This window comes from Eucalyptus grandis, chromosome 8 (genome assembly GCF_016545825.1).
Source record: "Eucalyptus grandis isolate ANBG69807.140 chromosome 8, ASM1654582v1, whole genome shotgun sequence".
Lineage (NCBI taxonomy): Eukaryota > Viridiplantae > Streptophyta > Magnoliopsida > Myrtales > Myrtaceae > Eucalyptus > Eucalyptus grandis.
In genome coordinates this window covers 56,794,969-56,864,939 of record NC_052619.1, presented here as the reverse complement: position 1 = coordinate 56,864,939, position 69,971 = coordinate 56,794,969, and the positions used below count along the sequence as shown (strand labels likewise).

General features: G+C 38.7%; 10 protein-coding genes and 1 long non-coding RNA gene across 11 annotated transcripts; 8 read left to right on the top strand and 3 right to left on the bottom strand.

The window, feature by feature from the left end:
- Positions 1 to 3,680: 3,680 nt before the first annotated feature.
- On the top strand, positions 3,681 to 4,284 carry LOC108954822 (major strawberry allergen Fra a 1.04). Its single transcript, XM_039300165.1, has 2 exons — positions 3,681 to 3,876; positions 4,067 to 4,284. Exons 1-2 carry the CDS (start codon positions 3,681 to 3,683, stop codon positions 4,282 to 4,284), a joined length of 414 nt encoding a protein of 137 aa, XP_039156099.1.
- Positions 4,285 to 12,168: 7,884 nt separating this feature from the next.
- LOC108954824 (major allergen Pru ar 1-like) lies at positions 12,169 to 12,756 on the bottom strand. Its single transcript, XM_039300164.1, has 3 exons — positions 12,594 to 12,756; positions 12,447 to 12,495; positions 12,169 to 12,349 (listed from the first exon to the last, which is right to left on the bottom strand). Exons 1-3 carry the CDS (start codon positions 12,754 to 12,756, stop codon positions 12,169 to 12,171), a joined length of 393 nt encoding a protein of 130 aa, XP_039156098.1.
- A 3,291-nt stretch (positions 12,757 to 16,047) lies between these two features.
- LOC104415201 (major strawberry allergen Fra a 1-3) lies at positions 16,048 to 16,863 on the bottom strand. The gene is made up of 2 exons (XM_010026453.3): positions 16,603 to 16,863; positions 16,048 to 16,504 (listed from the first exon to the last, which is right to left on the bottom strand). Exons 1-2 carry the CDS (start codon positions 16,784 to 16,786, stop codon positions 16,209 to 16,211), a joined length of 480 nt encoding a protein of 159 aa, XP_010024755.2. The 5' UTR covers positions 16,787 to 16,863; the 3' UTR covers positions 16,048 to 16,208.
- A 3,320-nt stretch (positions 16,864 to 20,183) lies between these two features.
- LOC104415198 (major strawberry allergen Fra a 1-3) lies at positions 20,184 to 21,090 on the top strand. The gene is made up of 2 exons (XM_010026451.3): positions 20,184 to 20,474; positions 20,573 to 21,090. Exons 1-2 carry the CDS (start codon positions 20,291 to 20,293, stop codon positions 20,866 to 20,868), a joined length of 480 nt encoding a protein of 159 aa, XP_010024753.1. The 5' UTR covers positions 20,184 to 20,290; the 3' UTR covers positions 20,869 to 21,090.
- A 2,563-nt stretch (positions 21,091 to 23,653) lies between these two features.
- Positions 23,654 to 24,486, top strand: LOC104415200 (major strawberry allergen Fra a 1-3). The gene is made up of 2 exons (XM_010026452.3): positions 23,654 to 23,936; positions 24,035 to 24,486. Exons 1-2 carry the CDS (start codon positions 23,753 to 23,755, stop codon positions 24,328 to 24,330), a joined length of 480 nt encoding a protein of 159 aa, XP_010024754.2. The 5' UTR covers positions 23,654 to 23,752; the 3' UTR covers positions 24,331 to 24,486.
- An 8,635-nt stretch (positions 24,487 to 33,121) lies between these two features.
- On the top strand, positions 33,122 to 33,710 carry LOC104415203 (major strawberry allergen Fra a 1-3). Its single transcript, XM_010026456.3, has 2 exons — positions 33,122 to 33,378; positions 33,478 to 33,710. The coding sequence occupies exons 1-2, from the start codon at positions 33,195 to 33,197 to the stop codon at positions 33,708 to 33,710; spliced, it is 417 nt and encodes a 138-aa protein (XP_010024758.2). The 5' UTR covers positions 33,122 to 33,194.
- A 3,613-nt stretch (positions 33,711 to 37,323) lies between these two features.
- On the top strand, positions 37,324 to 41,437 carry LOC120287376 (major strawberry allergen Fra a 1-3-like). Its single transcript, XM_039300163.1, has 3 exons — positions 37,324 to 37,455; positions 40,971 to 41,036; positions 41,135 to 41,437. The coding sequence occupies exons 1-3, from the start codon at positions 37,324 to 37,326 to the stop codon at positions 41,435 to 41,437; spliced, it is 501 nt and encodes a 166-aa protein (XP_039156097.1).
- Positions 41,438 to 57,012: 15,575 nt separating this feature from the next.
- LOC104415196 (pathogenesis-related protein STH-21) lies at positions 57,013 to 57,795 on the bottom strand. Its single transcript, XM_010026448.2, is given in 3 exon segments — positions 57,013 to 57,436; positions 57,538 to 57,672; positions 57,675 to 57,795. Coding segments are annotated over 3 exon segments (480 nt in total). The 5' UTR covers positions 57,721 to 57,795; the 3' UTR covers positions 57,013 to 57,137.
- A 2,774-nt stretch (positions 57,796 to 60,569) lies between these two features.
- LOC104415195 (pathogenesis-related protein STH-21) lies at positions 60,570 to 61,411 on the top strand. The gene is given in 3 exon segments (XM_010026447.3): positions 60,570 to 60,777; positions 60,780 to 60,846; positions 60,946 to 61,411. Coding segments are annotated over 3 exon segments (480 nt in total). The 5' UTR covers positions 60,570 to 60,663; the 3' UTR covers positions 61,245 to 61,411.
- A 5,200-nt stretch (positions 61,412 to 66,611) lies between these two features.
- LOC104415194 (pathogenesis-related protein STH-21) lies at positions 66,612 to 67,373 on the top strand. Its single transcript, XM_010026446.3, is given in 2 exon segments — positions 66,612 to 66,858; positions 66,966 to 67,373. Coding segments are annotated over 2 exon segments (483 nt in total). The 5' UTR covers positions 66,612 to 66,674; the 3' UTR covers positions 67,265 to 67,373.
- Positions 67,374 to 67,865: 492 nt separating this feature from the next.
- On the top strand, positions 67,866 to 68,522 carry LOC104437858. Its single transcript, XR_005545223.1, has 3 exons — positions 67,866 to 68,082; positions 68,159 to 68,259; positions 68,462 to 68,522. It is a non-coding gene; the product is annotated as an uncharacterized LOC104437858 (long non-coding RNA).
- The last annotated feature ends 1,449 nt before the right edge of the window (positions 68,523 to 69,971 follow it).

Genomic DNA, 69,971 nt, shown 5'->3' with positions numbered 1-69,971 from the left:
AAATAATAGAAATTGGAGAAAATTTGACTGGCCAAAGTAAGGTAGTAGCCTGCCAGGCAGTTATCTAATGATAATCTTTGTTTTGTCAAGAAGTCTCCATCAAAGACAAAATAAAAAGTAGAAAAGAACTTAGCAGAATGTTACAAAAGAAAAAGGGAAAAATCCCAAATAGGGACCCAGAGTGCCTACATTTTTCAAAAGGCGCAAAAAGTGAAGTACATGCTTCAAATAAAGACCAGCAATGATCATTTAGTCTCAAATAAGGACCTCACTCACCGACCAGTGAACATATGCATCTCTGATACATATTCCGGTGGCCCGATCATGGGTATTTTTGTCCAAAAAAATTCTTTTTTCATTTTCGGTTGTCCTGTTTATTTTTTTTTTTTTTTGGTTAATGATTGTGCTATTCATCATCTTCTTTGTCCCCTGTTCGGCTTCTTCTTGCCTAGATCAAGAACATTAGACTTGGGAAGGGCCAACGAGGGCTCGACCCCCATTGCCAATAGTGGGGGCTCGCTTAGCCCTAGCAATGGGCGTCGAGTCCTCATAGGCCCTTACCAATAGCTAGTGCTCGCCGGCCTTTCTCCAAGTCCAGTGTTCTTGATCTGGGCAAGAAGAAGATGAATAGGGATGAAGAAGATGATGAATAGGACAATCAAAAAAGAAAAAGAAAAGAAAGAAGAAGACCAAAATACCCTAATTAGGCTATTGGAATATGCATCGGAGATGCATCTATTCACCGACTGGCGAGTGAGGCCCTTCTTTGAGACTAAATGACCACTTTGGGTCCTTATTTGAGATAGACTTCACTTTAGGTTATCTTTTGGGAAAATGAGGGTACTTTGGGTCTCTATTTGAGATTTTCCCAAAGAAAAAGAACGTAGCCCAAGAGAGACTTTGTCTTTGTGGACTAGAAAGAGGGAGAACCGTGTCTTGGAAAATTCCATGTGCTTGTAATTAAGAAAGGAAATTTTTATGGACATCCTTTGACTGTCACCACACATTGCGGATGAGAGAGAGGGAGAATTGTATCTTGCTTGGAAACTTCCATGTGCTTGTGTTTGAGAAAGGAAGTTTGTGTGGACATTCTTTGACTCTCACACCGTGAGACCGTGATGCCAACACTATTACAATCCGACAGTCATTTGGATTCGATGATGTGGCTATAATGACCTTTGAAAAGTCAAACTAGCAAAATTGCCTTTCGAGAATGGAAGGACAATATATCTGATATCAAGCGTAAAATTCATGTCTACATCAGTTTTAAATTAAAAAAAATTAACTTTTTCTTTTCGAAAAGGACCTTGTCTAATCAAATCGAACCAAAAAGGGATTAACTTATCTAAACTCGTCCATTTCATGCTTTGATTCTAGTGGAGTCAGAACTTCGTAATTGGGCTCACTAGATCGGTAGTCAGCTCTCATACAGAGATTAGTTATAAAAGAAGAGCAAATTTATTAGATATATTGATCTCAAAGATTGAGAATCCGTGAAAAAAAAAAAAGATTAAGAATCCGCAATCAATTTTCTCATTTTCTTACTAATCCACAATATCCACTTTTTATTAAAGAAGAAAAAAAGTTTCATTTTTGATAAAATGACTTTTTAAAGTTAAGTTATTCCACAAGAAGAAAATAAAGGATCATTAAATTTCCTTACCATTCCGTGAAATGTCCCCCTCTTGCTTTTGGCTGAGAATGCGTGCCACGAAGGCTGGTTCTGCTAGAGAACAAAAGGAAGGAAGGCAGGAGGGAGAGGATCAGATGCAAATTGTTTCAAGCAGCAGCAGCAGCAAAGAAGAGAGAGAGAGAGAGAGAGAGAGAGAGAGAGAGAGAGAGAGCCACGAAGGCTGGTTCTGCTAGAGAACAAAAGGAAGGAAGGCAGGAGGGAGAGGATCAGATGCAAATTGTTTCAAGCAGCAGCAGCAGCAGAGAGAGAGAGAGAGAGAGAGAGAGAGAGAGAGAGAGAGAGAGAGAGTGCGTGCCACGAAGGCTGGTTCTGCTAGAGAACAAAAGGAAGGAAGGCAGGAGGGAGAGGATCAGATGCAAATTGTTTCAAGCAGCAGCAGCAGCAGCAGAGAGAGAGAGAGAGAGAGAGAGAGAGAGAGAGAGAGAGAGATGAGATGAGAGTGGCCAATCAAGGAAGATGTACAAAGAACTTGTGGCTGAAAGATGGGGCTGGTCCAGGATTGAGCAAGCCAAGGCTCTTTTCGCGCTGGCGCTGTAACATTGTAATGCTATGAAAAGAGTCACGAGACTTTTGTTGCTTAGAGCAGCCGATTTGCCCTCTTTTGTTTTCATCTGCGCGAAGAAAACATGTGAATTTTTCTCTCTTTTTTTAAAGGCCTATGTTTGAGTTGCGTTCAATTTTTCATCTCTGCCGGCCGAACGAAAGGGAGGGATGAATGAGATTTCGAGGTGGATGGTGGCATCATATTTGGATTCAAAAGTAAAGAATATAAACTTTGCCTTGCCAGATCCGGCGAGCTCGAGGCTCGCCGGCGTCGGGGGAGCTCGAGCTCGCCTCTTGCGGAACCGGCGAGGCTCGAGCCTCGCCGGGCGTCGGTGAGGCATCCCCTAGCCAAATATGGCGAGCTCAAGCTCGCCCAACGCCGGCGAGCTCGAGGCTCGCCTCTGGCCGTCTGGCCATCGCCGTGCCGACGCAAGCCTGAAGGAAGGAGGAAGGAGAAAGAAAAAAAAAAAAAAAAAAAAAAAAAAAAAGGAAAGAAAAGAAAAGAGAAAATTAAAATAAAAAAATTATAATTTCGATTTTTACAAAAAAAATATTTTTATAAAGTTAAAGAGGGTAGAGAGAAATTATAAGGTTTTTGTTGAAAATGGGTTCTCCATCCAACCCATTTAAAATCTACTTAAGACCCACCTATCTTGAACCTTTAACTATGAAACCCATTTAGCTACTTTTTGTAAAAAACAAGTGACCCATTTATGATTTAAATGGGTTATATATGGATTTATGACCCATTTTAACACCTCTAATCATGGTTGAGCCTTCAAAAATGATGGAACAAGTCTTGACGAGGCCATCCCTCGCCCAGATCTGGCGAGGGCCGGCCTAGTCTGTGACGCCATAACTGCGACAGATCTGGCTCCAAGGTCTGTTGTGTGGCCATGGCTTCAAGTTCTGTCAAGAACGCGGCCATGGCTCCGCGGTTCCAGATCTAGATCCTCTGGCTTGTGCGGTGGAGACAGCCGCACCGGTTTCTCAAGTGGCTGGGCAGGCAGTGGCCGGAAGGAGGAGGAGGGCGTGTCATCCATGGCCGAGAAACGATTTGCAGAGGAGAGGAGAAGAGTGGGTGGTGCAGGAAGTTGAAAAAAAAAAAGAAAGATTTTTATTTTTTATTCCACCTCATCCAACACGTGTCGATCTATTATTGGATATAAATAAAAAACGTGCGCCACGTCAACAATTGGAGAAAGAGTTGGATTGAGTTGAGTCCTTTGACCGGTAGGTCCACCGCGGAGTTATCAGGTCTCTCGTAAAGACGTGGTCTATCTATGCTTCCATTTGAAGAAAAAGCTAAGAGTATAAATAGCTCCTCGGTTCTTCCTTCTTCTGCATCAAATTCAAGTTCCTCCGCTAGTAAAAAGCACTTACGTATATTCCTTATTCTCCACAAATTTCTGGTTCGATTCCTTTCCTCTCCCAAGACAAAAACATGGGTGTCACCACATTTACCCAAGAATTCACCACTCCCATTACTCCATCTAGAATGTTGTTCAGGGCTTTGATTGTTGATTCTCACTACCTGATTCCCAAGATTGCCCCTTTGGGTATTAAGAGCATTGAGTTTGTTGAAGGAGATGGAAGAGATGGAAGAGCTGGAAGTATTAAAGTCACCAACTTTGCTGAAGGTTAGTTTATAATGATGCTCAAAGAATCCCATTTGTTTCACAATTATATGGATGTCTCTTTATATATATACCTTCTATAGAATGCTAGTTAATATACCTTATATATTATAGGTGGTCACTTAAAGTTCTCGAAGCGCAAAATCGATACTCTACACCAAGAACTTGGTCTGTAAGTACACTTTGATTGAAGGTGACGTGATATTTGACAAGATCGAATCGATTGTGTATGAGGTTCAATTCTTGGCTTCGAGCGTTGGTAGATGCCTTTGCAAGATGATTGGTGGGTACCACACAAGAGGGGATGTGGAGCTTAACGAAGATGATATCAAGCAAGGCAAAGAAAAGGCTATGGGACTCTACAAAGTCGTTGAAGAGTACGTATTGGGTAACCCTAATGTCTATGTTTAAAATGCAACTTCTTGTGCCATTTCTGTCATGGGTCATTTTGCTGTCTTTTCCCTCATCTGTCACGAAAAGGGGTATGCAAGCGTGCTCTATTGTAATTTTGAGTGTGAATGGTAATTCTGGGTGTGATTAATAAATTTCCATTGGAATCGTTGATGTTTTAATATCAGATTGAAGAGTTCTCATAATTGACTCATCACGCTTTCATTTTCATGTTTCCTATATTGATTTTTTGATCATTCAAATCAACAAATCATCCCGTGTTAACTCCTATATTTCGCCAGCAAGTTCATCATGCATTTCTTTTTTTTTTTCTTTTTTTTTTTTTTTAATGAAAATCAGTTCCAAAATCAAATCTGCTGGTTACGGTGGAATTTGACCCTGGTAACAAAACGTCAGTTTATACGTTCGTGCATTCCTTCCTCCACATCGCCCTTGAGTTATTATGCAAAAAAAGAACCCTAGTCATTTTGCATCAATACACTAATCTTATAGATGAGATTCGATCATTTGAGAGACTCTTGTAAGATTCTTACAGTTGAATGAAATAATATTGGGAGTTTCTCACAGTTGAATTTTGGGAGATTCTTACATGATTTTTGATTAATTTAGCAACCCACCAAATTACACATCATATCCAAGTGTATTAATGGTTAAGCTGTAATGACATAGCACTATAATTTCTAAAGAAATACACTTGACAGCCATGATCATGAAATTGGAAGACTTCTTATTCGGTGTCCAACACGCATTTGTTGTTACTGCACTACAATTTGTAATTAACTAGATATCCACTTAATTGTATATTTAATCATCACCTGTAATTTACTAATTTACTAATCAAACGTAATTAATAGTTTCATTTTCCATTATAGATTTCTGGAGTTTAATTTTTGGAGAGATATGATGATCCCCATAGTGGTAGATTGCACGTCTCAATCTTCCCTATAATGATTCTGAGCTGCGAATCCAACCACAATTTCCCGTGTCTCGCAAAATCATCGGGAAAAAAAAATATCCTCCCTGTCGTCTTATCATCTATAAGTGGAGCAAAATGAAGGCTGGCGGAATTTAATTTTCTTAATAAACCGCACAATTTAAGTTGCATAATTTAGAATACCACTGACATAATTCAGTTTAGAATTTGTTAAGATCACCGCTTGCCGCAAAATACCTCATCACTTTTTTATGGACCCAAAAGATGAAAAATAATTCAGTTCAGTAATACAAGTTCCTTTCTCTCCAAAGCCTCTCTCTCTAGAAGTTTTCTTTCTTTACGGTCCAAAAGTGCCCTGTCGCCGCGCGGTCACGATCCCAATCGATTGGTCCGTGACGGATAACTGTCGGTAGCCAAGACACTGATTAAAAGACTCGTCTTGCCACACTATACAAGACATCATTCTATAGTTGTACCGCACTAATCCAAAGACCAAGCGACCGAGTTACGCCGAATTCCATAACGGGAACATGCCTAAAACAATCGATACCCAGCCAAGACCCCGGGAGTCGAAGCCCCATTTACCTGCCTTCTCATCAGATACTTGATCCCGAACGCCAAGTCCCTGATCGGCCACTTCCCCAGGGTCTCCGAGTACGTGAACCGGAGCGTCTCCGCCAGTGTCGCGATCGCCTCGAACAGCGTTGCCGGCGCCTGGGCCAGCTGTCGCCGGGCGATCCGCCTCTTCGATGGCCGGCCCGATCGCGACGGATCCTCGGCAGCCCGGTCCCCGGCGTCGTCCTCGCCCTTCGAGGCCAGCGTCCTCTTGATGACATAGCACAGGAGCACTGCCGCCCCCGCCGTGGTCGCCATCGTCCCCGTCGCCATCGGTCACCAGCACTGGCGCCCACTGCCGGAGACGGACTCGAGCGACGAGCCTGAGGTCCGGAATACGGCTTGCCAGCGAGCGAAGAGATGGAGGTTCGATTCTCGGAGGCGAAGGAAGGAATGTAGCTCCGAACTGGTGGAGGCTCGAAGCTCGAAGAAGGAAGGAATGGAGAGAGAGATGACTAGAGAGAGGGGAATTTACTGAAAAGTCCCGCCCTATCGTGAGAGCAGTGCGGACTTGATGCAGGGGTAATATAGTCATTTCGGGTGAGCCAATCGCAATTATGAGGAGCTGTTTTGGAGATGGGAGTGGACACGGGACAGTGGCGGGATCCAACTTGGGCTTTGTGGGCCCAGGCTCGGTGGGACCAACCACTCCTTAAACCGAAAAAAAGGATGAGGAAAAACAGAGCCTTGAGTTGGAGAAAATATTCGGTGGTTCCAAAACGCCAAGTTAATTGCTGATGTGGTGCGCGTTTTTTATTTATATCCAATAATAGATCGACAACCAGGATTCACCAGTCACCATCCTTTCAACATGGAAAGGGGAGGTGAGGGGTTCAAATCCCCACCTTAGGGGGATGAGGTGGGGAAGTAAATTTCGGGAGTGGATTTCGACTTCCATGCTTTGTAAGAGCGGGGCAAAAGTTTGAGAATGAGTGTAGAGGGGATGGGGTGGGAACAAGTAGGTTTGGAGCGAGTTTCGATTTCTCACGCTCTACAAAAGGTAAGGCAAAAGCTTGAGAGTGAGTGTAGAGTAGGCGTAGAGTAGGGTGACAAAATAATAAGAATAATAATAATAATAATAATAATATATCGACAAGTGTTGGATGAGGTGGAATTAAAAAAATAAAAATCTTTTTTTCTCTCTTCATCTTCCTCCCTGACAGAGAACACTAGTCCGGCCACCATCTCCGCCCCTTCCGAGGTCACTTGGCCGCATCTAGATTTGGAACCGCGAAGCCATGGCCGCAATGGACACGGCCAACCTTTAGATCTCGTCGACTCCCTCCTCCAGTCATCCGAGCCGGAAAAGCTAAGCGCTAAACCTTCTATAAATCTCGGCCGAGCCATGGCGAGCAACTCCTCCTCCAAATCTCCGTCGAGCCATCATGGTTAGAGTCGTTAAACGAGTGAGTTGGGTCGGGTTTGGGTCGGATCATTAATGGTCCAACCCAAATTGACCCATTAACCCATTTATGACCCATTTATGCATAATGTAAATTTTCTGACCCATATTCGACCCAACCCATACCCAACCCATACCCGACCTAACTCATATTAATAAAAATTTTCATATTTAACCAAATTTAGAAAAACTTATTTCTATGTTTTTTTTTTTAAAGATTATATTACTAAAATACTTCCAAACTTATTTCTTAATGGACAATTTTTAAAATTATATTACGAAAATATTTTTAGACAACAGAAAATTTAAAGGACAATTTTTATAATTTTTAAAATAATTATTTTAAAAATTGAATTTTAATTATTTTTATTTTTTAAAAATTAATTTCTAATTAATTTTATTTTATTTTTTAAATATACTTTTCTTTTTCTTTTTTCTTCTCCTTCTTCTTCTTCTTTGGCCGGCCGTCGACCACAACGATGGCCGGCGATCGCCATAGGCGAGCCTCGAGGCTCGCCGGATCCAGTGAGCTCGAGCTCGCCGGCGTCGGCGAGTCTTGAGCCTCACCGGTGTCGAGTGAGCTCGAGCTTGCCCCTCACCGGTACTAGCGAGGCTTGAGCCTCGTCCAACACCGGTGAGCTCAAATCTCGCCAGATCGGCGAGGTCGGGAGCCTCGGCAAGGCCTTCGCCTCGCCGATTGGCGAGCTCGAGCTCGCCCGACGCCGGCGAGCTCGAGGCTCACTTGGCGGTCGCCAGCCATCGCCGTGCCGGCGGACCGAAAGGAAGAAGGAGAAAGAAAAAAAAAAAAAAAAAAAGGAAAGAAAAGAAAAGAGAAAATTAAAATAAAAAATTATAATTTCGATTTTTACAAAAAAATATTTTTATAAAGTTAAAGAGGGAAGATAGAGATTATAAGGTTTTGTTGAAAATGGGTTCTCCACCCAACCTATTTAAAACCCACTTAAGACCCACCTATCTTGAACCTTTAATTGTGAAACCCATTTAACTACTTTTTGTCAAAAACAAGTGACCCATTTATGACCCATTTTAGACCCATTTTAACACCTCTATTGCGGAGTACCTTGTGGCCAACTTTGATGTTTGCACCTAAATGCTTTTCTCAAGATCCTTTTGGAGTTAAGACGAAGTAAAGTGAGTGGAAAGTTTGTAGTGAATCTTTTGTTTCCCCTTTGTGGCTCTGCCTCGGAGCCTTTGGGTGAGGAAAGGTTTTTATGGTGTGATTTCTATGTTATATAGGGGTTTGATGGTTGTGTGTAAGGCCATGCGTAGAAATAGAACTTGAAGGAGGAATGAGCAATCCAATAAATTATGGATTTTGCCCAAGAAAATAGCTCCATTTGTAATCATGAAGGTGAATTTTCACTTGACTTCTAGATGAGTTGCATAAAGCAGAGATAGAGGGCAAAAGGATGCGCATTTCATTATACATTCGCAAACTAAGATAGATTGTCGTCAGATGAAAAGAAATGCAATTTAATGGGACAATTGGTATAATCTGGCAATCCAGAAAATAAAAGAAGTGGTAGTGAATCATTTTGCTTTTGATGAGAATACACTGGGACTCTTTTTTTTTATCCAATTTGATTTATAAGAAATAAATTTTTTCCATTAACTGTATTAATCATAATTGAACAACTTAACATGGATTAATTAAGCTATAGTGTTCTTCTTTGAAAATCATGGAAGGCAAGCATTGTTTCCCAAATAAAAGGGAGAAAATTTAACTACCACAAAAGAAAAATAACAGGTAGAAAAAATTTAAAAGATGTAGAACAACGGTCATGATAGGGACATTTGCCTATGTGAGGTAACCTAAGTTTTCGGTACGGTCATTTCGATTCCATGACTTAGCTAGAGTGGCAATTGAAAAGTCAAACTAGCAAACTGGCCTTTTGTAAACAGAAGCACAATATCCAGAATAATAATAATAAACAACTCAGAAGCACAATAAATAGGATCCACTTTGATAAAAAATAAAATAAAATAGAAAAGCGCTCCGCCAATGTCCCTTTTCTCCCCCAAGAAATAACTTTTCATTACATTCAGGATGCGATACCTGCATTAGAATAATAAATTAAAGAAGACTACTAATATAATATTTTTAACTTAGATAGGAGTTTGTAAAAAATAAAAGGTAGCTCCTATTTGATTGAATGCCCGATTTGGAAGCGCATGAGTAGCTCCATTATTAGGTTCATGTGCCCAAGCCTTACTCCAACTCGTATTGTGTTGAAGTAGGAAGTAAGAATTTGGAGTTTGGGACACTTGGAGTGCCATAACTTAGCACGGGAGGACACTTAAGTGCCATAACTTAAAACGGTACACTTGAGTGCCAGTTTGAAGTTAAATGGAACACTTAAAGTGCCACTTCAGCGAAAATCCGGCCAAATGACTGACGTGGCAATTTTTAGCAAGTTTAGTTCAAAACGGCGTCGTTTTGCGCGCCGATGTGGCGAAAATGCAAAACGACGTTGTTTCGTGTTTGATGTGTAAATAATAATATAAAAACTAATTAAATTAGATTTAAACTTAATTTTATTTAAAATATTCTAAAATTAAAAAATTTAAGAAAAAGAAAAGAAAAGGGGGAGGTTGAAGGGGGCGGTTGAGGGCCGAGCCCTCGCCATTATCGCCTCCCCGTCGTCGCCAAGAAGGGTCGGCAACAAGAGGGGGAGGGTTTGCGGGGTCACCGACCCTCGGTTGACCGGGCGGCGAGGGTCGCAAGCTCTTGCCGAATCGTGGCGAGGGCTGTGACCCTCGCCCCCAGATCAGGGCGAGGGCTCGCAGCCCTCGCATCGGGGTCGGCCGACCTCGCCGGCCCTTCTTGGTGGTGGCAAGGAGGCGGCGAGGGCTGCGACCCTCGCCCACGCGAGCCCTCCCCCGATATGGGGCGAGGTCGCGGCCCTCGCCACCTCCTCGCCGCCGCTAGGAAGGGTCGGCGATGGAGTGGGGAGGGTTGGGGGGGGTGCCGTCGTCGGCCCTTCCCGGCGACGGCGGGGAGACGGCGGCGGCGAGGGCTCATCCCCGGCCCGCCCCTTTGACCCCCTCCCCATTTTTTTAATTTTTAGAATATTTTAAATAAAATTAAGTTTAAATCTAATTTAATTAGTTTTTATATTATTATTTACATGTCGACATGAAGCAGTGTTGTTTTTGCATTTTCTCGCCACACCAGCGTGTAAAACGACGCCATTTTGGACCAAACTCGCCGGAAAATTGCTACGTTAGCCATTTGGCCAAATTTTCGTCAGAGTGGTACTTAAGTGTTTCATTTAACTTCGAAACTGGCACTAAAGTATATCATTTTGAAGTTATGTCACTTAAATGTCCTCCTTTGTCAAGTTATGACATTTTGGCTGTTCTTCTGCCTAAGAATTTGCGATGAAATAGAGACATTAATTAAGACATCGCAATCAGTCTTTTCTGATGCCGGGGGACTGAGCATAAATGCATGCGAGAATAAGAGCTGCTGCTTACACTTCCATCAACGAGTTCCAACGTTTTTTTTTTGTCCAATGTTGGACTACTTAGCCACTAGTCAATCATGCAAAATACCCATAGTTATCCTTTCATGCACCATCTAAGTTAAAAATTGGACATTTATTTGACGGTCGCAGCCAGAAGTCTGTCCTTTCCCCAAGGGAATCAGCTCGTCAACTTATTTCTGCGTCCGTCCTTGATAGCTCAACCAACGAACATAGAGTTATGCCTTAGCAAAGGTGGTTATGGCTGTTTGGTATTATGTTTAAAATTTGTGTATGAATGAGTTCACGGTATAAAAATTCAATTTTTTATTTTTTGACAAAGATTATATCCAGACAATTTGGAGCTGAGAAAGAGATTAACTTAGACTCGTCTATTTTACGCTTTTGCTCTGATGAAAACGGATGATTAACATTATGACCAAAATATTCTATTTGAATTACTTTTTCTAGAGAGGTGGAATAGAGTATCGTGATGGGCCCATAATGTCTGCGAAAAATTATAATAATGGCCAGACAAAAGAGCTTTGACCGTAATTTGTCCTTTAGCCTAACCTTCCCCGTGATCGGTGACTCCAGCCAATAAGAAAAATAGAAAGGCTGGAAAGCAATTCGGCTGGGTCCAATTCGGCGTGCTTTGACCTTGAATGATGGAATACTAAACAATGGACTTCGCCTATAAGTACCGAGGAGTTCTCTTCATCATCTTTATCAGCTCAAGCCTTCTCCTTTAGCAATCACACCAAACCCTTCCACCACCCCCTCTTGAGTTCAGTTCTCTTTATCTCTTACAAGGCCAACATGGGTGTCATCACCTATTCGCAAAAGATCACAAGTGTCGTTGCACCGTCAAGGATGTTCAAGGTTTTGTTCCTTGACTCACAGAATATGCTACCCAAGATTGTTCCCGAGGGCATCAAGAGCATTGAGTTCATCGAGGGAGATGGTGGAGTTGGTAGCATCAAGCAAACCAACTTCAGTAAGTCAGATCATACTCATACTTCTACCATGTCAAGTCTATATATAGACCTTAGAATTAATAACTAACTTCTTCGCTTTAATGAATTTGCATAACAAGCTCCCACATCAAGTACATCAAGCACAAGATCGATGCTCTTGACGCTGGTAGCTTTTACTGCAAATATACTATGATTGAAAGTGATATCAAATTTGACAAGATTGACTTGGTTGTGGAAGATGTGAAATTCGTTGCGGCTGGAAGTGGATTGCTTGGGCAAAATCCATAATTTATTGGATTGCTCATTCCTCCTTCAAGTTCTAATTTTTTGCATGGCCTTACACACAAACATCAGACCCTTTATACCATAGAAATCACACCATAAAAACCTTTTCTCACCCAGGCTCTGAGGCAGAGCCACAAAGGGGAAACAAAAAATTCACTACAAACTTTCCACTCACTTTACTTTGTCTTAACTCCAAAAGGATCTTGAGAAAAGCATTTGGGCGCAAACATTAGGGTTGGCCATGAGGTATTCCTCAACAGCCTTGTACAATCCCATAACTTTATCTTTACCTTTCTTGATATCCTCCTCCTTTAGCTCACAACCTTCCTGAATGTGGTACTCGCTGGTCCTCTTACAAACGTATCCGCTATTTGTTGTGACAAATTTCACTTATTCCACAATGAAGTCAATCTTGTCGAACTTGATATCGCTTTCGATCATAGTATATTTGCAGTAAAAGCTACCTGCCTTGAGAGCCTCTTATCTTGTGTTTCATGTACTTGATGTGGGAGCCTATTATGTTAATTCATCAAAATGAATAAGTTAATTCATAATTCTGAGGTCTATATATAGACTTGCTACGGTAGAAGTATGAACATGATCTAACTTACTTTCACCAAAGTTGGTTTGCTCGATGCTACCAACTCTGCCTTCTCTCTCGATGAACTCCACGCTTTTGATGCCCTCGGGAGCAATCTTGGGTAGGATGTTGTGGGAGTTAAGGATTAAAGCCTTGAACATCCTCGACGGTGTGACGGCACTTGTGATCTCCATCGAGTAGGTGACAAAGAGAACGGAACTTAAGAACGGTGGTGGAAGGGTTTGGTATGATTGCTAATGGAGAAGCCTTGAGCTGATGAAGACAAGGAAGAGAACTACTTGGCACTTAGCAAAGTCCAAGGCTTAGTACTTCATCATCAATCAAAGTTCCGAGCACTCCAAATTGGACCGAGCCGAATTACTTTCCAGCCTTTCTTGTTTTCTTATCGGGAGGAACCACCAATTATCTGGAAGGTGAAGAAAAAGGCAAGTCACGGCCAAAGCTCTTTTGTCTGGCCATTATTATAAATTTGTTACAATTAATAAAAAATTACACATTCATTTGCAGACACTGTGAGCCCAATACAATATTCCATATTCCATACCAGGTATGCCACCTCTCTAGAAAAAGTAATTCAAATCAAATATTTTGGTCATAATGTGAATTATCCGTTATCAGAAAAAAAAGAAGAAGAAGTAAACTAGGCAAGTCTAGATAAGTTAATCCCTTTATTCAGCTCTGAATTGCCTTAATACAATCTTTATTGAAAAAAAAATTGAATTTTTTTATATCATGAACTCATTTAGGTCCGGATTTTAGACTTGATATCAGATAGCCATGACCACCTTTACTAAGGCATAATTCTATGTTCATTCGTTGCGCTGTCGAGGACAGCTGCAGAAATAAGTTTAGGAGCCGATTCTGTTGGGAAGATGACAGATTCCTCGCTCTCACCGTCAGATCAGGGGCTAAAATTTAATGAAGATGGTGCATGAAAAGATAACAAAGGAGCTGCAGGTATTATTACATGATCAACTAATGGCTTAGAGCGCGCATGATAAAATTTCTGTTTCTCGATTTCTTTATTTCTCTATTCCCCGGAACAGGTTTGGAACAGAAATCCGTTTGGTAACACAATTTAATTTCTCTATTTTTGAAACAGATTTCTATTTCAGAAATAGAGAAATTGAAGAAATCAGAAGCTGAAATTTTTAACTTCTCAGTTTCTGAAATAAAAATCAGAAACTGAAATCAAACCATATAAAAGAACTTTGTGCTTTCTTGCTAACTTAATTCACTCATAACTACAACTTGACAAATTATTGCTAATTTTCTTTTTCTTATTTTGCTCGTGTTTTTTTTTTTTTTTTTTTTTTGCTTTTTTTTTTTGCAATTTTTTTGATAACTTCCTCTTTAGGATGAAGGCAATTGAATGAGTCCCCAATTTTAAAAACGACCAAAGTTCTTAAATGCTTACTTAAAAACAATGGGGTTTTTTCCTCCTAGAAAAGGCACGCGCATGGCCGTTAAAGAAAAAGTTCTTACGTAATAGATTAATAAAAAAAGTGCCTAGAAATTTAACCTTATTTTTTTTACCGATTCAAAATTCTTGCAAAATCAAAATAATTAGATTGTTACACAATCTTGAATTTTAATTCGAAGGCAAGAGATTCAAGAGAATCTCTCTCTCTTTGCTATGCAAGGGCCATTAAAGGTTCATTGAGTAACAATAAAGAAATTAGAGATGAGCAACTTGATCGATTCAATTCGAGAATCAAAATAAATTATCCTTCCCCTGATTGGTTCCTAACCATAAATGTTACTTTAAGGTAGAATTCTTATATATTCCTTTACATTATTAATTTTATTTTGTTGATAATCTTGTATAATACTAGTTTTTTTATAAAATGACAAGGCTATATAGGTGCCATTGATGGCACCTATATTCATGCTTCCGCAATACTTGTTTGAACCTACGCATGATGAGCTTGCAAACAATACATTGACCAAGGAGGGAAACCAAATAAATACGCTTAGGAAAACAATTGCTAATAAAATGGCAAGGGATAACAATATGCCGGAAATTCCATGAATTTTGTTTTCAACTTTTGTAATGTATTAGTATTATTTCAACTATTATTTTGTATTTGAGGATTTCCTATGTTTTTTTAGTATTATTTCAACTATTATTTTGTATTTGAGGATTTCGTATGTTGTTATCTAATCAATTTCTATTCCTAGAAATAGAAATTTTGTTATGTTATCAAACGGATTTCTGTTTTAGAAATAGAAATTTTGAGTCGTTATCAAACATGTTTCTTTGCTCATAAACTTGTATGGGGAATAGAAATTAAGAAATTGATTTTTGGCCAGAAATCAATTTCTGTTTTAGAAAGGCTAGAAATCAATTTCTGTTTCAGAAATTTTGTCATGCTTGATCTTAATAGTCAAAGCTCGGACATGAAAGAGCGTTGGAAGGGGAGGTGTGAGCAGCTACTCTTCTTCTTGCCTGCAATTATGCTCAGTCTCTTGGCATCTAAAAGAAATGTTCAAAACCGATTGTAATGTCTTAATTGATGTAATCCAACAAAAAGTTCTTTGCCCTCATAGTATATGACCTTTCATCATAGATTCCTGCTTCCTATTTTAACACAATTCGGGTTGGAGTTAGGCTTCAACCCTTAAACCTAATAATGTAGGTTTTGCATCTAGGAAAAAAAAAAGACAATAGAGGAGCGCTATTTTTTTAGAGATAAATTTATTGAAAATCCTAAAACTTGTCACCAAAGTATATTTTGAGTCTTAAAACATTCAAAAAGTGCAATTAAATCATAACACTTATAACAAAAGTATAGTCAAGTCGTAAAACTTTCAAAATGTGTAATCAAATTCTAAAATTTATTACAAAAATGTAATCAATCCATAAAACTTTCAAAAATGTAATCAACGGAGAGATTTGATTGGACTAATTTGATAAATTTTAGGACATGATTATACTTTTTTAAAAGTATTAGAACTTAGTTTCACTTTAATGACAATTTTAAGGACTTTCAATGCACTTTTTTTTTATTAAAAAAAAAATCAAAGTGGATCCTTTTAATGTACTTCTGTTTCCGAAAGACAATTTTCCTAGTTTCACATTTCAAAGGCCACTATAGCTAAGTCATTGAAACGAAATGACTATACTCTAATGAAATGCTCTCGCTTAGGAAATGCATTTATTTTCATCAAATCAAAATGACTAGATCTAGGCGAGATGTGGAAATGGATTTTTTATTTATTTATTGTCCCATTAAATTCCATTTCTTTTCACCTGATGACAATCTATAAAGCTTAGGAAATGGATAATGAAATGCCCAATTTTCCCTTGCACTTCTTTTTGCCCTCTTATCTCTTCTTTATGCAACTCATCTATGAGGCTAGTGAAAATTCACCTTCATGGCCATAAAGGAGATCTCTTCTTGGGCAAAATCCATAATTTATTGGATTGCTCATTGCTCCTTCAAGTTTTTTTTGGCGTGGCCTTACACACAACCATGAAACCCTTTATAACATAAAAATCCCATAATAAACTTTCCTCACCCAAAAGCTCCGAGGCACAACCAAAGGGGAAACAGAAGATACAATACAAACTTTCCACTCACTTTGATATATCATAGCTCAAAAAGGATCTTGAAAAAAGCATTTAGGCGCAAACATTAGGGTTGGCCACAAGGTACTCCTCAACAGTCTTGTACAATCCCATAGCTCTGTCTTTACCCTTCTTGATGTCCTCCTCCTTTAGCTCACAACCTTCCTGAACGTGGTACTCGCTGGTCATCTTACAAACACATCCACTACCAGCCGCGATGAATTTCACTTCTTCTGTGACAAAGTCGATCTTGTCGAACTTGATATCACTTTCGATCATAGTATATTTGCAGTAAAAGCTATCTGCATCGAGAGCCTCGATCTTGTGCTTCGTGTACTTGATGTGTGAGCCTATTGTGTAAATTCATTAAAGCAAAGAAATTAATCCTTAATCTTGAGGTTTATATATAGACTTGACATGATAGAAGTACAAGTATGATCCGACTTACTTTCACCGAAGTTGGTTTTCTTGATGCTACCAACTCCGCCATCTCCCTCAATGAATTCAATGCTTTTGATGCCCTCGGGAACAATCTTTGGTAGGATATCGTGGGACTCAAGGAATAAAGCCTTGAACATCCTCAACGGTGCGACAGCACTTGTGATCTCCATCGAGTAGGTGACGATTCCCATGTTTGCCTTGTGAGAAACAAAGAGAACTGAACTAAAGAGGGGTAGTGGAAGGGTTTGGCGTGATTGCTAATGGAAAGGGCTCGAGCTGATGAAGATGATGTAGAGAACTACTTGGTACTTATAGGCAAGTCATTGGTTAGTATCCCATCACCTTCCAAAGTTCAAAGCACACCGAGTTAGACTAGTCGGCCTTGATTTAAGCCTTTCTTCTTTTCTTATTCAGCGGCGCTGTCCGTCATCTAGAAGAGTGGAACGTGGATATCATTATCAAACTGAAAGAAAATTATTATATACAGCTGCTGGATTATTGGAATTGACCTTTTATTGCTCTTTTACTTTCATTCAAATCTCGCTTCTTTTTTATTTTTGGCCCGTAAAATCTTGCTTTGTTCACATCTTAGTTTTTATTTATCATTATTGGTGTCTTCTTATTTATCACCTCTTTAAGATAAATAATTTTTTGTTTGTGCAATTCCAAATGTGAAGTCAATCTTCTAATTTTTGTTGTGAAACTATAAACTTGAAATTTAACGACCCTTTATTTTCTTCTTGTGGAATAACTTAATTTTAAAAAAAGTCATTTTATCAAAAATGAAATTCTTTTTCTCTTCGTTAATAAAAAGTGGATTTTATGGATTAGTAAGAAAATGAGAAAAACGATTGCGGATTGTCAATCTTTGACATCGATGTATGTAATAAATGTACTTTTCTTTTATAAACTAATCTGTGTACGAGAGGTGATTGCAGAGCTGGTGAGCCTAATTATGAAGCTCTGACTCCACCAGAATCATAACATGAAATGGACGAGTTTAGATGAGTTAGTCCTTTTTGGTCCGATTTGTCTTAGTCCCTTTTTGGTCCGATTTGATTAGACAAGGTCCTTTCCGCAAAGAAAAAGTTGATTTAAAAAAATAATTAAAACTGATGTTGACATGAATTTTACGCTTGATATCAGATATATCGTCCTTCCATTCTCGAAAGGCAAGTTTGCTAGTTTGACTTTTCAAAGGCCATTATAGCCACGTCATTCCATAAAAATTTCCCTTCACACATGAAAGTTTCCAAGCAAGAGGCAGTTCTCTTTCTCTCTCATCCACTGTGTGTGGTGACGATCAAAAGATGTCCATAAAAATTTCCTTTCTCAAACACAAGCACATGGAAATTTTCAAGCAAGACAGAGTTCTCTCTTTCTAATCCACAAAGACAAACGCACCCAAACTCTCTCTTGGGCGACGTTGTTTTTCTTTTGTAACATTCTGCTAAGTTCTTTTCTACTTTTTTATTTTTATTTTTATTTTGTCTTAGATGGAGACTTATCGGCAAAACAAAGATCACCATTAGATAACTGCCTGGCAGGCAGTCTGCTACCTTACTTTGGCCAGTCAAATTTTCTCCAATTTATTTTATTTTTATTTGGCCAAATTTATCCATTTTATTTGGCAAGATGGTTCTAATAAAGAAATGTGTATTGAAATGCCCAAATTTTCCCTAAACACATCTATCTCACTTTTTCTTTTGATCAGAAAATACAATTGAATTAAAAACCTATTAAAAGGCAATCAAATATTAAATTCATCAAATCGGTACAATTAGGTCTCTCAGTTGACTCTATCTAATTTTATAAAAGGAAAATGTCCATGACTTTTTTTCAAATAGCTCCCTTTGTAATCATGAAGGTGAATTTTCACTTGACTTCTAGATGAGTTGCATAAAGCAGAGATAGAGGGCAAAAGGATGCGCATTTCATTATACATTCCCTAATTGAGAAAGATTGTCATCGGATGAAAAGAAATGCAATTTAATGGGACAATGATGGTATAATCTGGCAATCTAGAAAATAAAAGAAGTGGTAGTGAATCATTTTGCTTTTGATGAGAATACATTGGGACTCTGTATTTTTTTATCCAATTTGAGTTATAAGAAATAAATTTTTCCACTAACTGTATTAATTATAGTTAAAAAACTTAACATGGATTAATTAAGCTATAGTGTTCTTCTTTGAAAATCACGGAAGGCAAGCAATGTTTCCCAAATAAAAGGGAGAAAATTTAACTACCACAAAAGAAAAATAACAGGTAGAAAAAAATTAAAAGAAGTAGAAGAACGGTCATGATAGGGACATTTGCCTCTGTGAGGTAACCTAAGTTTTGGGTACGGTCATTTCGATTCCATAACTTAGCTACAATGGCAATTGAAATCAAACTAGCAAACTGGCCTTTTATAAACAGAAGCACAATATCCAGAATAATAATAATAAACAAATCAGAAGCACAATAAATCGGATCCACTTTGATAAAAAAAAAAAAGAAGCTCCGCCAATGTCCCTTTTTCCCCCTAGAAATAACTTTTCATTACATTCAAGATGTGATACCCGCATTAGAATAATAAATTAAAGAAGAATACTAATATAATATTTTTAACTTAGATAGGAGTTTGTAAAAGAGAAAAGGTAGCTCCTATTTGATTGAATGCCCAATTTGGAAGCACATGAGTAGCTCCATTATTAGGTTCATGGTCCAAGCCTAACTCCAACCCATATTGTGTTGAAGTAGGAAGTAAGAATTTGCGATGAAAGGGAGACATTAATTAAGACATTGCAATCAGTCTTTTCTGATGCCGAGGGACTGAGCATAAATGCATGCGAGAATAAGAGCTGCTGCTTACACTTCCATCAACGAGTTCCAATGTTTCTTTTTCTTTTTTTTTTTGTCGAAGGTTGGACTACTTAGCCACTTGTCGATCATGCAAAATACCCATAGCTCATTTGTTATCCTTTCATACACCATCTACATTAAAAATTGGACATTTATTTGATAGTCGCAGCTAGAAGTCTGTCCTTTCCCCAAGGGAATCAGCTCCTCAACTTAATTCTGCGTCAGTCCTTGATAGCTCAACCAACGAACATAGAGTAATGCCTTAGCAAAGGTGGTCATGGCCATATGATATTAAGCTTAAAATTTGTGTCTGAATGAGTTCATGATATAAAAAATTTGATATTTTTTTGACAAATATTATATCCAGGCAATTTGGAGCTAAGAAAGAGACAACTTATATAGACTCATCTATTTTACGCTTTCGCTCCGACGAAAATGGATGATTTAACATTATGACCAAAATATTCTATTTGAATTATTTTTTCTAGAGAGGTGGAATACCAAGTATAGAGTATCGTGATGGGCCTACAATGTCCGCGAAAATTTTATAATAATGGCCAGACAAAAGAGCTTTGACCGTGATTTGTCCTTTTTCCTAACCATCCACGTGATCGGTGGCTCCAGCCAATAAGAAAAAAAGAAAGAAAGGCTGGAAAGCAATTTGGCTGGGTCCAATTCGGCGTGCTTTGACCTTGAATGATGGAATAATAAACGATGGACGTTGCCTACAAGTACCGAGGAGTTCGCTTCATCATCTTCATCAGCTCAAGCCTTCTCCTTTAGCAATCACACCGAACCTTTCCACCACCCCGTCTTGAGTTCAGTTCTCTTTATCTCTTACAAGGCCAACATGGGTGTCATCACCTATTCGCAAGAGATCACAAGTGTCGTTGCACCGTCAAGGATGTTCAAGGCTTTGTTCCTTGACTCACAGAATATGCTGCCCAAGATTGTTCCCGAGGGCATCAAGAGCATTGAGTTCATTGAGGGAGATGGTGGAGTTGGTAGCATCAAGCAAACCAACTTCGGTGAAAGTAAGTCAGATCATTCTCATACTTCTACGATGTCAAGTCTATATATAGACCTTAGAATTAATAACTAACTTCTTCGCTTTAATGAATTTGCATAACAGGCTCCCACATCAAGTACATCAAGCACAAGATCGATGCTCTTGATGCTAGCAGCTTTTACTGCAAATATACTATGATTGAAAGTGATATAAAATTTGACAAGATTGACTTGGTCGTGGAAGATGTGAAATTCGTTGCGGCTGGAAGTGGATGTGTCTGCAAGATGACCAGCGAGTACCACGTCCAAGAGGGTTGTGAGCTCAAGGAGGAGGATATCAAGAAGGGTAAAGACAGAGCTATGGGATTGTACAAGGCTATTGAGGAGTACCTTGTGGCCAATCCCGATGTTTGTGCCTAAATGCTATGTTGAAGATCCGTTTTGAATTATGATATAGCAAAGCGAGTGAAATGTCTCTATTGTATCTTTTGTTTTCACATTGGCTCTGCCTTGGAGCCTTTGGGTGAAAAGGTTTTATTGTGTGATTTCTACAGTGTAAAGGGATTTGATGGTTGTGTGTAAGGCCATGCCAAAAAAATTGAAGGAGCAATGAACAATCCAATAAATTATGGGTTTTACCCACGAAAAGATTTTCCTTTGTGGTCATGAAGGTGAATTTTGACTTGACTTATAGATCAGTTGCAAAAAGAAGAGATTGAGGGAAAAATGAATTAATCCAATTTGATTTGTTAATTTTTTTTCCACTAATTGTATTCATCAAAACTATGCAACTTAAAATTGATAAATTAAGCTGTAGTATGCTTCTTCGCAAATCCTGAAAGCAAACATTGAGATTGTTTACCTAATTAAATCCATCCTGCCAAACAAAATGGAGAAAATTTGGCTAGAAACAATAAAATAAAATAAAAGGTAGAAAAGAACTTAGCAAAAAATTTGATGGGTTGATCCAAATTTAGAGTACGGTCATTTGGATCCGAGGACATAGCTATCAAAGGCATTTGAAAAGTCAAACTAGCAAAATTGCCCTTCGGAAACAGAGCAAAAGCGAAAAGAAAAGGGAAAGAAAGCAAAAGCGCTCTGCGGCCATCCCTGATGGCGCAACGAACGAACGTAGAATCATATCTTAGCAATGGTGGTCATGGTTGTCTGTTATAAGCTTAAATCTGTGTCTAAATCAGTTCATAGCATGAAAATTCAATTTTCTTCACGAGAAAGATCGTATCCAGGCAAATCGGGGCCAGACAAAAGAGCTTTTAATCGTGATTTGTCCTTTCCTAACCTTCTGGATTGGTTCCTCCCAAAAGGAAAACAAGAAAGGCTTGAAAGTAGTTCGCCCGGTCCAATTGGGAGTGCTTTGTACTTTGAATGATGATGATGGAGTGCTGAACTCTGGACTTGCCATGGTTGTAAGTACTATAGATTTCTCTTCATCATCTTCATCAGCTAAAGCCTTCTTCTATCACACCAAACCAGATCCTTCCATTTCCTACTCGAGTTCGTTTCAAGGCAAAGATGGGTGGCATCACCTAAAGATGAACATGTAGTCTTGGATAGATTGGCAATTTTTTTACAAAGAATTCGCTTTGACTCTATAATCTACAACATTTGGTTACATAATCATTCTGCTTTTGATGAGAATACAGTGGGACCCTGTTTTTTTTTTTTATCCAATTTGATTTATAAGAAATAAAAATTTTCCACTAATTGTATTAATCATAATTAAACAACTTAACATGGATTAATTAAGCTATAGTGTTCTTCTTTGAAAATCATGGAAGGCAATCGTTGTTTCCTGAATAAAAGGGAGAAAATTTAACTACCACAAAAGAAAAATAATAGGTAGAAAAATATTAAAAGAAGTGGAAGAATGGTCATGATAGGGACATGTGCCTTTGTGAGGTAACCTAAGTTTTCCGTAGGGAGTTTTGGGTACGGTCATTTCGATATTATGACTTAGCTACAATGGCAATTTAAAGTCAAACTAGCAAACACTGGCCTTTCGTAAACAGAAGCACAATATCCAGAATAATAATAATAAACAAATCAGAAGCACAATAAATCGGATCTAGTTGATAAAAAGGATAAAAAAGGGCTCCGCCAATGTCCCTTTTTTCCCCCTAGAAATAACTTTTCATTACATTCAGGATGCGATACCCGAATTAAAATAATAAATCAAAGAAGACTACTAATATAATATTTTTAACTTAGATAGGAGTTTGTAAAAAAGAAAAGGTAGCTCCTATTTGATTGAATGCCCAATTTGGAAGCGCATGAGTAGCTCCATTATTAGGTTCATGGGCCCAAGCCTAACTCCAGCCCGTATTGTGTTGAAGTAGGAAGTAAGAATTTGTGATGAAAGGAGACATTAATTAAGACATCGCAATCAGTCTTTTCTGATGCCGAGGGACTGAGCATAAATGCATGCGAGAATAAGAGCTGCTGCTTACACTTCCATCGACGAGTTCCAACGTTTTTATTTTTTGGTCCAAGGTTGGACTACTTAGCCACTAGTCGATCATGCAAAATACCTATAGCTCATTTGTTATCTTTTCATGCACCATCTATATTAAAAATTAGACATTTATTTGATGGTCGCAGCTAGAAGTCTGTCCTTTCCCCAAGGGAATCAGCTCCTAAACTTATTTCTGCATCTGTCCTTGGTAGCACAACCAACGAACATAGAGTTATGCTTTAGCAAAGGTGGTCATGGCCATATGATATTAAGCCTAAAATTTGTGTCTGAATGAGTTTATGGTATAAAAATTCAATTTTTGACAAATATTTTATGCAGGCAATTTAGAGGTGAGAAAGAGATTAATTTATCTAGACTCGCTTATTTTACGCTTTCTTCACGAAAATGGATGATTAACGTTACGTCCAAAATATTCCATTTGAATTACTTTTCTAGAGAAGTGGAATACCAAGTATAGAGTCTATAGACTATCGTGATGGGCCCACAACGTTTGCGAAAATTTATATAATGGCCAGACAAAAGAGCTTTGACCGTGAATTGTCCTCTTTCGTGACCTTCCAGATGATCGGTGGCTCCGGCCAATAAGAAAAAAAAGAAAGGCTGGAAAGCAATTCGGCTGGGTCCAATTCGGCGAGCTTTGACCTTGAATGACGGAATAATAAACGATGGACTTTGGCTATAAGTACCAAGGAGTTCTCTTCATCATCTTCATCAGCTTCATCAGCTCAAGCCTTCTCCTTTAGCAATCACACCGAACCTTTCCACCACCCCCTCTTGAGTTCAGTTCTCTTTGTCTCTTACAAGGCCAACATGGGCGTCATCACCTATTCGCAAGAGATCACAAGTGTTGTTGCACCGTCAAGGATGTTCAAGGCTTTGTTCCTTGACTCACAGAATATGCTACCCAAGATTGTTCCCGAGGGCATCAAGAGCATTGAGTTCATCGAGGGAGATGGTGGAGTTGGTAGCATCAAGCAAACCAACTTCGGTGAAAGTAAGTCAAATCATACTCATACTTCTACCATGTCAAGTCTATATATAGACCTTACAATTAATAACTAACTTCTTCGCTTTAATGAATTTGCATAACAGGCTCCCACATCAAGTACATCAAGCACAAGATCGATGCTCTTGATGCTGGTAGCTTTTACTGCAAATATACTATGATTGAAAGTGATATAAAATTTGACAAGATTGACTTGGTCGTGGAAGATGTGAAATTCGTTGCTGCTGGTAGTGGATGTGTCTGCAAGATGACCAGCGAGTACCACGTCCAAGAGGGTTGTGAGCTCAAGGAGGAGGATATCAAGAAGGGTAAAGACAGAGCTATGGGATTGTACAAGGCTATTGAGGAGTACCTTGTGGCCAATCCTGATGTTTGTGCTTAAATGCTATTCTCAATATTCTTTATGAGTTATGATATAATAATGTGAGTGGAATGTCTCTATTGTATATTCTGTTTTCACTTTGGCTCTACCTTGGAGCCTTTGGGTCAAAGGTTTTTATTGTGTGATTTCTATGTTATAAAGGATTTGATGGTTGTATGTAAGGCCGTGCCAAAAGTAAAACTTGAAGGAGCAATGAACAATCCAATAAATTATGGGTTTTACCCACGAAAAGATCTCCTTTGTGGTCATGAAGGTGAATTTTGACTTGACTTATAGATCAGTTGCAAAAAAAGAAGAGATAGAGGGAAAAATGAATTAATCCAATTTGATTTGTTAATTTTTTTTTCCACTAATTGTATTCATCATAACTATGCAACTTAAAATTGATGAATTAAGCTGTAGTATGCTTCTTCGCAAATCCTGAAAGCAAACATTGAGATTGTTTACCTAATTAAATCCATCCTGCCAAACAAAATGGAGAAAATTTGGCTAGAAACAAAAATAAATAAATAAATAAATAAATAAAAGGTAGAAAAGAACTTAGCAAAAAATTTGAAAAGGAAAGAAGGGTCCCAAGAGAGACATTTGTCTTTGTGGGTTGATCCAAATTTAGAGTACGGTCATTTGGATCCGAGGACGTAGCTATCAAAGGCATTTGAAAAGTCAAACTAGCAAAATTGCCATTCGGAAACAGAGCAAAAGCAAAAAGAAAAGAGAAACAAAGCAAAAGCGCTCTGCAACTATCCTTGATGGCGCCACGAACGAACGTAGAGTCATACCTTAGCAATGGTGGTCATGATTGTCTGTTATAAGCTTAAATTTGTGTCTAAATCAGTTCATAGCATGAAAATTCAATTTTCTTCACGAGAAAGATCGTATCCAGGCAAATCGGGGCCAGACAAAAGAGCTTTTGATCGTGATTTGTCCTTTCCTAACCTTCGGGATTGGCTCCGCCCAATAAGAAAACAAGAAAGGCTTGAAAGTAGTTCGGCCCGGTCCAATTGGGAGTGCTTTGTACTTTGAATGATCATGATGGAGTACTGAACTTTGGACTTGCATGATCGTAAGTACTACGGATTTCTCTTCGTCATCTTCATCAGCTAAAGCCTTCTTCTATCACACCAAAGCAGATCCTTTCATTTCCTACTTGAGTTCGTTTCGAGGCAAAGATGGGTGGCATCACCTAAAGATGAACACACAGGTTTGGATAGATTGGCAATTTTTTTACAAAGAATTCTCTTTGACTCTCGATAATCTACAACATTTGGTTACATAAACAGCTACCAAGAATTAAAAATTGCCTTTTGTGCCTCCTATTATTCGGTGACACTCATCTATAAATGGTTAAAACTCTTGAAATCCTCAATCCCGCCACTTGACGGCTACATCTTATATTCTTTCCCATCGACCGAGTGAGTGACTCTTTGCTCCCACACTTGGCCACTTTCCGCTGACATCTCCATCGACCTGACCCAGTCTTCTTTATCGGCTAAACCCTCCCAGAACTTAGTAATCTTCAGCTCCTATCGCCATCTTAACAATCTTTTGTCGGTCAAGCTGCAGACCAATCGTTTGGGCATTTTGTGATGTTAGCACAACCACAATCAAGAGAGAGTCCCCGAGAATGACGGTTTTACGACTCCAAGATTGTAATTCGATCGGACAAGTCATTTTAAGAAAACTTAATCCTCTTTAGAATATATATATATATATATATATATATGTATGTATGTATGTATGTATGTATAAAATTGTGAATTGAAGGTTGTTTTGTTTCCTCGCGCTTGCTTCTTGCGATTATTTTAATGTTTTTACTTGAAAGTATATTTGTGTACATTTTTTTTTGAACGGAACCCATATTATATTAATACGAGTAACCCATACAACCTGCTGCTATAGCATCCGCGCATAACAGGTTCAAGAGAGGAGGGGGCATAAGAAGGGCCCAATTACAAGTCATGCGAGTACTATTATGGGCCTTGCAAGTCCAGTCGGCTGCCGCATTTGCTTCCCTTTGACAGAACCCTAGCGATAGATTGGAGAATAGGGTTAACAGGAAGGCTGCCTCGGAGAAGAGAGCATGATCCGTCCATGGCGGCGATATCTGGCGATTCAACGTTTCCACCAGGGTGAGATTATCAGATTCGACGAGGAGCTTTTCGTTTTGGAGCCCCTGTTGCAGAAGATGTCGAAGCGAGAAGGACAGGGCTTGGATCTCGACTTGCATAGCAGAGACCGCAGAAACACCTTGGAGAAACCATCTGTAAGTCGACCCTGGTGATCCCTGCAAATACAAGCTATATTGCCGTGAGTGCTTCCCTGTTGATACGATCCGTCGATATTAACCTTGAGAACCCCGGGATCTAGGGGATGCCAGAGATGAGTCTTCTTTTTGACGGAGATCTCTTGTTGCGTGCAGGAGGCCATAGACAACCGATCTACCTGGGTGTGAGTCAGTGCCGCTTCTGCAACCTGAATTAGATCGGGAAAAGTTCCTCTGAAAAGGAAGCTGTTCCGGGCTCGCCAGATCTGCCACAGAACGTTAGAGATAAGCGCCAATCGAGATAATCTATTTCCATCTCCTACCGTGGCCACAATCCATGAGTCCAGATGCTGAATATTGTTGGGGATGATTGAGATCCCGATCTAGGAGTGTGTCCACACCCGATGAGTCCACGAACAGAGTAAGAACATATGTTCTAAAGTTTCTGGAACTTGTTTTTTTACATAATGAGCAGCAGGGGCTTTCTATAATATGTCTTCAATGCAGGTTATCTCTCGTCGCTAAGGAGTTGCTGCAAATGGACCATAGAAAGTTATGGATCTTGGGAGCTGCAGGCATCTTCCAGAGGTTGCGCCAAAGCCAGGTAGGAATTTGATACGATGTAGAAGCACCATAATTTGGAATACCTGATGTTGTCTGAGTGATTGCATGATATGCTGATTTGACCGTAAATGTGCCCTGTTTAGTAGCTGTCCATATGAGTGCATCTATAGTGAAGTTAGGTCTGATCTGGATGTCTGTGATCTGTTGAATGATGGGCAAGTCGAAAAATTTATGCAATAACTCTATGTTCCATGAGTTGGTAGACTGATCAATAAGATCAGCTACTAGAAGAGGTTCTTCTGGGGCTTTCGATCCACCTAGAATACCCATAAAGTAGCCATCTGTCTTCTCTAATGTTGATGCATTTTCCATCCCCTACTGACCAACTAACATTGGGTAAAATAGCATCCCTCCCGCTCAAGAGACTCTGCCAGCCCCATGATGGGCGAGAGCCCTTGACAGCTTTAAAAAAAGTGGAGGAATGAAAATATAAACCTCTGAAAAACTTGCCCCATAAAGATAAAGGTTGATGAATAAGACGCCATGCTTGCTTGCCAAGCATGGCTTGATTAAAACTAACCAAATCTCTGAAGCCCAAACCCCCTACTTCCTTTCGGTTCTGTAGTACTCTCCAACTCTGCCAATGTATTCCAGACTTACTTGTATCATTGCTCCACCAAAACTTAGCCATTCGCTTTTCAATAACTTTGCATAATGAAATAGGAATCTTAAAAACAGACATGGCATATTGCGGAATAGATTGAATCACAGTTTTAAGCAGAACTTCCTTCCCTCCCTTAGATATTAGTTTCTCCTTCCACCCTTCTAATTTCGATTGAACTCTACTCAACAGCCAATAAAACATATCCCATTTAGATCTTCCCCAATCAGTAGGTATCCCTAAATACTTCCCACATCGCTGTAAAATAGGTACCCTTAATTCAGAAGCCAAATTTTCCTGGAGAGACATAGGACAAGATGGACTGAAGAAAATGCCAGATTTGTTTCAATTGATAGTCTGTCCAGTAGCCAGACAATACTGGTTTAAAATATTAGATAGATTCTGACACTCCAGCAAGGTACCATCAAGAAAGAACACAACATCATCAGCAAAAAATAAATGTGATAAAGTAGGACACCAATGATTCAACTTAATGCCTTTAAGAATGCCCATGTCCATAGCATTCCTGATTAGGAAGGATAAGAGATTGGCTATAAGAATAAACAAGTAAGGGGATAAAGGATCACCCTATCAAAACCCTCGGGTGGGATGAAAACTCTGTAAATACTCACCATTCATTTTGACAGACAAAGATGTTGTTGAGATGCACTGCATAATTAGGTGGACCAAATGAGAATGAAAGCCTAATCGAAGTAAATAATCTTGAAGAAAATCCCATTTGACATGGTCATACGCTTTCTGCATATCTAACTTAAGAACCGCTTTAAAATGACGCTTCCTTTTTCTGGTCTTAAGCTAATGAATGACTTCTTGTACTATGAGAACATTGTCCTGAATCTGTCTTCCGGCAACAAAAGCATTTTGTTCCTCAGTAATTAATGTAGGCAGCAGGGGTTTTAACCTATTTGCAAGCACTTTAGAGTAAATCTTATGGGCATAGTTGCACAAGCTAATAGGACGATACTGATCCAAGCTTTCTGGGTTTGGGGTTTTGGGGATCAAAGTGATAGCAGTTCGATTTAAAGCTAAAGGTAATGATCCCGAATTAAAAAATTGGTGAACTGCTCTGTAAATGTCCACTTTAAGAACTTCCCAATGAGATTGATAAAATATTCCATTTAAACCATCTGGGCCTGGTGCTTTTGAAGCACCTAATTGAAATGTAGCCTCTTTAACTTCTTCAAGTGTGGGTTGTGCGAGGAGTGTTGCATTCATTTCTGCATTAACCACCTGTGGACACTGTTGTAAAATCTGTGCATAACAGTGAGGGCCTGAAGTAGTATAGAGCTGTGAGAAATAAGTAGTGGTCATTTCTTTGAGCTTTCCAGGATCCTGAACCCATTGCTGATATTCATCCCGCAATACGGTAATATGATTACGTTGTCTTCTTTGAATTGTTGTGGCATGAAAAAATCTAGTATTGCGATCTCCCCACTTTAACCAGTTTATCCGAGATCGCATCGCCCAAAATTGCTCTTCCCGCTGCCATACTTTCTGAAGTTCTGTTTTTAAAATTTGTTGCCGCGATTGATTCAATAAAGTAGGGTGCTGATTTGTCAAAATTTGTAAGTGGTGCTCTAATTCCAATGCATGTTGCCTGTTATGAGAGAAATTCTTGCGGCTCCAAGTGGATAAGGCTGCAGAATCGGCAAAGCTTGGCCGGGAGAGGAGAGTTCTGCCTCGAAGTAGAGTGCCAAGAGGTTTCAACTACTGAGCGACAGCTAGGATCCTGAGTCCAGAAAGCTTCAAAGGTAAAATGCTTCTTTCGTCGACCCAAGCAGGGTTTTGTATCTAATACAAGTGGACTGTGATCTGATCCTACTGTAGGGAGAGCAAGTACTTGGGCATTGGGGAAAGTGACATGCCACTCAATTGTGCATACAGCACGGTCAAGTCGTTCATTCACTAAGGCATCCCCATCTCGATTATTGGACCAAGTGAAAGCATAGCCATGAGAAGGGAGATCCATCAAGCAGCAATCGTTAAGGACATCTCGAAAAGAAGATAGACGATAAGAGTCAGCAGGCCGAGATCCCATTTTCTCCCAACGGTGAAGAATTTCATTAAAATCACCAAGGCACACCCAAGGTAAGACATTATAACTTCCAAACTGTCGCAGAGTCTGCCAAAGATGCTGACGGTCTTGTACAACTGCAGGTGCATGAAGACAAGTAATCCGCATTGATCGTCCTCCGAGGTATCCAGGAAAATAAAGTCAAAAAGATGAGGATTGGAGGAGAAGTCTGTCAACGTGAATCCAACATTCCAAAAAAGGGCTAAGCCACCTGCAGAGCCAACTGTGCTGAACAGTTGGTGATGAACAAAATGTAAGGAATGTTTCAGGTGAAGAAGAACTTCGTCACCATTCTTCGTTTCCATAAAAAAAATAACAAGTCAGGCTTTTCTTTAGCCATTAGGGCTTTTAATGCTTGGACTGTAAGGGGATTGCCAAACCTTGACAGTTCCAACTGAGAATTTTCATCTTTGAACTAGTGGCTGTTTAGGGCCAGCCACCGTTGCCCAAAAATTATCTTCAGCCGCCTCGACAATTGGCGTATCCAACAAGAGCGAATCATCATAAGCTCCCAGTTGCCCTCCAGGTAGGTCATATGGAGTATAAATAAAATGCACGTTTTATTTTCGTGCCAAAATTCGTCGTATTATCTGAATATTGAAAAATATCCCGACGCTTGTCGGCGCCGTGGAGATGGAACGCTCGTCCATGATGCCTCCACTCTCTCTGACTTGATCTAGTTTATTTTTAAGATTTTTGTTTTCTCCAAACTTTTTTTTCCTTTTTTAATTTAATTTTTTATATGTTTGATATATTTTCTGATGTGGTGCCACGTATGCTAACAAGTAGTTTAAAATACGACGATACATTCTTGCGTGCAAGATCATCCAATTTGACCGTTTACCTCATCAGAAGGACCAAACTACATCCTGTAAAAAAAAAGAAAAAGAAATTTATTGCATAAATTTAATTGTTTAAGATTTGGTTTCGTGTTTGGCATACTTTTTGGAACTACTGATGCCATTTTCCCATTTGTATGTTGTGAAAGTTTTAAATTTTTTAGGTATAAACAAGTCAAATGGTCTGCAGGGCAAAGATTAATTAAGTGAAAGTCAATCTAGACATGCCTTGAAAAATCACATTTCTTATCCATCCCAATATTTAATGCTATAATGTGGAAGGTGACTATTCACGTTGTATCCCATCATTTTCAATTTTGAATGGTCTAGAATCTGGTTCTACCTCAATGCATATCACATAAAAACATATTTTAATGCGATACTAGACAAATAATATCATAGCCGGGAACAGGAGCTTACCAATAAGGGCCTACTGGTAAGTAAACCTACGGATGTGTTTCTTGTATGGAGCATGAATTCCCTTTCTCCAAATCGAACAGGAGCTTAACCACTTAATTTTTCAAACAAGAAAAAGTGAAGAAGTTTCTTATAATTTCAGAAGTAGCTAATTATGTGTTGTCTTCAGAATGAGGTTCGAAACATGGCTTTTGAAAATGAATTAGATAGGTTACATAATTCATTTAAAACATCAATAGATTCCATTATCCAAAAAAAAAAAAAAAACTGCTTTTAACATGAGCGTCACTGCCTTCATCTAAGATTCACAACCCCAATTTCTCTATCAAGAATGTTCAGGCTTTGATTCTGGATTCACAAAAGCTCATCCCCAAATGCCCCTCAGGGCATTAAGAGCATTGAGTTCATTGAAATAGATGGAGGAGTTGGAAGCATCAACCAGACTAACTTCACCGAAGGTATGAATCATTAATTAGTGATGCATGTACTCAGATTCATTCTTCTTACTTATTCCTATTGTGGTGATTCTAAGCAAGCGTTTCAATTTGGCAACTTATTTTGTGAAAAATTCTCCCCCAGCTAAGTTTAGGATCATGCTCTCCCTTAGAATCACTACAATAGGATTCAATAAGAAAGGTGTACGAGAGTATATGCGCATCACTTATTAAGGACATTGCGAAGCTTCAGCAAAGTTAGTTTGGTTAATGCTTCCGACTTCTCCATCTCTTTCAATGAATTCAATGCTCTTGATGCTTTGGGGGACAATCTTGGGGATGAGATTGTGGGAATCAAGAATCAAAGCTTTGAGCATTCTTGAGGAGCAATTGGAGTTGTGAATTCTTGATAAAGGTCGTGACGCCCATGTTTGTTTCTGAGAGTAAAGATCTGAAAATGAAGTAGCAAGGTGTAAAAGACTTGCTTGAAGGGAGAAGAAGACTGTTGAGTTTGCTGCGAAGATGTTGAGCGACAACGGATGGGTATATATAGATTCCAGGAATGTGTGTGTAATGATTTAGTTGTTTTAGCTGACAAAGAATTCAAGTTCAATATTTTCGCAGCACTCCACTTTGGACTGGTCCTACTTCTAGATGAAAAAACTTATACAATGACTTTTTGAGAGATTGAGTAAAGTCAAAAAAATTGAAAATATAATAGCCTACAAATGAGGCATACTTAGTCATAGACGACCTTAGTACGGAAAATTTTGATATTTCACAGTTTCTATATGGTAAGATGGAATCAACCCCATTCTTTTCTACAAAACGAATTTTACAAATGCTACATTGAGTTCTAGCATGCCATATTTTCAAATAATGACCACAACCTCACCAAAAGGACCAAATTGCACTCGATAAACAACATTTAAGATTTAATTGCACGATTTGAAATGTTTAGTATTTGATTGTATATTTGGCCAATCCTTTTGGACTATCTGGTGCAATTTTTCGATGCTTGTATATTGTGAAAGACATATATGTCAAACCTGCAAAATAATATTAGTGTTTTTCATTCAAAATTTAAAATCTTATGCATTTCTCATTGATATCTTACCAATCGAATGTGATGCTTTTAGAAAGTCGAACAATTTCGTTGTTCATCATCTACAATTTTATAAAGGTTGAATTACTCTATATATGCTTAGATTCCTACAAAACAAACTGGGCAGAAGAAGATTAGAATATAATAACTTATAATATGAATTGTAGATAAAAATATTAAAGTGTAACCTATTCTATTGTTTAGATTCCTCGTGTTTGGAAAAGGAAGTCTTCCTTCTTCATTTTCTTGATAACGGGTGATCCGCCCGATAATAAATGAAGAAACACTCAAGCAAGGCCAAATGGTCCAATTCGGGGTGCTTTGAACTTTCAATGATGATGGACTGCAGAATTATCAACTTGCCTATAAATATCAAGCAATTCTCTTTACTATCTTCATCAGCCCAAGCCTTCTTCAATAGCAATCACACCAATCCCCTCCATTTCCTACTTGAGTTCATTCCTTGTTGCTTCTTATAGGGCAAACATGGGTGTTGTCACTTACTCTCAAGAATTCACATGTGCCGTTGCTCCATCAAGAATGTTCAAGGCTTTGATCCTTGACTCACACAACATCATTCCAAAGATTGTCCCCGGGGGCATCAAGAGCGTCGAGTTTATTGAGGGAGATGGTGGAGTTGGTAGCATTAAGCAGACCAACTTTGGCGAAAGTAAGTTGGATAATATATGTTTATCTATCATGTCAAGTTCATTTATAGACCAAAAAACTCAAAATTAATCTTTCTTACTCTTGTGAATTCATGTAATAGGTGCTCATATCAAGTACACAAAGCACAAGATTGATGCTCTTGATGTTGAGAACTTTTATTGCAAATATACTTTGATTGAAAGCGATATCAAGTTCGACAAAATCAAGTTCATTGTCTATGAGGTGAAGTTTGCATCAGCTAATGATGGATGTGTCTGCAAGATGACAAGTGAATATCATGTTGAGGAAGGTGCAGAGCTCAAGGAAGATGACATCAAGCAGGGAAAAAGATAGGGCTATGGGATTGTTCAAGACAGTTGAAGAGTACCTCTTGGCAAACCCCGTTGTTTGTGCTTAAATTGTCTTTTCAAAATCCTTTGGAGTGAGAATCCCGGAGCTCAGAGTGATTTTTTTTTTTTGGGTGTCTGTTTGGCTCTAGCATGGAGCTTTTGCTTGAGCAATGGTTCTTCTAGGTATTTGTATGTTCAAAAGGATTTGTTGGTTACGTGTAAGGTCATGTCAGAATAAAACTTCAAAAGCAATGAGCAATTCAATGATTGATGCATTATCAAACATTTATTTTCACTTACTATGACTTCACTTCCCACCCCAATAACTTTGCAAATTTTCGGGACCTGAAAACTTGGAAACTTAACGGCATTGATGCTAATGCTTGTGGCTTCCGAAAAGCATAGCATGTGAGCCGAAAGGCAGGCAAAAGAATTTGGAGCGCATAAGAAAACAGAGCACTCTGTTTTGGTGTTACTTTGTCGGAGAGAGTGATAAAAGTTCCTTATAATACATTTTAGAGATGCTGATTTGGTATTTTGACAATATCCACGGAACAAAATGGGGTGTTAACACTGCCTTCAAATTGTTTCTTGACATCAAGAAAATACTTTCACAAGAAATTTGAAAAAATTTCTAGCAATGATAAGACTAGATAGGATAGAGTAAGAAATTTAGGGATTTTGTTATATTATATTCTTAATTTTATTTCGACTACCAAATGTAACCCCAGAATTTTCCATCATGTACCTTCAATCCTAAAAGACCAAATGGACCATATTAAATACTTATTTCAACCCCGGTGACCCGGCCTAGGCTTGTAAGAGCTTGAAAAACTTGGCCGGTTTGGTTTGGGTTCTCGAGCCACCGAGCAATTTGCTCAGCTCTAACAACAACTCCATAGTTACAACAGTTTTTAGGAAGTTGTGTCTGAGAGTGCTAGTATGAACAAAATAAAGGAGTAGGGAAGAGAATAAGAACACGAGATTTATAGTGGTTCGGCTTAATCCAAGCCTATGTCCACTCTCCCACAATAACAGCCTTCTTGGCTGGATTCCACTATGCAATTAACAAGAGATTACAACTTCGAGTGCAAACACTTAGTAGTAGATCACACTATCTCACTAAGTCACTCTTCGGTATTTCTCTCACGATTACAAACGTTTAAGCTCTCAAGAGACAAGTATATGATCGAAAGTCGCTCAGACTTTGGAATTATAAATTCTACGCTCCGTCTCTTACTTGCTCATCGGTCCTTCATCTCCTTAAATACTCCTCCACTTCCAAACTAGCCGTTGGACAACATCCCGGAGAATCGTCTTCCAATATACCCATTGGACAGCTCGTATCTAGAAGATTTGGTAGCCGTTGAGTGACAAAGGTAGAATCCCAAATTGATTCCGATCGCCCATACAAACGAAATCTTGGTTTCCATAAGTAAAGCTTCTTCGTATAGAAAGATCTTGTCTTCAAGATCCAATTGTCAATCAATTAGATTGAATCAATCAAATCAATCTTGATGTGGAATCCAAACCAAATCACTAGCCGTTGTATGATTGGGCTTGAGTTACGATTCATCGAACTGGATGTAAAGTCCGAGTCTCGTAGACTTTACAATATGAGTCTCAGACTTTACAATCTGGGTCCAGACTTTAAGGTCTATACCCGGTTCAGCCTTCAAGATAGAGTCTATCTTCCGGTTCAGCTTCAGCATAGAGTCTATCTTCGGTTCATCATTTACGTTCAGTCTAGAATTAGTCGAGTTGATGACTTCGATATAGAACAGACTTTGACACTAAAGTCCGGCAAGTCTTCAAACTTTGAGTCTTGAGTCTAGCGGTCTTCGACTTTGAGTCTCGAGTCCGCGTCTTCGACTTTGACAATATCCTTTACATGTTCTATCATCTGCATGGTCTATTACTCAACCATCAAACATGTTAGTAGCCTTTGATTTATTTTGTCATCTTCAAAACATCATAAGGGATTTCCCTAACAGTGTCACCCGATTTTGAGGTACTGGAACTTTAAAACACATATTTTTAAGCACATGACTTGTAGCACTTAGCAGCATAACTGCAATACAACCCGATAGAATTACAAATCAGCCATGATTGTACCATATGGACTCTAGATGATTATTGATATATGAGATTATGATTATGTTATATAGTGGAATATACATATTAAAAAGAATTTTGTTAATAAGTGTTCCTAGAGCACTTATTGAATAACCAATCCCACAAGTTTTACATTTTCTCGTGCTCGACTATTCTTGTGTCATTTGCAATTAGCGTTTTGATAATTGAATTATTCCAAATTTAGTATGCGTAATTAGTACCGGAAGTATTCGTTAACAATGTCCAATCAAAAATAAAATACTACAACCACAAACTCTTCACAACAAGTAAGCGAGGTCATTATAACTAAAATAGAATTACAAGTTCCGTGTCCTATCCTTGATGCGAATATTTTGAGCTAAATTGCCTTTCACAGAGGAACTTTGGTGCCACATTTAGCTGGAGCAATATAATGCATTCGAGAGATCTCTTGTGACATTCCAAATCCGGAGTCGTATGAAGTGAAAATCTCATATACAGTTCAGTAATTACCTGATGAGAAATACCCTATTGATTGATATATAAGTTAACATACCTCAAACAGTCAACATCTTACACAATTATTTCGAATATTGTTTAAGCTCTTGGCCTTCGGGGATCCGGGTGAGATGTTAGTTGTTATAGTGATATCGGTGGAGGAACCCTCTAGTAGATATGTGGTTTGAGGATAAACTAAACCCCTACCGAGATCCGACAGACTATGTTCAATGATGTATAGGAAGCCATCATCACACGGGTATTTTTCCGGGGCTCGACCCGTGTGAATGGGATTGAGTCGCAACACCCAGCTGGCCACCACCGATAAGCGAGACTCTTGCCTCGCTTGAGACCATTTTTGGTGTTATCTAGAAAAAGACTAATCCACAAAATTATGAAGTCATGCATAGTTGTATTAGTCTTTGTCATTCAAAAGACACTTCGATCTACATCTTAATATTCGAAAGGGGTGATTTGGAAGTTGACCAATTTCGTTGTTCATCGTTTACAATCTTCAATAGTTTTATTAATCAAGTAGTGCCTTAGGCAATATTACGTAAGGACTTCATGTACTACAACAGTATAATATTTGCAGTCCTATTTAATCACGAGAATTGTTGCTTGAGAATGTAGTAGTTATGATGATGAATATCTTTGAATTCCTACATAACAAACTGGGCATCTTCTATGTTAACAAGGTTATAAGAAGATCATAACATAATAACTTATAATACAAGGTTGATTTTCATCGTGTTTGAAAAATGAAGTCTTTCTTCTTCATCTTCTAGATGAACGGTGGCTCCGCTCAATAAGAAATCAAGAAACGCTTAAAGCAAGGACGAATGGTCCAATTCGGAGTGCTTTGAACATTGAATGATGATAGGTTGCTGAACTCTCAACTTGCCTATAAATACCAAGTAATTCTCTTCACTATCTTCATCAGCTCAAGCTTCTTTAATAGCAATAACACCAAATCCTTCTATTTCCTAGTTGAATTCATTTCTATTTGCTTCTTACAAGCAAACATGGGTGTCATCACTTACTCTCAAGAGTTCACATCTGTTGTTGCTCCATCGAGAATGTTCAAGGCTTTGGTCCTTGACTCACACAACATCATTCCAAAGATTGTCCCTGGGGGCATCAAGAGCGTTGAATTTGTTAGGGAAATCCCTTATGATGTTTTGAAGATGACAAAATAAATCAAAGGCTACTAACATGTTTGATGGTTGAGTAATAGACCATGCAGATAATAGAACATGTAGAGGATATTATCAAAGTCCGAAGACTGCCCGGACTCGAGACTCAAAGTCTCAAGACCGTCGACTCAAGACTCAAAGTCTGAAGACAGACTCTATGCTGAAGCCGAACCGGGTACGGACTTCAGATTGTAAAGTCTGAGACTCAGATTGTAAAGTCTAAAGACCCAGGTTGTAAAGTCTCAAGACTCATATCGTAAAGTCTCAAGACTCGACTTTACATCCAGATTCGATGAATCGTAACTCAAGCCCAATCATACAACGGCTAGTGATCTGGTTTGGATTCCACATCAAGATTGATTTGATTGAAGACAAGATCTTTCTATACGAAGAAGCTTTACTTATGGAAACCAAGATTTCGTTTGTATGGGCGATCGGAATCAATTTGGGATTTTACCTTTGTCACTCAACGGCTACCAAATCTTCTAAGATACAGAGCTGTCCAATGGGTATATTGGAAGACGATTCTCCGGGATGCTATCCAACGGTAGTTTGGAAGTGGAGGAGTATTTAAGAAGATCATGGACCGATGAGCAAGTAAGAGACGGAGCGTAGAATTTATAATTCCAAAGTCTAAGCGACTTTAGATCATATACTTGTCTCTTGAGAGCTTAAACGTTTGTAATCGTGAGAGAAATACCAAGAGAGTGACTTAGTGAGATAGTGTGATCTACTACTAAGTGTTTGCACTCGGAGTTGTAATCTCTTGTTGATTGCATAGTGGAATCCAGCCAAGAAGGCTGTTATCGTGGGAGAGTGGACGTAGGCTTGGATTAAGCCGAACCACTATAAATTTCTGTGTTCTTATTCTCTTCCCTAACTCCTTTATTTTGTTCATACTAGCACTCTCAATTGGTATCAGAGCCAAGTGCTCGGTTTATAAAAGTGTTTTTACTTTTGAGCTAAAGATTCTTTATGGCTAGTATGTTGGCACTAGGACTTATGGAAGGGCAAAGCAACACAAGGCCACCATATTTTGATGGAAAGGAATACGATGTATGGAAGAACAAAATGAAAGCATTCCTAAGATCCAGAGATCTCTTACAATGGGATGTTGTGGAAAGAGGAATCAACCCCATTGCTGCGTCTACATCAAATAAGAATGGCAAAGACAAAAACACCAAAGCCCCCGCTCCTATGTCTCGGACGGAGTTGTTTAAAAGAGAAGCGCTTGATGCAAAAGCTATTTATTCTTTATATTGCGCTTTGTCTCTTGCTGAATATAACAGAATCTCTTCATGTGAAACAGCAAAAGAAGTTTGGGATAAACTTCATGTTACATATGAAGGGACCGATCGTGTAAAAGAGACAAAAGTAAACTTCTTGCTCGGCAATTATGAATCCTTCAAGATGAAGCAAGGAGAGTCAATTGGAGATATGTTTAATCGTTTACAGAAATTGTAAACGGTTTGGCATGTCAAGGTCATCCTATTTCTTCCCCAATGAAGGTCAACAAACTCTTGCGAGGTCTTTCAAAAGATTGGAACCATGTCAAGACCTCAATCCGGGAGACTCAAAGGATTATGCCACTCTCCGTTGATGAATTGATCGGCACTCTTCAATCCTATGAAGTGGAACAACTTAATGACGAAGATCCTGAAGGTAAGAAGTCCATTGCTTTAATATCTAATGCTGTTTTTGATGAAACAGATTCAGAAAATGACATGGACGATGAAGAATTTGCCTTTATGGTCAAGAAATTCAAAAAGCTGAGTAGAAAAGAAAGGAAATTCAGTGGAAGAAGTCAATACAAGCAGAATGGCCAGAAAAGAATCATGAAAGAAGATGATGAGCAAAGAAATCTATGCTTGATGGCACATTCAGAATCTGAGTCTAACTCGACAGAGACTCGAATCGAGTCTCATTCGTAACTGCACTAATCCGATGAGGAAATCAAGGGGAGAAATCGAATCCAAAAGAAAAGGAAAAGAATCGTGATCACCTCAAAAGGCAACAAATTGAGGGGGAGCTTTGATCAATTATGGAAAAATCTTTTTGATTGATCGTGATCTTATTATGGATGGAAGGAAAGGTAATTGTGTCAGAATTTATTCTACAAAATCCGGTTAGTGCATCTCTTATTACCTTTTGTCATTAACAAATCTCATATTGATATTATCATTTTATTATGACAAAAATGGTACGTGAATTTTATGATGCATCCGTGATTTTTATTGGATATTTACTGATATAATCGAAGTGAGCTATATTGCATATCTTTAATATTCGATAAAAGCTGATTTTTCGAAATTGTGATTCATGCAAGATATTGTTATCATTCTCTACGTGAATCCATTATCGCTTTTTGATTATGACAAAAAGGGGGAGAAGATATGAATATGCATATGTGCTGATTGGTTGATATTATTTATTGCATAATATTGAGCTGCAATTATTTTCTATCTTCGATATCCTTTGATTTAAATTTTTAAATCTGCATGTTCAGAGATTGTTTTGTCATCATCAAAAAGGGGGAGATTGTTAGGGAAATCCCTTATGATGTTTTGAAGATGACAAAATAAATCAAAGGCTACTAACATGTTTGATGGTTGAGTAATAGACCATGCAGATAATAGAACATGTAGAGGATATTATCAAAGTCGAAGACTGCGACTCGAGACTCAAAGTCGAAGACCGTCGACTCAAGACTCAAAGTCCGAAGACGACTCTATGCTGAAGCTGAACCTGGGTACGACTCAGATTGTAAAGTCTACAGACTCAGATTGTAAAGTCTAAAGACCCAGGTTGTAAAGTCTCAAGACTCATATCGTAAAGTCTCAAGACTCGACTTTACATCCAGATTCGATGAATCGTAACTCAAGCCCAATCATACAACGGCTAGTGATCTGGTTTGGATTCCACATCAAGATTGATTTGATTGAAGACAAGATCTTTCTATACGAAGAAGCTTTACTTATGGAAACCAAGATTTCGTTTGTATGGGCGATCGGAATCAATTTGGGATTTTACCTTTGTCACTCAACGGCTACCAAATCTTCTAAGATACAGAGCTGTCCAATGGGTATATTGGAAGACGATTCTCCGGGATGCTATCCAACGGTAGTTTGGAAGTGGAGGAGTATTTAAGAAGATCATGGACCGATGAGCAAGTAAGAGACGGAGCGTAGAATTTATAATTCCAAAGTCTAAGCGACTTTAGATCATATACTTGTCTCTTGAGAGCTTAAACGTTTGTAATCGTGAGAGAAATACCAAGAGAGTGACTTAGTGAGATAGTGTGATCTACTACTAAGTGTTTGCACTCGGAGTTGTAATCTCTTGTTGATTGCATAGTGGAATCCAGCCAAGAAGGCTGTTATCGTGGGAGAGTGGACGTAGGCTTGGATTAAGCCGAACCACTATAAATTTCTGTGTTCTTATTCTCTTCCCTAACTCCTTTATTTTGTTCATACTAGCACTCTCAGAATTCATTGAGGGAAATGGTGGAGTTGGCAGCATTAAGTAGACCAACTTTGGCGAAAGTAAGTTGGATAATATATGTTTATCTACCATGTCAAGTTCATTTATAGACCACAAATCTCAAAATTAATCTTTTCACTCTTGTGAATTCATGTAACAGGTGCACAAGATTGACGCTCTTGATGTTGAGAACTTTTATTGCAAATATACTTTGATTGAAAGCGATATCAAGTTCGACAAAATCAAGTTCATTGTCTATGAGGTGAAGTTTGCATCAGCTAATGATGGATGTGTCTGCAAGATGACAAGTGAATATCATGTTGAGGAAGGTGCGGAGCTCAAGGAAGACGACATCAAGCGGGAAAAGATAGGGCTATGGGATTGTTCAAGACAGTTGAAGAGTACCTCTTGGCAAACCCCACCGTTTGTGCTTAAATTTTCTTTTCAAAATTCTGTGGAGTGATAATCACTGGAAGTTGAGTGATTTTTTTCTATGTTTCTTTTTGGCTCTAGCTTGGAGCTTTTGCGTGAGGAATGGTTTTTCTTTCTAGTGTCCCCTGTATGTTCAAAAGGATTTGTTGGTTCCGAAAGGCCATGTCGAATAAAATTTGAAAGAGTGATGAGAAATTCAATATTGATGCATTACCTTGGATTTTTCCTCAACCAGATCTCCTTTGTTATCATTCCTCAAGTTGAATTGGTACACGAATGTCTTCTACATATACATCGTTGCTTATGCTATCATAAATTTCCTTTCGGCTCTAGAGAAAAGTTATACTACATATCCTTGTCCTAATGAATTTGGAATTTTTTGGGGCCTTGAAACTTAAAAATTTTATTAAAATCGATGCGAATGAGTTGCGTCTGGATTCAAAAAAGCATAGCTGAAAAAATTTGGGGCGCATTAGAAAAACAAATGACTGTTCTGGTGTTACTTAGTTGGAGTATGTGAAAAAGAAATACCTAGAAAAGAAAAAGTGTAAAATTGTTAAGAGTGTTCCTTGCAAAAAAAAAAGGTTGAGATGCTGATTAGACCCTTTGACATTTAATCCGTACGAAAAGTCGATGTGTTAACACTGCCTTCAAATTGTTTTTGTTTTTTTGACATACAAGGGAAAATTTTGTAGGCCAATTATTTCTCAAAATATCGCCCATTTTTAGTACTAAAGGGTTGTTTGGCAACTTGCCAAACAATGCTTGTTTCTGTTCTTTTGTTCCTAAAAGAAGATTTAGAACATAAATGCGTTTGGTAAAATTTTTGTTTCCAAGAACAAATTTATATTTTTTTGTTTCTGGATGTAGATTTGGAATAGAATTGAGAAATAAAAAAAAAAAGTTGATTATTTGTTCCCGGGAAAAATTTTAGAATCAAGCACCTATTTTCTCTATTTTCATTTCTTTTTTCTTGTTCTTCTTCCCTCTTTCTTCTTCTTCAACTGCCACCGCCATCGCTGGCGATTGATTTGAAGAGCTCGCCGGTGGCCAAGTGGGCGTCGTCGGGGCCTCCCTCGGGCATCGGCAAGGCTCGACCTTGCTTAGCCATCGGTAGGGCTCGACCTCACCGAGGCACTATGAGGTTGGTGTCGCTCGGCCAAGGCAAGGCCGACCTCGCGGTGGCTTGGCGAGGTCGAGCCTCGCCGGTGGCTGAGCGAGCCTCGACCTTGCCAAATTTGGTTAAAGCCGCTTGCCTAGCCAAGGCTCGGTCGACCCTTGCCCAGCTCCTACCGAGGCTCGGCCGACGAGGCACGGCCTCGCCGAGGGCCGATGCTCCGAGGAGGTTGCTAGCCCTCGTTTGGTTGATCGCCGGTCATCCCAAGTCTAGCGACCGGCCACCTTGAAGAAGAAGAAGGGGAGAAAGAAAGGAAAAAATAAAATTATCTAAAAATAAAAAATGATTTGATTTCTTTCTATTTTGAAATATATATTTGCTTTATATAGAATGCATATTTAATTTGGTATTTTAATTTATTATTTAGTATTTATACTTATTACATATTTTAGGTGTATTAGTATATTTTATACTATAGTTTATTATTTACTATTTAATAAAAATGATTAGTTAATATTTTTATTACTTAGTATAATATAATGAATCATTAGAATTTCTATGATTTTGATAGAATTTTAGAATGGAATAGAATTCTAAATTCGAATACTTTTGAAATTGCAAATATAGTAATTGAAAAAGAATTGGAATATAAATTTTATGCAGTTACTAAATGCATTTATTTTCTTTTTTCTATTTTAGAATCGGAAATTTTGTGCAGTTACCAAATGCGTTCTTTTGCTCAGAAATTGTTCTCGGGAATAGAATAAAAAAGAATCATTTATGATTAGAAATTGTTCTCGGAAATCGAATGGTTACCAAACACACCTTAAGAATAGCCACTTTTTTTTTTTTTTAATGGATCTTCTTTAAACCTCTGGCTTGACACATAAAGGGATTTCCTATAAAAAAAATTGAGGTTATTTGGTCAAATCTTATCAATCACGTGCACATTATTTTGGGTTAGGGCCACCTTCATAGACGAAACACTTGTATGTGATTAACAAGATTTTCCATGAACTCTTAGATATTCGAGCTTTTAGGCTCATGCCTCTAAATTTAGAAAAAGAGAGAGGAAGTACTTCTTTCTTCCTTGATAAACGTTTGAGTTAAATTACTCAATATCACAACACACATACAAGAAATAGTTTGGGGTTCTCATGGTAAAAAACAGTTATGTAAATTTTATGTAAATTGACTAGTGATATAGTATATAAGCTAACATAAATCACCTAAACAAGCAAAACTTTAACTATGTTAGCAGTTTCATCTACAACATAAAACCAACTCAAAGCTAGTAAGCAATTTCAACAAAGTGACTTCTGTCATTACTTCGTTGGAATTAAGAAGGATCCCTGTCCGCACCGATTCGAGTCTCCATGTCCCAACGTTAAATTAGGTACGTCTTACTCAAAGTTGATCACGCCTGCAAAGCCCAAGTACTCATGTTTTCTCTTTTCTCTCTCTCCACCGCTTACACCCGGCTGCCACCATCAACGACAATTTCCATAAACCATCATAACATCACCCACAAAACCACCTTTACCAGCAATATTTCTGCCAAACCCAGCATCGGTAGCTGCCATTTTTACTTTGCAATTTTGATGATTTGTGATATTCCTTTCTTGAAATAATGAGTGACATATATGTTAGGAAACCATCTAATCAATTATCCGGTCCGGTACTACTTGTTAGGATGAACAATAAAAATCTATTGACTAATGAGCAAGAGATCACCAAAAGGGAATCAAAATGTGAGGCAGTTAGCATGCCTAATTAGAATAAGTTTCAGTTTCGAAATAAAAGCCAATGAATTTTGTAACGACCTGGGCCCCATTATATAATATTGTCCGCTTTGGACACTAAGTCCTCATGGCTTTAAAACGTGTTATATAGATTAAAGGGACCTAAGCCTTTATAAACTAACCCAGGACTCCGCTCCTAAGTGATGTGGGATGGGAGACATGCCCTTGGCCTCACCCGCGTACTACCAAAGTGATCTCAGTCTATCCCTCTGTACTGCCCCAGGTCTAGGTCGTCACATTCTCCCCGCCTTAAGGCATAGCATCCTCGCTGTGGCCCCCACACACGGTCGGGAGTCGGCTTTGATACCATTTGTAACGACTCAGACCCCAATGTATAATATTGTTCGCTTTGGACACTGAATCCTCACGGCTTTAAAATGCGTTATACAGATTAAAGGAACCCAAGCCTTTATAAACTAGCCTAGGGCTCCCCCCTAAGCGATGTGGGACGGGAGACATGCCTTTGGCCTCACCCGCATACTGCCAAGGCGATCTCAATCCATCCCTCTGTACTGCCCCGGGTCTGGGTCATCACATAGTGTGACAACCCAAGGAATGGGAGGGGTCCTCTCTAGTCCCACATCGCTTAAGGGGGAGTCTTAGGCTAGTTTATAAGGCTTGGGGTCCCTTTAACCTGTGTGACGCGTTTTAAAGCCGTGAGGACTCAGTGTCCAAAGTGGACAATATTACACAGTGGGGCTCGGGTTGTTACAAATGGTATCAGAGTCGACTCTCGACCGCGTGTGAGGGCCACAGTGAGGACGCTGTGCTCTTAAAGGGTGGAGAGTATGACAGCCCAAGGAATGGGAGGGGTTCTCTCTAGTCTCACATCGCTTAGGGGGGAGTCTGGGGCTAGTTTATAAGGCTTGGGGCTAGTTTATAAGGCTTGGGGCCCCTTTAACCTATGTGATGCGTTTTAAAGCCGTGAGGACTCAGTCTAAATCGGACATATTACATAGTGGGGCTCGGGTCGTTACAAATTTAAAGTTAAATACCTATATCAACTAGTCGATGATTGAAATATTCAGCACACAATTTTATTGCACCGATACCCATCCAAATTAAAGCTCTTTGCACTAAAAGCTCAATCGTCTTTAACTTTTTTTCTCCATTTCCTATATCAAGTACTTTTCATGATATTCTAGACAAATGGTGATGCGGATAGTGTAGAAAGCGATAAGAGTTTGAAAAGTGGTTGCTTAAGGCGCGTTTGGTAACGATTCTGCTCCCGGGAATAATTTCTGATCATAAATGATTTTTTTTATTATGTTCCGAGAAACAATTTCTAAGTATTTTAAGTCGTTTGGTAATTGTCTAAAATTTCTGATTTTGGAATAGAATTGTATTTGGTACCGTACTCAAAATTTCTACTCCAAATCATTTTCTTTTAATTTTTAAATAATTTTTTTACTTTTTCCTCTTTTTTCCTTTCTCTCTCCTATTCTTCTTCTTCAAGTGCCGATCACCGGCCCGGCAACCAACCAGACGAGGACTAGCGACCTCACTAGAGCGTCGCCGGCCCTCATCGGCTGAGCTTCACCGGCAGTTGGGCGAGGCTCTCGGTGGCCAGGTAGGCCTCGTCGGACCTCGCCTTGGTGAGCTCGCGGGATCGGTTGATGGCAACCGGTGGCACGGGGTGGCGGACGGTGACGGACGGCAACCGCGGCGGTGGCGGCAGATTAAGAAGAAGAAAAGGGAAGAAGAAGAAGAGAAATTGGAAGAAGAAGAAGAAGAAGAAAATGGCTTGATTCTTAAATTTGTTCCTGGGAACAAGAATCAATTTTTTTTGTATTCTTGATTTTGTTCCAAATCTACTTCTAGGAACAAAAAATTAAAAATTTGTTCTTGGGAAGAAAAATTTTACTGAACACAATTCTATTTCAAAACTACTATTGGGAATAAAAAAAATCAGAATCTGGCACCGTTGGGATAATTACCAAACATGTCCTTCTAGTCCAATGTGGAGTACTCTTTGAATCTGAATGTACCAAAACAATTGACCTATATTGATCACTCTCTCGTCCATAAATACCACCTAAATGGTCTCTAAAATCATCGACGCAAAAACCAAACCTCTTGCATTGAGACTTACTAGTAATCCTTTTAAAATACTCTTAATTATCTTCCCTTCATCCGCATCTTGGAAATGGCAATCACTAGCTACACCCAAGAATTTACTGCCTCCATTGCCCCTTCTAAGATGTTCAAAGCTCTTAAAATTGATTCACAAAATCTCATTCCCAATATCACTCCCCAGGGAATCAAGAGCATTGAGTCTATCAAAGGCGATGGAGGTGTCAAGCATTGCAGACCAACTTTGTTGAAAGTTAGCGTCGAATCTTATGCACATATATTCAGTAGAAGTGATTTCATGAACATCCTTTTATTATGTAGACTTCAGTTAATTCAATCGTTGTTGTTAATGCAAATGGCATGATGGGGGCACTTGAAGTATTTGAAGCACAGGTTCAATGCTTTTGATACTAGCTGTAGGGATTGTCGGATTCCCAAAAACTGAATTCGACACTAAATCGAACCCTTAAAACGAATGCGGAAGACGAGCCCGGGAAATTCACATGTATCACCGATCCTAAAGCACACCACGGAATCGAGCGTACCTTATTAACCACAGATTAAACACCAACGCCGATAAGAGGAAGAGAAACCGATCACGTTCGATCTGATGACGTTGATTTGGCCTTGAAGGGAAGAGGGCGTCGTCTTTTTCTTTTTGTTTTTTCTTTTGGAGGGAGAGAGGGAGAGGAACGCACGTAATGTCAAAAGGTACGTTCTCCCTCTCTTTCCTCCCTTATATACGTCAATCCAAAACAAAGAAACGTACCCCTTCATCCATGGGCCCTAATCTTGTGGGCCGGGCTTTTAGGCCCAACATGGGCGGACGGGCCAACTTAGGCCCATCACATAAAACCATCATCTCCCACTCGCACATGGTGGGCTGAACATGATTCGCTTTACCTCTCTTCAACATTCATACCGGTGAATAATCCGTGCGACCAGCATACTTTGAGAGCTCGTTGCCATACATCTGTTAGGAATATATAGCAGCTCATAATGGGCATCACACTCTGAGTACATTTAGTATGCAGTACCCTAGATCGATCGATCGATCACATTTATATTTCTCTTGATCTTTTTTAAACAGTGATATATATATTGTATTCACAATTATGATTATCCCAAAGACAATCATAATTGGTCGACCAGTGAACACAAAATTTAGAATGTGATTATCCATATTCGATCTTCCTCTTTCCTTCAAACTCTCAATTTCAGTTTAGCTTGCTTTTCTAGAAATGTCCCATTAGATCGAATCAACTCATGACCATTGGCAACATCCTAAGATAGCAAACACTAAATAGAAACCTTGAGAATAAGTAAAAGTCATGAGGGCACTAAAATTGAGGAACTCTTTTTCTCAAGAGTCTCACACAGCATAAAAGTTGAGATCAAACTTTTGCCACTCTTATTGGTCGTCTCATGCATACGTAGTATGAAATACGTATTACGGTATTAACTCCTTTCCCATGGAACGTATGTATTTTCCTTCAATACCGAACATATGATAGTTCAGACATACCCAATGTTTAACTTGAGTTCACGTATCTACTCATTCACAAAAATTCATCAGAACTCACATCTGGCATCATAGACAGATAAAGTGAAATATGTGGGTTATTTTACTTTCGGATATAGTAAATATTATGTCATCATCTTAACACTTAGTTAAGGCGACATATATATTTTAAGCTTGAGCTCTCAATTATCACATAGATAACAAGCTTAAAAACAGTATCATCTCTATTTATCACACAGTAAATAGAGGCGATTACCCGTGTGAGTAGGCTAATCTTTTATCTGTCCGACCTACTTTCTCAACTTAAAGTAATGCACTGAGCATTAAGATGCATAAAGATCAAACAAAGATTCATAGGCATTAATAATGAAAAATACATAAGTTCATAAATGTGAACAACTCAGGGAAATTACAATCCAGTACATCAGACTCTACGCAATCTTAGAGATTTTACATGACCACAAAACACATCTCTAGGTATTGGCTTTGTCATAGGATCTGCTACCATTCTATGCGTAGATATGTACTGTAAGTTCACATCATTTCGTGCAACCATATCTTTGATAAAGTTATATTTGATATCTATATGTTTCGTCTTGCCATGATATTTTGGATCTTTGGTGTACGCTATAGCTGCTTGGCTATCACCGTTAACCAGTAATGGATTTGCAGCTTTCTCAATAACACCTAAATGATCCAAAAATCTCTTAAGCCAAACTCCTTCTTGTACCGCTGCTGATAATGTCACGAACTCAACTTCCATCGTGGACAAGGCTATACACGTTTGCTTCTTACTGCTCCATGATATGGCGCCATTATTCAAGTAAGAAAGCAAACCAGGTAGATTTCCTTTTATCTAAATCTCCTCCCCAATCAGCATCTCGAAGAGCCTTCAAGTCGCAGATCCTTTCCTTGGTAATTCAACTTGTAATCAGCAGTTCCCTAAAGATACCTCGGTATTCTCTTAACGACTTTCCAATGTGTGACTCGGATTGGATTGGTATCTACTCACCATTCCAACTGCAAAAACATATGTCGTGTCTTGTATACATCATAGTGTACATCAAGCTCACAACAACACTAGCATAAGGAACATGTTTCATTTGTTCCTTCTCTTGTGGAGTCCTTGGACACAGTCTATGGCTCAATCTTTCACCTTTTGCAATATGAGTGTCTATGGGTTTACAATCTTGCATACGAAATCATTCAAGAACCTTGTTTATATATGTTTCTTGCGAAAGAGATAACGATCTCTTCGAATAATCTCTTGAAACCTTAACTCCAAGAATGTATGCAGCCTCACCCATATCCTTCATCTCAAAGTTGGAAGACAACCAACTCTTGACAGTATTGACAAGTTCCATATTGCTTCCGGCAATTAGTATATCATAAACATATAATGATATGATCACAAATTGATCCTTGCATCTTTTGATATATACACAATGATCATCATCTATCATTGTAAAGTCATATGCCATTATGGCATTATGAAAACGTATATACCATTGTCTCGATGACTGCTTAAGGCCGTATATCAATCTCAAAAGTCGACATACCTTTTCTTCTTGGCCTTTCACTATGAAACCAGCAAGTTGTTCCATATATATTTCTTCCTCTAATTCTCCATTGAGGAAAGCAGTCTTTACATCCATTTGATGTAACTCAAGATCCATACTAACCACTATTGCCAGAATAATGCGAAGCGAGGTAAATCTCACTACAAGAGAAAACGTATCTTCATAATCAATTCATTCCTGTTGATTATACCCCTTCGCCACAAGGCGAGCCTTATGCCTTTCTATCGAGCCATCAGCCTTTCGCTTTATTATGAGAACCCACTTGTTCCCAATAGCTTTGCGTTCTTTTGGAAGATCAACCAGTTCCCAAACTTGGTTTGATTTCATTGACTCTATTTTCTCTTCCATTGCATGAATCCATTTCTCCTTACTAGGGCAATTCAGGGCCTCATTAATATTTCTTGGCTCATCCTCATTTTGCGGAGTAATCATAAAAGTTTCCCCTTTAATGTCAAAACGTCGATGGGGAATACTTTGGCGACTTGTTCGTCGTATGGGAGATTGTACACTTTGCACATCATTCCCCATTATGCTCCCACTTGGATTAGATAATGATGATGTCGTCTCATCATGTGGTTGTAATTGAAAATGAGTTGAATTCAATTTATCACTTCTCATATTACTCCCACTTGGACGAACTCCACTAATATCATTATCTTGATCCAATGTTTCAAATAGGGAGTAATCTTCCCCTATTTCGCCATTCTTAGGAAATTCATCCTCTAAGAATGTGACATCTCGTGATTCAAATTCAGTTATACTCCAACTTTCCTGCTCACCTATGAACACATACCATTTCGAGTGTTCCAAGTATCTTATGAAAATACTCTTCTTTCCTCTAGGACTCAATTTCCCAAACTCGTGAGAGGACTCATGAATATAGGCAGCACAACCCCATGGTTTAAGAAAACTTAAGTCCGGTTTTCTACCTATCCATAACTCATATGGAGTGGAAGTAACTGATTTGGAAGGCACCCAGTTAAGTATATAGGCAGTAGTTAACAACGCATCACTCCAAAAAGTGATAGGTAAGTTAGTATGCGCCATCATGGACCTAACCATTTCCAGTAGGGTTCTGTTTCTTCTCTTCGCAACACCATTTTGTTGAGGAGTATATGGAATAGACAACTATCTTTCTATTCCTTTTTCATCACATAATTTTCTGAACTCATCAGATAAATATTCTCAACCTAATCGGATCTCAATGCTTTTATTTTCTTGTCTAATTGATTTTCTACCAAGTTCATAAACCTTTTGAAACAACTTAATGCTTCAGATTTATGAGAAATCAAATAAACATATCCGTATCGAGTATAATCATTTATAAAAGTGATGAAATAAATAGTCCCATGCTTTCCTCTCACATTCATTGGACCACAGACATCAGAATGGATTAAATGCAGAGAAAATTCAGCTCTTTTACCTTTTTCTAAATGATTTCCTTGTCGTTTTCCCTTCTAGGCAATGCTTACATATGGGCAAATCAACTTTTTTAATGTTACCCAACAAGCCCTCTTTGGCTAATCTATTCATACGTTGTTGGCCAATATGACCAAGTCTTGCATGCCACACATTCACATCATTATCATATGTATTAGGAGACGTGAGAAGGGAATAACAAACATTTGCATTAACATAGTCAATATCTAATACAATGAAACCATCTAGAAAATAACCACAACCATAGTAATTTGTATCCAAAAACAAATCCACACCTCTATTATGGAAGTTCATATTAAAACCTAATTTAACCAACACTAAAACAGACACTAAATTCCGACGAATCTCCGGAGCATACAATACATCATGTAGGAATAAAGTGCGTCCACCACGCATGTTCAGTTGGTTGGGGCCAATTCCTTTCACTTCAGCTCTAGAGTTGTTTCCCACATAGATCCACTTAGTTACAGTTTGTACTTGTCCGAATTCCACGAAGGATTCTTTATCCTTCGCTACATGGTTTGTCGCTCCTAAATCTACAGTCCACAAAGGATTAGACTCAGTCAAGAATACATAACTCGACACAAAAGCAAAGTTCTGAAATGTACAAGGGGTGTATACCCTCTTTGGCTCACGACAGTCGCGAGCATAGTGACCCTTCTTGTCATAGTTGTAACACTTCACCCTTGCAAGCTTCTTCATTCGAGGACGCTTTCCTCTCTCATGTTGGTTAAGCTTAGGCTTCTTCCCTGAAGGACCTGCTTCCTTGCCTTTCCCTTTATCAAACTAGTTAAGGCGTTTGCGCTTAGAGCTCGAAGCTCCATGTGAGCTAGAACCAGCATGATAAATTTCAGCTTCTGGCTTAGCCGCCAAGAGGCGGTCCTCTTCCAGCTCAAGATGATGCATTGCATCCTCAAAATGTTTTGATATTTTCATTATGGGTCAGGTGCACCTTCATATGCTCCTAACTCTGAGGCAAGGAACGAATCACTGCTTGCACTTGCTGCTCATCTGTCAGGACATAGCCAGCATCTTTCAGCTCATTTATCATGTTTGACATCTTTCTAAGACGTTGCTTCATGGTCTGAGCATGAGGCTTCTTATAAGAGTCAAACCTAATAGTGAGCTGTCTCGCCGGTCACCGAAGTATGACCAAATCTTGCGCCAATGCTTCCCACATTTCCTTGGCGTTCTCAAAACGCCTAAACTCGCATGACGTCATTTTCCATGCTACTCAGCAACGTAATGCGAGCAAGAGAGTTCTTTCTTTTTCATGCAGCAAATGCTTCCTTATTTCTCTTGTGCTGTGCATTGTTTCCTTCTTCAGGTTCTACCATGGTCGTTAAGAGCTTCTAGTGCCTCTTGCTCTTCCAACACATATTGATTTTCATGTGCCATATTTCATAGTTATTGCCATTGAGCTTTTCACCTTTGTTCAGCTCGGCAACTATGCTCTTTGTGGCTGAAGCCATTGATTTGAACACATCAAACATATATGCACAAATTATTAATGCCTATCATTTATGCATCCATTTTGCAGACCCATCATATTAATGAACAATTTCAAGTAAGGTTTCAGAATCAAAAGGTCACTTCGTTTCCAATCATCCTCCAAAATCCTAACTTAAAACTATCATTAATATAATTGTCTTATGCAAAATAAATTCTATGAAGCTACAAAAAACTTCTATGAACTACTCATAGCAACCAACAATAACAGAAAACAAATAATATTTGACATCCAATAGAATAATAATGCTTTCACATAATACAACTAACATATCAGTTGTTACATCAGCAACAATCAGGTAGTAAACATTACATAAAACATTCACAAAGCACACTTAACAAAGACCAGCCAATACATCTAACACAAAGTCAGTACACGAACTGGGAAAAATCCTCTTATGTTCAATTTCTTGATCTTTTCCCTTGTAACAATCCAATAATAATCATCTATAAAATCCATCACAATTTTTCTATATGAGGCAGCTTTGTTGACATCCCATATGCGATTCAACACTCCTTGCCATTCTGGTGGAATGGTGTTCATGAAAAATCGCACAATCTTAGACTGTGGCATAGGACGACCATTCCATATGACCTTTTGAATTTTCATGTTGACTTCAAGGACGTGATCAATTAAGTCACCACTCTCCCATCGATGATCCACCAGCTCAGCTATCAACTTAGAAAGCATTTCCTTTTGTTCATCGGTAATTGCGCGAATAGGTGTGTGCAACCTTAGGGGAGGCATTATTCTTGCAACAAATGCAGAACAAATAAGGGATCACATATAATCCACATAGACTTAATTGAAAAAGAAACACATTCTTTTCATTTTTTTGGTCAATGGTCAACGGCAAAAGTCAATGGTCAACGGTCATCGGTCAACGGTCAATGGTCAGATCGCTTGGTCGTTGGACCGGTTGGACTGATCGAGCCGGTCGACTGGTCGGGTCGCGTCTCGGGTTGGGTCGATTCGCCGGTTGGGTCGAGTCGCTTGCCGGCCAACTTAGCCGGGTGATGACGTCATCCCAGCCGGTTACTCACCTGGGTGACGTCATCACGCGTTGGTTTGCCGACCGGCACGTGCCGATTCGCCGGCTGCCGGCGACGCCGCGCATGTGCCGGTTCGCCACCAGCGCGTGTGGCGCACGCGCCGACCGAGCCGTCAGGTGCGTGGCGCCCATGCGCAGCGGCTTCTGACTGCGTGCGGCATCGCCCGGCGGCAGTCGACCCGTCGACGAACTCGTCTCGATGAGCTCTTTCACCCTATGCGATCAGAAATCGATTTCGATTTACAGAAACTTGAAAAAATAGATGAACAAAGTGCTCGGGTGTAGGGATTTTTCGCCCGTATCCGTGTCGCCCGATTATTTTCACGAAAAATCAATCAAAAATTAGTCATAAACATGAAAGAGGTTGGGAAAACATGAACTAAGGCTCTGATACCAATGTAGGGATTGTCGGATTCCCAAAAACCGAATTCGACACTAAATCGAACCCCTAAAACGAATGCGGAAGACGATCCCGGGAAATTCACATGTATCACCGATCCTAAAGCACACCACGGAATTGAGCGTACCTTGTTAGCCACAGATTAAACACCGACGCCGATAAGAGGAAGAGAAACCGATCCCGTTCGATCTGATGACGTTGATTTGGCTTTGAAGGGAAGAGGGCGTCGCCTTTTCTTCTTGTTTTTCTTTTGAGGGAGAGAGGGAGAGGAACGTACGTAATGTCAAAAGGTACGTTCTCCTCTCTTTCCTCCCTTATATACATCCCTCCAAAAACAAAGAAACGTACCCCTTTATCCATGGGCCCTAATCTTGTGGGCCGGGCTTTTAGGCCCAACATGGGCGGACGGGCCAACTTAGGCCCATCACATAAAACCATCACTAGCAACTTCTTGTGCAAGTATACTCTAATCGAGAGTGATGCGATCTTCGACAAGATCGAGTTGGTCATCTACGAGATCATTTATGAAGTTAAGTTTGAAGCTTCAAGTAATGGAGGGTATGTTTATAAGATGACCATCGAATACCACACCAAAGCAGGCATTGAGCTTAAAGAAGACCACGTCAAGCAAGGCAAAGTCAAGGCCGTAGGATTATACAAAATTGTTGAGGAATACCTTTCGGTGAATCCCAATGTCTATGCTTGAGAATGTTTATCTTGTGCTATTTTGCCCCTCTTGTCATTCATGTTTCAGATTTGTTGGATGTCGAAATTTAAATTTTTTATTTTAAATCTACTTTTCAGTCATTGACAAAGAGAATAATTGCAATTGTGGAAAAGAGTATTTTTTTTCCTCCTATCGATCATACGGGACAATTTAATGCATATATTTTGAAGGTCCGACCCAAGGAAAATAATTTGAATTTTGAACTGCTTTTGCCTACCGAAAATTTAAAATAATATAGATTCTGCATGTGGGACTTGGGAGGAATTTGTTCGTTTGACAAGTAAACTGGAAACTACATGCAAGTACAACCCACTCAACCAAAAGAAATTGTAGTATCAATCATGTGGAAAATAGATACGCCTGTTTAAATTAATAAGAAAAGGACTTCCCAAGAATTTATGTACTTGGGGACGAAACCTACGTTCGGGAGGTCGTGTAGAATGCATTGAGGCGGCACTATGCTTGCGCACCCCTGCTTTTCAAGATGTGTTTTAAGAGTTAGTTTTTTGCCCTAACATTTACGTATTATCCAACTTTCTTATGGATTGTGATCATCATTACTTGTCATGAAATTGGTTAAATTTGGAGGTTAACATATAGTAAGGGCCTAGTGGTAACTCAACCAATATTAATGACGCAAAAGAAAACCCGAAATTTCAAGTATGACTTGAGGCATGAGCTTCCTTGATTGGACATGAGTTTAAAGGTAAGTTTGTTTTGCAAAAAATGAACAATTTAGAAAATGCTTGCTTAATAATAATATCTTATATTGCTTATAATAATGAATAAATAAAAAATATTTTCATTGTCATGAAAATATTTAGATGTAAATTGTTATACACAATGAAAATGCTTTTATTAATTACTTATTGTAAGTAATATGAGTAAATTTTTTTAAGAAAATGTTTTTCAAATAATTTATATTATGTGAAACGAAAGAAGACTAACTACTTAGTTTTTTGTATCGGTGAAAAAAATAAATAATTTCCCTTTAGGTGTTCTCGTCATCGACTCCAACAGGAAATTGAGTTCTTATACCGATCTCTTCCTAGTTCTCGTCATGACGTGGAAAGCAGTCGATGGAAAAGATATAGGAAACTTAATAGTTCATTTTGTAAAAGCATTTGCTTTGCAAAATCAATAAGTCAATTTTTAGATGACCTGTCCTATCTTCACATTGAATTTTTCATTTTCGATCAACGATCTGATAATAATTATCACCAGTGGAAAATCGACACGACCAGAGGTCAAAGTCTATCCTCAGGTCGTTGTGTAAGCGATTAATGTGGAAAAAGAAAATTACAGAAGCCAACTCCATAGATGGAAGTGGGTCAATAGGAGTGTCAATGGGTCAATGCCCGACCCGATCCAAACAAATGGAACCATGCTTTACCTGACCCAACCCGATACCTGAAACACATATTTCAAGTTGTCGGGACTGCTCGGGTCGGGTCTATATTGCCGTGTGTTGTTGCTATAAAATAAAATACCACTTCCCACTTATCCTTTATTTATATTAGTTGACTTGATTTTTTGATTTTTTAAGTCAATAATTTGGCTCAAGTTTTATTTTAACAATTTAGCTTTATCTTCCAAAAACAATGACTTCGTATTTTATATTTTTAAGAGACTTCACTCATTAATCAATACATATGGGGTTTGGTGGCCTTTATTGGCCTATTTTTTTAGCTTATTTTTTTAAAATAAAAAAAGAATTTCAGCCAATAAGCTCCGATGTGTTCTAGTCAATTAGAATGTGGAAATATTAGTGTTATTCATTTTAATCCATATCATTTGTCCTCAGTTATTATCTTTAATACTTTTATTATTCTAATAGTGCCTCAGGCCATATTATAAAAAATTTCTTTTCTACAATAGAATAATGTTATCAGTCCTAAAATCTTATGATAAATATTTAATCACATTATTCGTTACATGAGAATGTAGTAATTAAGATGATAAATATCTTTAGAAACCGACATAACAGATTGGGCATCTTATAAATCAACGATATTGGAAGACGATCATATTCCCAACATGATAATTGATCATACAATTACCCACACCAGCGTAGCTCATCGGCTCATCCTGTCCTATATTGCCGTGTCTCATCGGCTCATCCCTCAACTTGGATCCACCCTCACCAACATACCGCCCATCTTCCAATCGTCTAGTAGGAATGTTCATGGCAAACTCCATTTCATCTTCCAATCATGGCTACACCCAATTGGTTTGTGCTTCTTTTAAAATTGCTTGTGCGCAGTGCCTAAAAATTTTGATTTCGGAGAGTTCGAGTATATAAGTAAATTCAATTGAAAAAATCGCGGAAAGAAAAATTATATGATTTTTTTAAACTAAATCTCAAATCAAAAGCCCATCCTTCCCTTATAAATGACATATGAATACAATAAATTTTTTCATGATGGGACTTGAAGTTCCGGAGGAACAAGACAAACAGCAAAGCTGAAGTATGTGAAAGTACAACTTATTGGAGCACAAGGGCAACGGCTTAACAATAGACACCGGGGTTCACCGAAAGGTATTCCTCGACCACTTTGTAAAGTCCCATAGCCTTGTCTTTGCCTTGTTTGATGTCCTCTTCTTTAAGCTCTACACCCGCCCTAGTGTGATATTCACTAGTCATTTTGCACACACATCCACCATTATCTGTAGCTTCAAACTTGACCTCATAAACAACAAACTCAATCTTGTCAAAAATTACATCACTCTCGATTAAAGTATACTTGCACACAAGATTCTCAGCATCAATGGCATCAATCCTGTGCTTCAAATACTTCAAATGACCACCTGAAATATCAATTGCTTAAGTTAATACATTGATTGAAATCCTAACAACAGAACCCTCATTTATATGTTGAGTATCAACTTGAGTTCACATCATGACTAACCTTCGGTGAAGTTGGTCTGCTTAATGCTTCCAGCTCCACCATTTCCCTGGAGGAACTCGATGCTCTTGATGCCCTGAGGAACAATCTTGGGCATAAGATTGTGGGAATCAAGAATCAAAGCCTTGAACATTCTGATGGAGCAATTGGAGTTGTGAACTCCTGAGTGTAGCTAGTGACGGCCATCTTATTGATGGAAATGAAGAATATGGATTATGAAGTATTTGAAAGGATTACAAGTGATGCTCGGCAGAATGCAGAAGCTTGAGTTCTTCTTGATGCTGAAGAGTAATCATCTGGTGGGTATTTATAGATGAGTGGCCCAATTGATTTGGCTTCTCATTGCACAATTTCAAGGGTTCATACCGACAGCACTCCAAAACCGACTAGTCAGTCATTAGCCACCGTCCTTTAATTTTCTTCCTGTTCGCATAGTATATGGACCTACCATAATGTAAATGCATATTTATAGGAATGGATGGCAATCCTAAAATAGGAAAGAGGACCCCTGAATTATGTGCAATCGATTTGAAAAGTAGAAGTCAAATTCGTAAATCACTTTGTATTTTCATTCCTCCTTCCGAGAAACACCAAATAATTTCGCTATCCAATAAATTTGACTAAAGTCATACAATGACACCTGCTTATTTAATTTGACGGACCCCCCCCCCCCACCCCCCACTTCTTTCCCGCCCTTCTTGATGGACTTTGTTTACCATACACGATGAACATTGACCTCCGTACGTATTGATTTCTCCACCGGTGAAATTTTTGCCGCTTTGGTGATTGAAAATGACAAATTCAATGTGAAGATTCTACAGGTCATCTGAAAATTGACCAACTGATTTTGGGCAAATGTTTTAAAAAATGAAGTTTACCTATTTCATTTCATGATTACTTTCCATGTCATGACAAGAACACCGAACTCTTTTTGGCGTGCCATTCAGAATTCGTAGAGAGAACTCCGCATTGGAATCCAAGCAGCCAGCGACCTTCCAAACTCTTTTTGCTTTCTGCACTGTACGGACTGTCACCTCTCTTGTGGGCCAAGAGCTGTCGAACAGTCGTCGTCAAATTTTGTGGGCCAACTACAAAGTTGAGGAATCCCGTGCATGGGGTCAAGAGAGAATAATTTCCTGTATTAAATTTTGTCTCACCGGCATTGAAATTGCGAATGATTGATTAAGTTATTAGGTATAGAGTACACACAGCGTTATGAAAACACCACTGGTAGCCGTAAGGCCCTTAATCCTTTGATTGCAGAGGAGACTTTGGATTTCGTTGCTCGACCATTCCAACTTTAAACTCGTATCCAGTTTGAGTAGGAACCAAAGAAGAGCTTTTATGAGGAAAAATTCAACAAAATGATGCTAATCGACTATGTTGAGGTGTATCTAGTCTAGATGGGTGTCAGTGCAATAATAATGCGCATCGAATAGTTCAATCATCAAGTAGTTGATATATGTATTCAGCTACAATTCACTGACTTTACTTTCTAAATTGAAACCTGGTCTAATTAGGCATGTGTTTAGATTTTGGTTCCCTTTCGACGATTGTAAATTATTGGATGTTTAGTGTTCATCCAAACAGGTTGTACCGGATCCAATAATTGATTAGATAATCCCCTAATTTATGTTGCTCATAACGTCAAGGAAGGAATACCGCAAATCATCAGCATTGCCAGGTGTGGATGGCAACTACTGATGGTAGGTTTGCCAAACATATTGTGGGCAAAGGTTGTCGACGATGTGGGTGATGGTATGATGGGCATGCCGTTGATAATGGCAGCTGTAGAGAGAGAGAGAGAGAGAGAGAGAGAGAGAGAGAGAGAGAGTATCAAGGTTAGGTGAGGTAGCATCCTAGAAATAATTATTCAATTCAGGCCGTTTGGTCTGTCGGAATTCAAGGTACATGAATGATAACTTTGGAGGCGTTAGAATGACTGTTCTTTTAGGGCCAAAAGGTAATTTAGGTTAGCTTAACCAACTTTTTTATAAGTAGAATATATTTGCGTGCAAGTTCAACGTAATGAGTGATAATTACAAAGGAGATCTACTTGAGGGCAATTGGGTGAAGCATCAATTGTTGAGTTGATCATTGCTCTTTCAAGTTGTATTGTGACATGACCATACACAAAACCAACAAATCCAAAACCATTCCTCCCACAAAAGCTCCAAGCTAGAGCCAAAAAGAAACAGGAAAACAAAGCTACTCTAGTTCCAATAATTACCACCAAAAACGATTTTGAAAAGAGCATTTAAGAACAAAAGGCGGGATTTGCTAAGAGGTGCTCTTCAATGGACTTGAACAGTCCCATAACCCTGTCAAACCAATGTTATTTTATTTAGATTGGAGATTAATCGTTCAAATCTATAATATATTTTACTTTGAACACCATAAAGAAACTCAATCAGGAAGACCCCAATCAAGGGTTTTAGGACATAATCTTTTCTAATGGTTTAATTTGAAAACCATACAAAAAAACAAACCGTTTTGAAGTGCATCCAGTTATAGTTTGCAATGAGTTAGTGAATAACTTTTCCACTTCAGACTCATGTCTGTCAAATTTGTCAATTAGCGGTGATAGAAATAAAATAAAAAAAAACTTTGAAGGCAACTGATACAAGATTATTAGATTTGTAACGAATGGATTGAGCCTATTTTATCTCTACCATCACAGTTAGGTTAGGATTGGCATCACATGGGCAAAAGCCAAACAAATAAATAAATAAAAGAAAATCAGAGAAGAAAACAACGTTTTCTAGAAAAGTATAGTGTTACTTCCACCTTAAGATATAGAATTTTCCGTACTACGGCGGTCAATGACAGGTATGCTTCGTTTGAAGTCTATTATTATATCTAGAATCTTGACTTAGTCAATCTCTATGAAAGTCACTAAATGTGATTTTCTTCTAGAAGTGGGGCCAGTCCAAAGTGGAGCGCTACGGATAGATTGATCTTGAATTCTTCGTCAGCGAAAACAACTAAACCATTACACACCCATTTCCTAGAATCTATAAATACCCATCCCTTGTTGCTCAACATCTTCACAGCAAACTCAACAGTCTTCTTCTACCTTCAAGCAAATCTTTCTCCTCCATTTTCAGATCTTTCCTCTTAAAATCAGTCATGGGTGTCACTACCTTTACCCAAGAATTCACAGCCCCAATTGCCCCATCAAGAATGTTCAAGGCTTTGATTCTCGATTCCCACAATCTCATCCCCAAGATTGCCCCCAAGGTATCAAGAGTATTGAGTTCATCGAAGGAGATGGAGGTGTTGGAAGCATCAAGCAGACTAACTTTGCTGAAGGTAATTATCATCTTTAGTCCATGATCCGCATACTCGAATTTGCCTTTCTTATCAATTCATACTATAGTGATTCTAAGCAAGAGTTTCAATTTATGTCAGGTGGTCACTTGAAATGTTTGAAACATAAGATTGATGCTCTTGACTTAGATAACCTCGTTTGCAAGTACACCTTGATTGAAGGTGGTGTGATCTTTGATAAAATAGAATCGGTAGTATACGAGGTCAAATTTGAGGCTTCAAGCAATGGCGGATGCATTTGCAAGATGTCTAGTGAGTATCACACGAAAACTGGTGTGGAGCTCAAGGAAGAGGACATCAAACAAGGCAAAGAGAAGGCTATGGGTTTGTACAAGGTGGTCGAGGAGTACCTTTCTGCCAATCCTGATGTCTATGCTTGATGCTCCTTTTAATTAAACCATCTGCTTTCGGCAAAAACTCTGAGGAGTTATCATTTGTTTTTCCTTTTTGGGCCATGTTGTATGGAATTTGCTTTGGGAGATCCAAGTCTTGGGTCTTAAGTTCTTCCGGGATTTATCAATTTGGAATAAACAAATTTCTTTGTGAAGTAATAACAAAGTTTTCTGTGACTACTTTTATTTTGAATTCACTTATGATCCGTCAAGTTCGGGGCCCAACTCCATATCAGAAGATGCCCAAATTGTTGATTGAGATTTACTAATCCGCGACGCGCCTTTTGCTTCTTTATAACCATATTCCAGAACAAAGGGAACTCGCAGCAAAAATGCTGTGACATAAAAACAAAATTTATGGCCTCATATGTGACCTCAGAGATAGGCCCGTTATTGTTGATGAAACCATACAAGATGATGGTTATTTGATGTGGATATTACCTTATACATCATTCAATAAAATCTCTCCGAATCGATGTGAGATTTAAAGATGTCACAAACTCTTCCACTTAATAAAATGATGTGCTCGTTATTGTTGGCATAGATTGCCTAGTGATACTCATATTATTTAATGTGTAGCGCAATCCATTTATGTCCCTTTCATCATCATAAAATCTGTCTGAATCCTTTCACCTTAGTGATCACTCCTTTCTCCTTTTGCTGATGGCGCATGGCACCAGAGAGACAGGCAGTTTCTAATGATCCATTCACAAGGCTAATAAGGACGGACGTAGCGACCCATGTTGACACGCATAACAAAAGCTTCAAGGACGGGACGCAACTTGGAATTCTGTTCTCAGTTTTAATGACCCCACTTCCCATTGCAAAGGGTGTACGGATCTAGTATTTTATTTCTAAATGGGTCGAGTTATCAAGTGTCTCCAGCACTTATTACATTTGGAATAATTCAATTTTGAAAACACTAACTCTTCATGAAACGCAGTCAGTGCATTGAAAAGTGTTTAATTTTTTGACTGATTAGTGCTTTTGGGATACTTATTAATAAGCTCTTTTTTTAATTGTGTATCCCACTATATGACACAGTTAGGTATCACAATGATCATTTCGAACCTGTGCGGTATAATTGTGTTGTGTTTTACTGTAGTTGTGCTGCAAATTGTGTTTAGCAATATATGTTTTACATTTTTAGCACCTCAAAACCAGGAAAAGGCAACTTTTGAAAAGTGATGTAACTACTGAAGCGCTGCTAGGGCCGAGAAAAATTGTCTGGTGACCCATAACCCAAATCAAACCAGCGGATTTTTCAGGCTCTTATACGCCCGGGTGGGGCCACCGAGCCTGAATTTATAATTCAATTCGAGACGCGCGCTTTTTGAGGCTTCAAGGCACATGACGGATAGCGATGGAGCTGCTATTAGGATTTCTTTTAGGGCTAGAAGGAAATATATGATAGCTTAAGCAACTGATGTATAAATATGATACACTCGTGTAGTGATGAATGATGATCACCAATGCAGATTACTTGGGCTAAATCCAAGGTAATGCATAAATTATTGAATTGCTTATTGCTCTTTCAGGATTTATTGTGGTGACCATACACAAAACAGAAAATCCAACACTATTCACACACACAAGTTCCAAGCTAGAGCGAATAAGAAACACGGGAAAGAAGTCCGCTCAAGTTCCAATAAAATATCACCACAAAGAATTTAAAAAAGAACATTTAAGCACAAACACTAGGATTTGCCAAGAGGTACTCCTCAATGGACTTGAATAATCCTGTACCCCTATCTTTGCCTTGCTTGATATCATCTTCCATGAGCTCTGCACCTTCCTTAGCATGATATTCATTGGTCATCTTATAGACACATCCATCATTAGCTGATGCTACGAAACTTCACCACTCATAGACGATGAAATCAATTTTGTCGAACTTGATATCACTATTGATCAAAGTATATTTACAATAAAAGTTCTCAACATCAAGAGCGTCGATCTTGTGCTTCGTGTACTCGATGTAAGCACCTATTACATACATTCACAAAAGTATAAATATTAATTTCAATTTCTACAGTCTATTAATGACCTTGACATGGCAGATAAATATCTATCATCTGACTTACTTTCACTGAAGTTGGTTTGCTTAATGCTACCAACTCCACCATCTCCCTTAGTGAACTTGATACTCTTACTGACCAAAAAAAAAAAAAAAAACTCGATACTCTTGATGCCTCCGGGGACAATTTTGGGAATGTTGTTGTGTGAGTCAAGGACCAAAGCCTTGAACATCCGGGATGGAGAAACGGCTGATGTGAACTCCTGAGAGTAGGTGACAGCTCCCATGTTTGTCCAGTAAGATGCACAAAGAAATGAAATCGAGTAGGAAATGGAAGGATTTGGTGTGATTTCTATTGAAGAAGGCTTGAGCTGATGAGGATGATGAAGAGTTCCACTTGGTATTAATAGGCAAGCTAATTGTTTAGCAGTCCATAAGCATTCAAAGTCCCAAGCACTCCGAATTGAACTGTTCACCCTTGCTTTAAGCCTTTCTTCCTTTTTCCTGGGGCGGAGCCCCCACTAATCTAGAAGATTAAGGAAAAGGCCAAGTTCATTATCAGATCAAACATGAAGGATTATAATTCTTTGTTCATATCGTGTTCACCGACATGGTGGGTGGGGTACAATTTAAATGGGCGATATTAATAGCGATATCAATTTCACATATACAAAGAATCACATAGAAATTATTCATCATGCCGACAATGTACTTTTCCGTACTTTAATTACGCCCTTATATATAGCTCACATTCATCATTTAGGATTCTCCAGACATTTAATCATGTTGACTACTACATTCTCAAGTCACTATCCGCATTGTTCGATATATTGACATAAATTCACGGCTATGATATTATTTGTCCAGCATTGCATCAAAAGAATTTTTTATATAATATGCACTGAGGTACAACTATAATTCTAAAACCATTAATAATTGAATATAATGAAATGCAACATGAAAGAACACCTTCAACATTAGAGCCTTTAATATTGGGATATATGAGATATGTGAGTTTTCAGGCCGTGTCTGATTAACTTTTATTTACTTATGTTCCTCCATATATCATAATCTATCCAATCAAAAGTAGGGAGGTCTGTTGTTACTTTGTCTTTCAAAAATACCTTATCCAAACATGCTAGCCATCGATTGTTAGCTCAAGAAATAAATAATTCATATAAAGGAGCACTAGGCTCTAATGCCAATGGATGTTGGCTAATAGTATCACCTAGATGGGTGAATAGATGATTTCAAAAAACTTGACAAAATATTGTGGAACTAAAAGTGTCAAGTGGCGTGATTGGGCGAAATGGTGTGTTAATATAAGTAAAATTTGGTTATATCAAGTAGTGCAGTTCGCTCTATTAGGAAATAAATAAATATAAGTAAAGAGATAGAGAATGATGCATTTGTAGTGTTATAGTTATTCGGCTTAGTGCAAGCTTACGTCTACTCTCCTAAACTAATAGCCACTGATAGACTAGATTCCATTAGCAATCTTTGGAGTAGTTACACAGTAGTACGTGTTGTTTCTACTTGAAGTGCTTCTATACAAGTTGGTGCGGTTTATACCCAAATCTAATAGATCACACAATCACCCACGCACTACTACAACAATGATACACTCCTCTTTTAGATTACAATTAGTGATAAGCAATCTTACTAATGGAACTCTCGCTTGACAAGTCAACAAGAGTATAAGTGTACATAGCTCTTTCTATGTCGTTGGTTCTTCTTCTTCTTTAGTGTAGGTCAATCTTCTTATATAGTCTTTTGTGTCCAAACTAGCCGTTGGATAATTTTCAAGAAAATCAGTTTCGCCATTGAAGATAAGCAATCAATCCACCGGAGACCTAGTCATCCATACAATCATATCTTCCAACAACCTTGTTGCCGCCTTTTTACCAAATGATTGGATTCTGCCTAAAACAATCTTACAGAGATCCAAACTTGTGACTAGCTGTTAAAAAAATCTGATAAAGGTCGTCATGGGATATCTTTATCTAAATCTTCGTAAGCTTTTGATATGCATTTGTGTGTAGGTAATATAAGCACTTCGCTTAAATCGATAGTTCAACTTCTCGGTAATATCAGACTTCCGCTTATATTAGGCGGCCTGCTTATATCAAGCTCGCGTTGATATCAGACTCCGATTATACCAGACGCCACGACCATATTTAGACAACCCGGTTATATCAAGCTTTACGATTATATCAGGTTCCCTAGTATATTAAGCACTCCACCCATGTTAGCAATTCTCGAGTACATTCAAGCTGCTCGCTCTTATTCTACTTACGATTTTGTCATCCATTAATCTTCCTCAATATCTCAGTGATCTAAGACTATATAAATTGTTTTCCATGTTCAGTATCTCCAAGTCTCCACGAACTTCCCTTTCTTCATGACTTGTTCACCTCTATAAAAGTCCATCCAATTATTATCAATCTTTCACAACATACTCTACATCCCTTTGATATCGACAAAGTATATCAACTTCACTCTTGCTTCTTTCTTCTGGTCCTTCTAAGTATATTAGCAATAGGCTCTACCTTACCGTTCATATATCCATGGTACTTGAAAACTTTACCGAAAATCTCATTTTAGGCTTGTTCTCCTTCTATTTAGGTACCTCCAGCTTGTGGACATGCCTATGCCCGATGCGTTTTTTTTTACCATTGATAGAGAACTAACACCTTTAGACGTCTGATTAGGACACCATCTCTATAAGGGCCTGTGTATCTTTTAGCTAGTTACTTAATCATCAAACACATGAGTAGTCTTTGATCATTCTTATCTTCAAAACATTATAAGGAATTTTCCCAACAATCAGCAAGATTCTAAATTAATGGATCATGCTAATAATATATTGTAATTTGAAAACCATTAAAAAAAACTGAATCACAAAGACCCCTAATGAATAGTTTTTGGACATGATATTTTATAATAGACTCGGCGGATGTGCCAACATTGTCGGTCGCACATCGAAGAAGAAATGAATCATTTTCATTTTTTAACAAAACAATCATGTTGCTTCTATTCTACCACAACAAATATGAAATATTCAAAATTTCCGTACTCACGGTCGTCAATGACAGCTATGCCTCACTCTAAGGGCATTTCTTCATATGATTTAATAATATTCAGACTTTAGTCTATCTTTTCCTATACGTGTTTTGATCATCTAGAAGTGGGGCCAGTCCACACCGGAGTGCTGCGACCATATTGAAGTTGAATCCTTTGTCGGCTGAAAACAACTAAATCCTTGCACACGCATTTCCTAAATTCTATAAATACCCACCCATTGTTGCTCAGCATCTTCATTGCAAACTCAGGGACTCTTCTTCTCCATTCAAGCAATCCGTTTCACCCTCATTTTCAGCTCTTTACTCTAAAAAACAAACATGGCTGTTACTACCTTTACTCAAGAATTCACAACCCCGATTGCTCCTTCAAGAATGTTTAACGCCTTAATTCTTGATTCTCACAATCTCATCCCCAAGATTGCCCCCCAGGGTATCAAGAGCATTGAGTTCATCGAAGGAAACTGAGGAGTTGGAAGTATCAAGCAGACTAACTTTGCTGAAGGTACTTATTGTCCTTACTGAGTGATGCCCATACTTGAATTCATCCTTCTTATTGATTCATATTAGTGATTCTAAGCGTGAGTATTAATTCAGTGTTTGTTATGCCAGGTGGCCACTTGAAGTATTTGAAACATAAGATTGATGCTCTCGACTCGAATAACCTAGTATGCAAGTACACCTTGATTGAAGGTGATGTGATCTTCAATAAAATTGAATCCGTTGTCTATGAGGTCAAATTTGAGGCTTCAAGCAATGGTGGATGCGTATGCAAGATGTCCAGTGAGTATCATTTGAAAGCTGGTGTGGAGCTTAGGGAAGAGGACATCAAACAAGGCAAAGAAAAGGCTATGGGTTTGTACAAGGTCGTTGAGGAGTACCTTTCCACCAATCCCAATGCTTATGCTTGATGTGCATTTTAATTAGATCTGTTGTTCTCCAAAAAACATTGGGTGAGGATTTTTCAGTAATCTTTTCTTTAGGGGCATGTTGTATTGAATTTGCTTTGGGAGATCTAAGTCGATCAGTTTGTCACATTGAAGGAAATCGATTACTTCGAGAAATAATAATGAAGTTTTATGTTACCAATTTTGATTTTGAATTCGTTTATAAGCGGGAAGCTTAGGGACAAACTTCCCACGCGCATTTTTTTTTTTTTTGGTCGAAAATGCTACCGATATATTAGCTTAAGAAGTCTTGGAATACATCGGAGCGTTACATTCGGAAATTAAAATATTCAATAAGGATAGAGGGGGTCTATGCACCCAATCTAAAGGAAGTTGCTTTAAGCGATGTGCGCGTACCAGCCAATCAGCGGCCTGATTTACCTCCCGGGGACAGTAAGAAACATAGACATGGCGGCCCATTCGAAGCTCCTGTTGGCACCTTGGTATAATATTTCTCAAGTTCCATGGGATCTCGGCCCGGCCCAGAACAGAGTCCACTACCACTGAACTATCACTTTCGCATAAGAAGTGAACTGTTTGACTTGAAGACTCCTGCACGTGAGACTTCGACCATTCAGAGATAAAGAAGAGCCCGTGCAAAAGCGCTTCTGCTTCCGCTTGTTCTGCTGAAGAAACCCTAGCCTCCGCTGCAAATCCATCGACAACGACGCCCTCTTTATTTCTGACGATGCCGGCTACAGAACATATGAATTCGCCTGGTACCCATGAAGCATCCACGTTCAATTTCAACTCTCCATCTCCGGGTGGTTTCCATTTCTCTGGTAAGTGCTGATTTGTAGTTCGGTTTAGGTTTTGCTTCGTTCCTCCACTGAAAGCTTGATTTTGGGTATGAGCAAGGTCAATTACTTCCGCTGAGTTTGGAAGTTTATCTCGGAAGATCCGTGCGTTCCGCGCTTTCCAGATCTGCCAGAGCACCCATGCGATGAACTCACGCTCAGGTGAGGTTCTTCTTGATACAAATTCTGTCATCAGCCATTGATCAATTCTTCTGATTTGTTTCATCTGAGTCATGCTCTGTATTCTATTATCTCGCCATATCTCCTTAGTCCATCTGCACAAGAGGAAAACATGTTCGGTTGTTTCTATTTCCGTGTGACACATCTGACAGAGAGGGTCGGGACTAATCTTTTTTTTGTGGAGGTTCTCTCTGGTGGGAATGGCATTTTGACAAATGCTCCACAGGAAGGTTCGGATTTTCGGTCCCACGCGCATTTGAAAGAACGATTATCATCTCAGCATCATAATTGCTAGTGCTCAAGCTTTATCAACTATAAGATGCTACTAAAGCTTTGAATATTGGCAAACATGTCGATTAAATGCACCGCTCATGAACCGGTCAGACCATTGTCCTGAACTTCGTTAAGGGAGAATTTCCACAAACTGCCTTGTCCATTCTCAATCTGATAGTTAGTGGGAGAGTGATATGAGAACCTCCGAATCAAAAATGAATAATACATCTTGTTAAAAAATTTCTTTAAATTGGTGTATGCTATAACCTCGAGTGGTTATTGAGAACCTCTGAATCAATGTCTTTCAGGTCGATTTAAAAAAAAAATTTGGTTACTTTTGTGTATAATCTTATTAAATTTCCAATAAATAAATAATGTGTTTAATTATTCTCTAATGTGTTCATCATAGCCAGTTGCACTTTTACAGAATTATAGGGCATGCATGTTTTCGTTCTTTTTTTTTTTTTTATGAACAGAAAATTTGTTTTTTTGTTCCTAAAAAAAAGCACGTAAACGCGTTGTTTGCATTTTTGTTCCCATCACAAAAAGAACACTTCACCGTAAAACCCGCTCTATTTTCTTATTTTCTTCTTTCTTTCTTTTTGGCTCGGTCGTCGCCCGCCCATGGTCGGTGATCGCCATCGTGGCCTGGGCGACCTCACCTGAAGGCCGCCGGCCTCGACGAGGCCGAGTGTCGAGGGCCGGCGAGGCTTGGCCTCGCCGGATCTGGGCGAGCCCGAGCTCGCCTAGCCAAGGGGAGGTCGAGCCTTGCCCAACCACGACGAGGTTTGTTTTAGCCGGGTCGGCAAGCCTCGCCGTGTCCGGGCGAGGCTCTATCATCGGGCCGATCGTCGGGCCTCCCACACCAATCGAAAGAAGAAAATAAAAAGAAAGGAAAAAGGAAAATTAAAATTAAAATATTAAAAATTAAAAGAAACAAAAAAAGAATAAAATCTACCAAACGTGTTTCTATTCATTTTTTATTCTCGTAACAAATTTACCAAACACATCTTTCTAGTCAAAAATTGTTACCCTAACAAAAACACTTTTTTTCTATTTCTGCCCTGAACAATTTTAACGTAAACGTTACCAAAACGCGCCAAATATAATGTGCGAACTAGCATAGCTGGGCGATTGCATTATCGTCATCTCGCATATGGATGAATTTTTACCAAGAATAAGGACCATTAGCTATTATTGGTCATTCCCAAGTTCTAGGAATGTAATAAAGTTTTTTTTTTCTTTTTAAAAAGTCTCAGAGTTTAAATAATGCCACTTAGATTTGATCTTGCATCTGCCCCTTGTTTAAGCTTGATGAGATAGATACATTAATTTTAGTTGTTATTCGACTGAGATGGACTTAGTTATATTATCTTTTATTATTGTTAATGGAGAGAAGAATGATTAATGCACTTTATTAG

What these genes read in the sequence shown, in the direction of transcription:
- LOC108954822 (XM_039300165.1), top strand. Translation starts at nt 3,681, where the DNA reads ATGGGTGTCACCACATTTACCCAAGAATTCACCACTCCCATTACTCCA. An exon ending in AGTCACCAACTTTGCTGAAG is followed by an intron (nt 3,877 to 4,066) that starts GTTAGTTTATAA and finishes CTTTGATTGAAG; the next exon opens with GTGACGTGATATTTGACAAG.
- LOC108954824 (XM_039300164.1), bottom strand. Translation starts at nt 12,756, where the DNA reads ATGGAGATCACAAGTGCCGTCACACCGTCGAGGATGTTCAAGGCTTTA. An exon ending in GCAAACCAACTTTGGTGAAA is followed by an intron (nt 12,496 to 12,593) that starts GTAAGTTAGATC and finishes TTAACATAATAG; the next exon opens with GCTCCCACATCAAGTACATG. An exon ending in ATAAGAGGCTCTCAAGGCAG is followed by an intron (nt 12,350 to 12,446) that starts GTAGCTTTTACT and finishes CACAACAAATAG; the next exon opens with CGGATACGTTTGTAAGAGGA.
- LOC104415201 (XM_010026453.3), bottom strand. Translation starts at nt 16,786, where the DNA reads ATGGGAATCGTCACCTACTCGATGGAGATCACAAGTGCTGTCGCACCG. An exon ending in GAAAACCAACTTCGGTGAAA is followed by an intron (nt 16,505 to 16,602) that starts GTAAGTCGGATC and finishes TTTACACAATAG; the next exon opens with GCTCACACATCAAGTACACG.
- LOC104415198 (XM_010026451.3), top strand. Translation starts at nt 20,291, where the DNA reads ATGGGTGTCATCACCTATTCGCAAGAGATCACAAGTGTCGTTGCACCG. An exon ending in GCAAACCAACTTCGGTGAAA is followed by an intron (nt 20,475 to 20,572) that starts GTAAGTCAGATC and finishes TTTGCATAACAG; the next exon opens with GCTCCCACATCAAGTACATC.
- LOC104415200 (XM_010026452.3), top strand. Translation starts at nt 23,753, where the DNA reads ATGGGCGTCATCACCTATTCGCAAGAGATCACAAGTGTTGTTGCACCG. An exon ending in GCAAACCAACTTCGGTGAAA is followed by an intron (nt 23,937 to 24,034) that starts GTAAGTCAAATC and finishes TTTGCATAACAG; the next exon opens with GCTCCCACATCAAGTACATC.
- LOC104415203 (XM_010026456.3), top strand. Translation starts at nt 33,195, where the DNA reads ATGGGTGTTGTCACTTACTCTCAAGAATTCACATGTGCCGTTGCTCCA. An exon ending in GCAGACCAACTTTGGCGAAA is followed by an intron (nt 33,379 to 33,477) that starts GTAAGTTGGATA and finishes TTCATGTAATAG; the next exon opens with GTGCTCATATCAAGTACACA.
- LOC120287376 (XM_039300163.1), top strand. Translation starts at nt 37,324, where the DNA reads ATGGGTGTCATCACTTACTCTCAAGAGTTCACATCTGTTGTTGCTCCA. An exon ending in GCATCAAGAGCGTTGAATTT is followed by an intron (nt 37,456 to 40,970) that starts GTTAGGGAAATC and finishes TGTTCATACTAG; the next exon opens with CACTCTCAGAATTCATTGAG. An exon ending in GTAGACCAACTTTGGCGAAA is followed by an intron (nt 41,037 to 41,134) that starts GTAAGTTGGATA and finishes TTCATGTAACAG; the next exon opens with GTGCACAAGATTGACGCTCT.